The sequence below is a fragment of the Macrobrachium nipponense genome, chromosome 39, assembly GCF_015104395.2.
Source record: "Macrobrachium nipponense isolate FS-2020 chromosome 39, ASM1510439v2, whole genome shotgun sequence".
Lineage (NCBI taxonomy): Eukaryota > Metazoa > Arthropoda > Malacostraca > Decapoda > Palaemonidae > Macrobrachium > Macrobrachium nipponense.
In genome coordinates, this window is record NC_061099.1 from 2,152,636 (window position 1) to 2,224,724 (window position 72,089).

General features: G+C 38.1%; 2 protein-coding genes across 2 annotated transcripts in view; both read right to left on the reverse strand.

The window, feature by feature from the left end:
• Positions 1 to 17,291: 17,291 nt before the first annotated feature.
• Positions 17,292 to 36,941, reverse strand: LOC135210011 (A disintegrin and metalloproteinase with thrombospondin motifs 18-like). Its single transcript, XM_064242775.1, is given in 13 exon segments — positions 17,292 to 18,526; positions 18,529 to 18,946; positions 25,225 to 25,317; positions 25,642 to 25,804; positions 26,140 to 26,280; positions 27,607 to 27,797; positions 28,721 to 28,882; positions 29,548 to 29,804; positions 30,354 to 30,501; positions 31,387 to 31,495; positions 32,771 to 32,981; positions 34,135 to 34,207; positions 36,786 to 36,941. Coding segments are annotated over 13 exon segments (2,346 nt in total). The 5' UTR covers positions 36,852 to 36,941; the 3' UTR covers positions 17,292 to 18,212.
• Positions 36,942 to 44,367: 7,426 nt separating this feature from the next.
• LOC135210012 (arylsulfatase J-like) overlaps positions 44,368 to 72,089 on the reverse strand; it is a 70,886-nt gene continuing 43,164 nt past the window's right edge. Inside the window, 13 exon segments of the mRNA XM_064242776.1 lie at positions 44,368 to 46,019; positions 47,203 to 47,369; positions 48,362 to 48,586; positions 49,579 to 49,715; positions 51,306 to 51,403; positions 52,665 to 52,848; positions 53,737 to 53,785; positions 53,787 to 53,976; positions 56,720 to 56,844; positions 57,774 to 57,877; positions 59,379 to 59,542; positions 59,903 to 60,872; positions 62,636 to 62,768. Coding sequence (XP_064098846.1) covers positions 45,835 to 46,019; positions 47,203 to 47,369; positions 48,362 to 48,586; positions 49,579 to 49,715; positions 51,306 to 51,403; positions 52,665 to 52,848; positions 53,737 to 53,785; positions 53,787 to 53,976; positions 56,720 to 56,844; positions 57,774 to 57,877; positions 59,379 to 59,542; positions 59,903 to 60,497 — 2,223 coding nt within the window. The 5' untranslated portion in view covers positions 60,498 to 60,872; positions 62,636 to 62,768 and the 3' untranslated portion in view covers positions 44,368 to 45,834.

A 72,089-nucleotide genomic window follows, 5' to 3' on the forward strand; every position in this document is an offset into this window, starting at 1 on the left:
GATAGACCTTCAACTTCACGTGGCTTATGGCTTCGAGCTCTTTGGGACGAGTCGAAGGTGGAATATCTCTCAGCTTTTCAAACCAAGAGAAAGAGAGATCTAAACAGGGAGAGAAACAGGCAGAACCTTAAATTAAAGATTATGTCCAGCTCACCCTTCACAATTTGACGCCTCTTGTAAAAAATAATTAATATATACTACATATGTGACGTTTGTTTTGCAGGACAACTGTCCAATTCACACAGCCAGGATAGTTAAGCGATGGTTTGAGGAACAACAAGACATTGACCTGCTGGATTGGCCAAGTAAGGGGTGTGATATGAATCCCTTGGAAAATTGCGGGGGGACCATCGTCAACTCCTGGATCCCAGGCCAAGAGCGATAATCAAGGCAGCTCCTCCAAACACACCTGTCCGAACTGGAGATATTCAAAAAAAATCAACACATCGTCACAATCATGTAGCCTCCGTCCCCCAGTAGACTACAAGATGTCATCGCCAACGAGGTGATGGACTAAATACGATACATATTTATAATAAATGGTTTTTTTTATTTTTTAATCTATTGTGAATCCTTAATTATAGGGTGCTGTAATATTTGTCCCTTAATTACGTATACGTTAAAATGTTACTAATATCAGGTTTGGACGTCAAATGATATATATATATATATATATATATATATATATATATATATATATATATATATATAAGATATAATCTCATTATTACTTGATACATTCTTTACGTGGGAATTCTCACCTGCAGGACGAACACAAACAAACAAAAAACGCACATGCTTGCCATCGATAAATGTAGACTTATGCCGAGCAGTTTAAAATCATGCACAAAAATACGAGAATTTGACCCAATGTCGGATGTAATCCAATGATAGTCGGTTGTGATCAAACAAACGTCCAACCATAAGGAAGAACCGACTCCCATAATAACCCCTATGACAAGTCAAGACCTATGCCCCCACCATTATACTTAAGAGGGGTAACGGTGCCCCTTGTGACACCAGCCCACACTCTCAGCTCTATTACACTGTGTCTTATAACTGTCTCTTTGTTTTTCCTCCTTCAGTGTCTTCTAGGCCTATGGAGGTCTTTCTCTCCTCAACTTATGCCCTCTTTATTTCTTCATGCTTAATTTGAGTTACGTAAGGTCCTACATGATCTGATGCTAATTGTCTTTGTAATAATAAGAATTTGGAATGCGGCTGTTGATATTACAATTATAATTAAAGAGTAGTAGGTATGCTGTTATTTGATAGACAAGGGTTTTATTGGTAGATAGCTAAATCCCATTATTACAAAAGAGCGCCACGAAAACCGAGTTAATTCTTCTGTCTGTAACAGCAAGTAATAATATTATTACGACAAAAGTTGAACAGACGGGTTTTCTCGCCTCCACATGATGAGAAAATAAACCTACAAAATAGATTCAGTTATATTATTTTCCTTAAAGGCGAAATTAGAGAGAGGGAACAGAAGTTATAAACGTGTGCTTGAAAGACGTGTGGAGGGCGGTGGCCACGGTGGAGGGGCGGGTTTCATCGTGCGTCTGGAGGCACAGTTCCAGTGTTACCAGATCACACCCAGCCCTTGTGGCTGAAATGTGTTTACTTATATGTGTGGCCGACTGTACGTAAAAGCAGTACAATTTACATAAAAAATAAAATGTTATTTCACAATAAATTGAACGCAATGGTAAAATATGAAAACAATCAAATGCAATACAGAAAAAAAGGGGGAAAAAAAGTCTTAATTGAGCCAGTGCTCGGTGTGCCGAATGAGACGGTCTATACTCTGTTTTTTTCCATCTGTCCATCCGCCTGTGGTGTTTGCGTATGGTAACACTGCGTCCCAGGCTTTAAACAGTTATATTCAGCCTACATTCAACAATGATAGTAATATCCTATTTCAAATATTAACGGTGTAATTACCATACAGTAATTTATTAAAACACTTTTCAGTTGCAAATGTACACCCAGATTTCCTTTTATTTACCTAAAACTTACACAAAGCGTAACTATTTAAAGCCCGGGACGCAGTGTTAACATGCGAAAACACCACAGGCGGCTGGACAGATGGAAAAAAAACAGTTTAGTTGAACTAAGGTCTAGAGATTATGTCATGCCCAGCTTAAACTGGGGTACAGGATTAAATGGCTAGGTGCGTGACGTCACAATAACCGCAGTCAAGCCCCTTAACCTATAGCAATCCTGCCTTTACTTTTTTATTTTTTTTTCATTTTTCTAAATACTCCAAGCTATTCGATAATTAAATTAATAGTTAGATGTAGGTTCTTCATTCTACTATGTTAAGAAGAATAATCATAAGAGAGATCATTAGAACATTTTCGCCAAATGACATTGAAATTATAGAAAAACTACCTTTGCTTTCTTCTTTTTATCCGTTATTAAATACTATTATCTGTTTCTGAAGGAAAATAATAGTCAGAATGAAAACTATATCTTAGTATATTAAATAATCACGAGCGAGTTGTAAAGAACTGTCTAAACAATAGTATAAATATGTCTAAATTACACATTTAACAAATGTCCATAAAATCACATTTTGCACATGTATATAGCTATGTTGCTAACTTTTTCAATCTATGCACCGCTTTTCTGGAACTACTAATCTGTCTACTGGAGGCATGACACAGATAAGTAGTAATCTGTGTCCTGGAGACTCCAATGCTGCCTCCAGTAAATAGTTATCTACATCCCTGGAGACTTTAATGCTGCCTCTACTAAGTAGTTATCTGTGACCTGGAGACTCCAATGCTGCCTCCAGCAGGTATTTCTAATGACTTGAGACTCCATGCTGCCTCCACTAAGGTAGTTATCTGTGACCTGGAGAACTAATGCTGCCTCCAGCGGTAGTTATCTTGTGAGGAAGACTCCAATGCTGCCTCCAGCAGGTAGTAGTCTATCTGTGACCTTGGAGACTCCAATGCGCCTCCAGCAGGTAGTTATCTGTGACCTTGAGACTCCAATGCTGCCTCCACTAAGTAGTTATCTGTGACCTGGAGACTCCAATGCTGCCTCCAGCAGGTAGTTATCTGTGAGGAGACTCCAATGCTGCCTCCAGCAGGTAGTTATCTGTGAGGAGACTCCAATGCTGCCTCCAGCAGGTAGTTATCTGTGACCTGGAGACTCCAATGCTGCATCCAGCCGGTAGTTATCCTGTGAACTTGAGACGCCAATGCTGGCCTCCACTTAGTAGTTATCTGTGCCTGAACTCCAATGCTGCCTCCAGCAGATAGTATCTGTAGAGGAGCCTCCAATGCTGCCTCAGCGTAGTTATCTTGTGAGGAGACTCAATGCGGGCCGGCCACGCTATGTAGTTATCTGTGACCTGGAACTCCATGCTGCCCTCCACGGTAGTTATCTGTGACCTGGAGACTCCATGCTGCCTCCAGTAATTGTTATCTGTGACCTTAGAGACTCCATGCTTCCTCCAGTAAGTAGTTATCTACATCCTGGAGATTTAATGCTTCCTCCACTAAGTCGTTATCTTGGCCTGGAGCTCCATGCTGCCTCCATAAGTAGTTATCTACATCCTGGAGACTTGATGCTTCCTCCACTAGTGGTTTCTGTGCCTGGAGACTCCACTGGCTCGTCCAGTAGTAGTTATCTACATCCCTGGATACTTTAATTGCTTCCTCCACTAAGTAGTTATCTGTGACCTGGAGCTCCATGCTGCCCTCAGTAAGTAGTTCTTTTGACCTGGAGATTCAATGCTGCCTCCAGTAGGTAGTTATCTACATCCTTGGAGACTTTAATACTACCTCCACTAAGTAGTTATCTGTGACCTGGAGACTTCAATGCTGCCTCCAGTAAGTAGTTATCTGACACCTGGAGACTCCAATGCTGCCTCCAGTAAGTAGTTATCTGTGACCTTGAGACTCCAATGCTGCCTCCAGTAAGTAGTTATCTATATCCCTGGAGATATCAATGCTCTCTCCAGTAAGTAGTTATCTGTGTTCCTGGTTACTTCAATGCTGCCTCCACTAAGTAGTTATCCATATTCCTGGAGAATTCAATGCTGACTCCAGTAAGTAGTTATCCACATCCCTGGAGATGTCAATGCTACCTCCAGTAAGTAGTTATCTGTGTTACTGGAGACTACAAAGCTGTCTCCAGTAAGTAGTTATCTATATCCCTGGAGACTTCAATGCTGCCTCCGGTAAATAGTTATCCATATCCTTGGAGATTTCAATGCTTCTCCCCAGTAAGTAGTTATCCATATTCCTGGAGACCTTAATGCTTCTCTCCTGTAAGTAGTTATTTATTTATATTAATGGAGACTTCAATGTTTCTCTCCTGTAAGTAGCTATCTATATTAATGGAGACCTCAATGCTGCTCTCCAATAAGTAGTTATCCATATTCTTGGAGACTTCAATGCTTCTCTCCAGTAAGTAGCTATCCATATTCATGGAGACTTCAATGCTGCCTCCAGTAAGTAGCTATCTACATCCCAGGAGACTTTAATGCTGCCTCCACTAAGTAGTTATCTGTGACCTGGAGACTCCAATGCTGCCTCCAGTAGGTAGTTATCTGTGACCTGGAGACTCCAATGCTGCCTCCAGTAAGTAGTTATCTGTGTCCTGGAGACTTCAATGTTGCCTCCAGTAAGTAGTTATCTGTGACCTGGAGACTCCAATGCTGCCTCCAGTAAGTAGTTATCTACATCCCTGGAGACTTTAATGCTACCTCCACATAGTAGTTATCTGTGACCTGGAGACTCCAATGCTGTCCCCAGTAAATAGTTATCTGTGTCCTGGAGACTTCAATGTTGCCTCCAGTAAGTAGTTATCTGTGTCCTAGAGACTTCAATGTTGCCTCCAGTAAGTAGTTATCTGTGACCTGGAGACTTCAATGTTACCTCCAGTAAGTAATTATCTGTGACCTGGAGACTCCAATGCTGCCTCCAGTATGTAGCAATCTACATCCCTGAAGACTTCAATGCTGCCTCCAGTAAGTAGTTATCTACATCCCTGGAGACTCCAATGCTGCCTCCAGTAAGTAGTATCTGTGTCATGGAGACTCCAATTGCCTTGCCATTCCAGAGTTAAGTAGTTATTCTATCATCCCTGGGGAGACCTCCCAATGCTGCCTCCAGTAAAGGTTAAGTATCTGGTCATGGAGACTCCATTGGCTTGCCTCCACTAAGGGTAGGGTTACTCCTGTGTCCTGGAGACCTCCCAATGCTTGCCTCCAAGATGTAGTTATCTGGACCTGGAGACTCAATGCCTGCCTCCACTAAGTCGTTATTCTGACTCCGATGAGACTCCAATGCTGTATAAGTAGTTATCCTGTGAGAACTCCAATGCTGCCTCCAGTAAGAAGTTATCTACATCCCTGGAAACTTCAATGCTGGCTCCAATAAGTAGTTATCTATATTCCTGGAGATATCAATGCTGCCTCCAGTAAGTAGTTATCCATATTCCTGGAGACTCCAATGTTTCTTCCAGTCAGTAGTTATCTACATCCCTGATGACTTCAATGCTGCCTCCAGCAAATAGTTATCTATATACCTGGAGACTCCAATGCTCTCTCCAGTAAGTAGTTATCTATGTTCCTGGTTACTTCAATGCTGACTCCAGTAAGTAGTTATTCATATCCATGGAGACTTCATTGCTGCCTCCACTAAGTAGTTATCCATATTCCTGGAGAATTCAATGCTGACTCCAGTAAGTAGTTATCCACATCCCTGGAGATGTCAATGCTACCTCCAGTAAGTAATTATCTGTGTTACTGGAGACTACAAAGCTGTCTCCAGTAAGTAGTTATCTATATCCCTGGAGACTTCAATGCTGCCTCCGGTAAATAGTTATCCATATCCTTGGAGATTTCAATGCTTCTCCCCAGTAAGTAGTTATCCATATTCCTGGAGACCTTAATGCTTCTCTCCTGTAAGTAGTTATTTATTTACATTAATGGAGACTTCAATGTTTCTCTCCTGTAAGAAGCTATCCCCACTCTTGGAGACTTCAGTGCTGCTCTCCAGTAAGTAGTTATCCATATTCCTGGAGACTTCAATGCTTCCCTCCAGTAAGTAGTTATCCATATTTCTGGAGATTTCAATATTTCTGTCCTGTAAGTAGCTATCTATATTAATGGAGACCTCAATGCTGCTCTCCAATAAGTAGTTATCCATATTCTTGGAGACTTCAATGCTTCTCTCCAGTAAGTAGCTATCCATATTCATGGAGACTTCAATGCTGCCTCCAGTAAGTAGCTATCTACATCCCAGGAGACTTTAATGCTGCCTCCACTAAGTAGTTATCTGTGACCTGGAGACTCCAATGCTGCCTCCAGTAGGTAGTTATCTGTGACCTGGAGACTCCAATGCTGCCTCCAGTAAGTAGTTATCTACATCCCTGGAGACTTTAATGCTTCCTCCACTAAGTAGTTATCTGTGACCTGGAGACTCCAATGCTACCTCCAGTAAGTAGTTATCTACATCCATGTAGACTTCAATGCTGCCTCCAGTAAGTAGTTATCTGACACCTGGAGACTCCAATGCTGCCTCCAGTAAGTAGTTATCTGTGACCTTGAGACTCCAATGCTGCCTCCAGTAAGTAGTTATCTATATCCCTGGAGATATCAATGCTCTCTCCAGTAAGTAGTTATCTGTGTTCCTGGTTACTTCAATGCTGCCTCCACTAAGTAGTTATCCATATTCCTGGAGAATTCAATGCTGACTCCAGTAAGTAGTTATCCACATCCCTGGAGATGTCAATGCTACCTCCAGTAAGTAATTATCTGTGTTACTGGAGACTACAAAGCTGTCTCCAGTAAGTAGTTATCTATATCCCTGGAGACTTCAATGCTGCCTCCGGTAAATAGTTATTCATATCCTTGGAGACTTCATTGCTTCTCCCCAGTAAGTAGTTATCCATATTCCTGGAGACCTTAATGCTTCTCTCCTGTAAGTAGTTATTTATTTATATTAATGGAGACTTCAATGTTTCTCTCCTGTAAGTAGCTATCTATATTAATGGAGACCTCAATGCTGCTCTCCAATAAGTAGTTATCCATATTCTTGGAGACTTCAATGCTTTTCTCTAGTAAGTAGTTATCCATATTCCTGGAGACTTCAATACTACCTCCAGTAAGCAGTTATCCATATTCCTGGAGACTTCAATGCTTCTCTCCAGTAAGTAGTTATCCATATTCCTGGAGACTTCAATGCCTCTTTCCTGTAAGTAGTTATCTACATTCATTGAGACTTCAATGCTTCTCTCCATTAAGTAGTTATCCATATTTATGGAGACTTCAATGCTGCCTCCAATAAGTAGTTATCCATATTCATGCAGATTTCAATGCTGTTCTCCAGTAAGTAGTTATCTATATTCATGGAGACTTCAATGCTACTCCCTATTAAGTAGTTATCCATATTCCTGCATATCTTCCTCTTTCCATTGATGCATTGTTTCGTAAACTGGCCCACCTCAAAGTTTACCAAGCTTGATTAGTTGCATAATTATATATTTACCTGTCTAATAAAGGTTAAGTAGTTGCCCATATTTCTGGAGTCTTCAATGTTGCTTGCTCTTCAGTAAGTAGTTATCTATATACCTGGAGACTTCAATGCAGAACAGTGTTTAGTCTCATTTAAAACGCATCAAATATATTGCGGCTTCAGATTAAATCATCAAGGACATAGAACCCTAGACTAAGTTAATGAGTCATTTAATGGATGTCATGCTCAAGATGTAGGCCTAGGCCAAGGTCAGAAGAATCTGGCCTTTTAGTATCGAAACCAAGGACATACATTATATAAATTGTGGCCTCGGCCTAAATTTTCGAGGGCTGAAGACAGAGACTATGTCAGTTTCAGTCATGGTATTCTGATGTCAGTCATAGGCCTAGGCTAAGGTCAGAAGAATCCAGCCTCGTGGTCTCTACACTACCTTCAGTGCAGTGTGTGTATGTAAAACGTCTTTCTTTTCTCATATGTAGGTTTGGTTGGCGTTGACCTGCTTAAGATTTTCCTGATTGACAGGAAAAGCACCAAAAGAAGAAAAAAAGTTTGTGCATCCTGTTGCTTTACTTTTAAAAATACTTTCATCTCATATTATATCCTGAGCTGTCAGAAAGCTTTATCTGCATCTTATAAACATATACAACGGATTTCATTGCTTTGAAAGGAAAATTAAGCTTGGTGAAATGCCAGTCAAATAAAATTTACTCAGAAAATTAAATAACAGGTTAATCATTTGTAGAAACCTTTTGGCTACCACGTCAAGGGCAACACTAAATTCTGTTAGACCTAAGTACTGCTGCTTTCTAATCATGAGGAGAATGAATGAGTTAGGTGCTATGACCAAACCAAAACTCCCTCCCAAAAACATCAAGACCAAGAAACAAGATATTAGAATATCAAGGGTTGACCTTTAAGCAAAGGCAAACAGAACTTATTAGACTGCAGTTCCAGAGCTTTGTAAAAGAGGGGAAAGAATGGTCATGTGACCGTTGAAATTTTAGGCTTACTGATTTTTCCACACCACATCTCATGAGGAGTGACCTCGGAGGTTGCAGGGCTACCCGAGGATGGAGGGAGGTGGGACTGCAGGATAGGTAAGGGATGGGGGGGGGGGGGGGGGGTTAGCGGCTATCATAGTTGCCTTTATGATATTTATAGGTCTTGGTATTTGGATTGTGTAAATCCAAAGCGTATTTCCATTCAAATAACGTTCTGAAATGGACACCTAATAATGATCTACCATGAACAAAAGTAGGATCCCAGCAAGCGCCTGCACAGCCACACCTGAATGAAACAAAGGTTGACGATTATGGTTAATAAGGACTGAACATGATTTTTACCATTGCTATTTTTATTGCTCTGTTATTATACTATTTTTCTATTTAACATCGACTCAGTTCACTGGTAATGTGAACTATTATTCGTATATCATTAACATATTGTCTACGGTAGTGATTAGAAAATATGAACATTGGCATCCAATAGCTCGACCACTCACATCAGTCGTTACAAGACAAACAGGCTTCATTGCTGTGTTACCAAACCATTATCATGAAACAGAAGGGGGCGGAGTAAAGGAACACTTTGAGGCAACTGTACCATCCGGCAATATGAATCCATGGTCAAGAGAATTATTTCTAAAAAGCTTAACTACTATGAGATTCAGGGTCTCTGTAACACGGTTTTTTGGACTTTGCTCCTTGTCAAAGCATCGGATGTAGCTGAAAGTTGACATATGTATATTTTACAACCACACACAAATTTTGTCAGCATTATCAATAACCTAAACCCGATAGTTTTAATTTTTATAGAGTAAAAATGATCTAGCCGACGCCATGGCCAATGATTACGAGCCAAGAGTCGAAAAACATTCATTACGTAAGCAAGGTAAACACACCTTTTGACGAAATGTTGCCCTGTCCATCCACAAGACAGAAACTCCATCGGCTCTGAAACCCAAAGACTTTATGAATGGCGAAACGATACATAGATGTGGGTGGGGGTATCAGTGCTAGCGTAGTAATACTACTGTAGCAGTAGTGCCACAACAGTATATGTGTAATGTACATGAATCAAACGTTTAGGCCAACTGCTGGGATCCTTGAGGATCATTTAGCACTTCTTACAACTACTCGAAAAATTAGTTTTTATAGACAGATGTTAAATTTTCTAATCCAACAGTGCCATGGTAGCCTTCAGTGTTATCCTGAATTATAACGAGGCGAAAGTGGGTGGAGCCTCATGAAGTCATCATTCTGACGATAATTATTGGTGAAGGTTTAAAGCCAATATACGGTACTGGCTATTTTTTTTTAATTTTTTTTTTGCAGTAAATAGGTAGATAGCCAATAAATAAAAATTGCTTGACATTGGATATAGCAGTTATCAAATCAAGCTTGTCTACTATGTTTTTTGAAAATTACCAACTATTCCCTACATCTTGTCAATCTGATTGTGACCTATAAAGTAGACTGTAATTTCTTAGAAAACCTATTTTGGGAGTTAGACTAATAATCGAAGTGTTTTTGTATTTATTAACATATTTTGTTGGTTTGTTCATTATGACAATTATCAGTGGAGAGGTTTCAGAGTTCATAAAGGTGTACTGCTTTGCTTGTATTTAAATTTGTATGTCATTGTTGCCAGAGGTTTAGCCTTCGTTACGTATAGCCAATCATCCATCGAGAAAGAGAGAAGAAATGCTGTCACAAGTTACGTAACGAGTGCGTTCGAAACCTTTTCTCTGAGTAAGTTGGCCCGTCTTCAAAAAAGGTCACTTTTACATTATAAGTACCAAATTTATTCAACCTACGTAATACAGAATACAGTCAAAATTTATGTGTAGATATAATATGTATTTTGAATAAGCGTTATATTTATGAAACGCATAGATAAAAAGTTATTGCGAAAAAACCGTGTTACAGAAGCCCTGAATCTCATAGTAGATGTAGAGCATCCGCAAACACGTATAGTAATTGCTGTTGTCCATTGGATTAATAAAGGACCTTCCTCGTGGTAGCCTAAGGCGAGGTTGAGTTGACATCACGCTCTCGACCTGGCAGAAGCTTAATTTGGGTCAGCGCTGACAAGACCTCCAATACTCTTTGGACCTTGAGTTGAACAATATTAACAAAATAGTAAATGAAAGAACAAGGCTTTTCATAATAAAACTTAGCACAGATGATTAACAAAATCATTCGTGATTGCGATGATACACAGCTAACTTGATGTAGAGGGGGTAGCGTTTATATTTTTTAGGAATAATGAATGAATGATTTTAAGTTATCGTGCGTCGTGGTATTGTTGAGGAGAGAAGAAGAGACAGTAAAATCTTTACTATAATATGTACGTAAAAGCAGTACCAATTCACATAAAAAATTATATTTCACAATAAATTTAACGATGATAAAACATGAAAACAAATGCAACACGGTAGAAAAAAAAAAACCCTTGCTCGAGTCAGTGTTCGGTGCGCTGAGAGAGAGAGAGAGAGAGAGAGAGAGAGAGAGAGAGAGAGAGAGAGAGAACGTCTCTGCTTATCATTGACTTATTAGCTGATCTGGGATGATTATTTCCCCCATTTCTTTCACTTACACTCGATCTGCCCAAATCACTTTTATTTTTGTTACAGTAAAATACCAATCTAGTGATAATTGCTTTTTACGACATTTTTACTACTGTAAAAGTAACTTAGCTCTGTAATAAACAAACTGGCGTCGCTTTCAGCTTCTGTATGCCTTCCTTCGATTGTTTGTTTAAACGGCTTCCTTGTGAAAAGTTATTTTATTTCTATTTCCTTTTCTTGCATTCTTGACTTATTACTTATTTGTTTGTAAAATCCTCATGTTTGTTTTAAAAGTCTGCCATTTGCCAACAGTAAGTTTATGTATTGCGGCATAATTAATCTCTTTCGTGCACTTAAGAACCAAGTGTAAACACGCTGATTACTCTTTCTCTCTCTCTCTCAGACACAATCGGACACACACACATTATCGATTCCTTTAATTATCTTTGTACCTAATGTGAATCAAATGTATTTTGTTATCAACCTTTGCATTCGGCCATCAATTCGGTTTGCTCAAGAGGGTTCCCGTCTCTCCTCCCTCCATCCCCCCCCCCAACCGGCCGGTGCCATTTTTACCAAAAAGTTCGTAAATCGTACACAGAAAAAATGAAATTTAGAAAATTTGACTTCATATAACGTCCTGTTCCATTACTTTACGCTCTTGAATTCACTTTTGAACACATTAATAATAGAAAAATGTGGAAAGGGGAACTTTTTGGGTTGGCTGGAACGAATTATCCTGATTCCCTTTATTTCTTAGGGGATATTTGCTTCATATTTCGAACAAATCGTACTTCGAACAGCCTTCTGGAACGGATTAAGTTCGAAATACGAGGTACAACTGTATTAGTGAAAGTATGAAACTTCTTATTCCCGGGGTCATGGTTTGAACTGAAATTAATGTTTACCTTGTAATCAGTGGTTTTATCCTTACTGCCATCACAACTGAAACTCCACAGAGCTTATTTGATTGAAATTATACACATTTTGGTCTTAATTCACTCCAAATTGCACTTGAACTATGTTACTGTTCCTGGTTCCTAAGCGCTCATTCCACAAACACAGTTGCGGGCAGCACACGACTACACTGTTTATGAAGTGCAAAGCTATTCCTTTAATTGTTTACTTTACTCATTATTATTTAGTTTAACTTTACTTTATGTTACTTCAAAATGTTTATTTTAGTTCATGTCTATTATCCCTTTTTTGCAACCAGATTAACCCCGAAAAATTAAAGATGTTTCTAAAGTAGAGCAGACAACGGCAAAATTTCATCGTTGCCAATTTCGTGGAGCGTCACACATAAGCCGATGCATTTACAAACGGTTTGCATGAATTCTAGTTGTCATAGTAATGCAATAATGAGACAATTGCACTAATATGCATATATACTACAAATAGATACGCTAATTTTACCTATTTCCCCGGTTTTGTGCAAGTTTTATACCCAGTTTGAAGGGTATACACATACCAATTGGCAACACTGATGAACAATAGGAGGGCGCAAATACCGTTGGTACTGTTCACAGCAAAACTGTTGATATTTGAGTCAAGAATCTAGTTACTTTTTCAACAACGAATATTTTCAAATTAATAATCATAAATATGTAAAAAAAATTATGCAATTCATGACCTTCTACTGTTGTTTAACTATTCATTTAAATAATTATTTAGTGCATGCTTCTTCTTTCTACCAAAAAAACGTTTCCTTGGAAGCCAGGCGGACGTCGTCATTGTGCACGATTGTTGTGAAGAAAGTTTATTGACAAAAGCAACTCCGCAGACATTGAGATGGCGTCAATCTTTAAATTTTTGGTGTGATAAACATCGATATGGCATCAATCTTCAAAATTTTTGGTGTGATAAGTAAAAATTTTGAAAGCGTCATGGAGGTATGTTTGCACTGCGCATGGCTAGACTTTCATTAACCTCTGTTCAATCTTAAAATATGACCTTAATTTCTAACTTTGGAGAAAATACTTACTTCGAAAGGAGAGTAGAGGTCTTGAGCTGTTGCTCTCACCACCGATGACTCGTGACTGGTGCCCATCTCAGGTGTCAGGACGTGTTAGAGTACTTTTTCGGAGGGTGGATCGACACGCAGTCAAAACTGCATCAGCTAGTCCACAGTTTCCTCTATTTTGATTGCTTATCAAGTATATTTATCATTAATTTTTGTCAATCAACTGTAATTAATCAGTAATTAACCTCAGAACTAATAAGTTTTTGTAAGCTGGGCAATCCTGGAATGCTACCACGCATATGAAGTGTTAAATACTACCTAGGCTATAGATATAGGGGAACTTTTGGTAAAGGGGAGCCTTTGGTAAAATGTAAGAGTTTCGTTAATTTGGGGGGAGGGTCGGGGGCTCTGGCCTGCTAGGTTTGGTTAGGTTAGAGTACATTAGGAAAGTATGGGTAGGTAGTTCCTTTTACAAAAAGTTTCCTTTGCCAATCACTTCTTGAACATATGACTCCCTATGCCTTGTGCATCCATGGAACCATTCCATAACAACAACATGACAGTCAGGTCTATCTCCCAACGATTCCCACCACCCCAGAGATAAATATGAATAAGCTAGCTATACCTAATTGGCCGACAATAGCTAGAACTCACCACCACCTTCATCAGCAACACTACTAAAAGTAGGCTGCATAGCCTACTAGGAAAAATAAATTTCCATAGTACCTAATAAGCTGTGCGGAGGAGTTGTTTTATAACTAGTTTTACCATTACATTTTAATACGAATTTACCATAGCGTTACAGAAGCCTAATAGGTAGTACCATAGTTCTATTATCGACTCCATACCTAATTAGTATGCTTTCTTCATAAGCTAGCCTCAGCAATGGTAGCAGAACATCTAGTAACTGTGAACATCGTAACTTACCTTCTAAAATACTATTTAAAAAAAAAAAAGCCAAATTCGTTGCACTGAATTCAAATATATTACATGCTTCTAGACCAATAATCTTAGGGGAACAAAGAAAAATAGTGAGTTTAACGTCCTTGGGAGTGTGGACTGTGGAGTGTCACTGTAATAAACAACTTCGCCCGTAGGTGGCAGTACACCTCTGTGAAATTCTGTTTTGCAAATGTTTAATTTGTGAAAATATTACAGAATAACTATGACAAAACTTATAATAACCTTTTTTTATTATTATTATGGTCATAGAGAAAGAATCCAATTCATGAAGGATGTCTCTTTATCTGTTTCTGTCACGATAATTAAAAATGTAAAGTTGAAAAAGTGCATTTTTATCTTGAATGTATACTTAAGGCAATTGCCTCTGTATATTAGTTTTGCTAGGGTAACAAATTCGGACAATCAAACCTTTATTGTAACTGAGAATGTCATGTTAGTACCAAGTGAATGAAGGCAACTGTTATATATTTTGCGCAATTTATTCCTGCTTTACAATTAGTTTTCAACCCAGAGGCTGCCAAACCGTCTCGTACAGCTCAAATATCTATTCTTAAATCAATGGAACAAACAAACCACATGACAAATAATATTAAAACATAAATTAAAGGTCTCTTGGCGGCATAGAAATATTGAAGGCAAATGACGAGACGAGAAGAGACAAGACGTTCTGAAGAGAATACATTCTACCGCTTTACGCATTTATCTTCACATAGGCCGAGACCCTTGAAGATTGAATTGAACACGCCTCCGAAGAAGCCATCCCTGGAAAACCTGTTAATAGGAAATTAACTGAAATGAGTCGTCAAATGTTTAAAATGCTTGTTTTCGAGATACTTGAAATATTTTCTTTTCACAAGTGACTTTTTCCTTTTGGCGTTACCAGTAATCCTGTGACTTGTACCTTCAAAAGCATGAGCCACTTTAGCAAGCAACAGATATGCAGCTTTAAATCTTATTCAGTCAATATGACAATATAGCATCATTTTGATAATTAACAAAACATGGAGATCAAAGAACGTTTTAGTAAAGAGAAGATTGTTACCAAGGTCTAACGATCAAGATTGTCACCATCGCATCTTTCAGAATACGAGATACTCACATACTTCCGAGGAACGAAGTATAATCCTCACAGTCATTTTTCTTCTGACGGCAACTGTCGTCGCCACTGTTTCCAACGGTCCTGACTTCCGTGGACATGTTAGTACTACCACCATCAGCAGGAGCTTGCGTACAAACACCACTCAAGCAAACCTGAAAAGACCGTGCTTTCGTGACAGTGCACAGGTAAGTGCAATGGAGAGGGATTTCTACGGGAACCCCGAATTCTGTAACGATGTCTCGTGTGAATTCTAAGGGGAGTTTGATGTTTGGTCAGCATGCTAAGTGCTCTCCCAGGCTACAAGAATGACGTAGTTTTTTGTTGCCCCCAGAAAAAAACGTATCTGGATACAGATTGGAACATCAAAACTTTACGTTTGGTTAAACTTATCTATCTCTAGATTTTATCTCACTGCGCCATCAAAATATGAGCAGTATTTTATGATATAAACTGGCAAAGCATATATAAAAATTTTTCAGTTATTTCCTCCTCGTGCGTAACTAGTATTTGTAAATATACACATCTGATTCAGGGGTGCCTTCTATTTACAATGTGCAGGAGAGAGAGAGAGAGTGAATCGTTGCTCATAAAGGCAAACAGTGCCCTCATATTAGATATGATAATAAACTTTACGTAGAACCGGCCCATTTTAAACCATGTTATATCAAAGAGAGAGAGAGAGAATGAGAGAGACTAATGTCGAAAAGCTATTTTCTCGCTAGCCTATACGTCAGGGTTCCCGGATGTGCAACCAGGTGCGATAATGTAGTTTTTCATTTTCTGAAAGCTAAAAACGATGAATTTTACTCTTACAAGGAGGTAGCAAAAAGGGTGTGTATGTGTGTAAATGCTTGCATATTATAATACGTACAAATGAACAGAGAAAGAGAGACTTGGTATATATTTAGAATGAAGACACGAGAAGGATATGGATAAAATGAAAGACTGATTTTCGAAAAGATATTTATTTGTATCAAAAGACGGTAACATGAATAGCATCAAATGTTGACAAAAAAGCAGTTTTGAAGACATGAAAAACGTGGTTGAGGAAGCCAAATGGATACGTGAAAACGCTGGTTTGAAACAAATGAACGAAATTTCTGCGTAACTTGATGGACGAAGTGAATTCATTTTTTTCGTATTTTTTAAGGAATTATTGTGACAAAACTTAGAAAAATAACCTAAACAGCTCTGACTGGTTTTTTATTATATCGTTTTAGTTTTTTAGTTGTTTTTATTGGATTTTTGGTGTTATAACTGGTAGTATTTTACGTAACTGTAAGAAAAAAATATGAATAGTAACAACGATTCATGAGTGTACTTATGTAAGTATGTGTGTGTGTGCGTGTGATAGTGTTTGTACGTGTGTTTTTTTTACAGTGAATAAGCCGTTATGTGTTAATGTAGCCGTGACCACTGTCGTATTTTACTCTCTGGAGCCACCAGCCTCCTCCTGTTAAAGAAAAGACTCCATGTTGGAGAAAGTGTATATATATCCTTTCTTCAACAATGAGCCCTTTTCTCTAACACGCTCCAAGGCGGGGCGGGGGGTGGGGGGTATACAAATTACACCAATTTTTTATGTTGACGAGGAACGAATTCAGACTCCGTACTACATGTAGTACCTGTGAGTTTCTGGAAAACCCCGGGGCCTATCCTTCTCCCCAGGGTCACAATCGAACGGACCTTGTAGAGACGGATGCTGACGGACGCTCTGCCAAGGATTTTGACCCTGAACGCCACTCGTAAACGGAAGTGGGTGTTTGTGAGGCCGCCCATAATCGGGTTAAAACATAATAGTTGCGTCACGCGATGTACGTTCGAAATAAAGAAAAAAAAACAGGAATTTAATTTGCATTTTAATGGTTGAGAAATGCTCGTGCCATGAACAGTATGTATTGTTTTGTGTGTGTGTATATATATAGTATGTATATGTATATATATATATATATATATATATATATATATATATATATATATATATATTATATGTATATAACTTATATAATATATATATATATATATATAATGTATATATATATATATATATATATATAATATTATATATATATATATATATATATATATATATATATAATTATATATATATATATTATATAATATATATATATATATATATATATATATATATATTCAATATATATATATATATATATATATTACACTATGCGTGTGTGCTGTGGTCTCGAATACACTCTTGTGAATGAATGAAAGTTCGGGAGAGGGCATTACGTAAACCTTAAACCTATATTTGTACTGAGGCAGTGAGGGAAGATATACGATACAAACCAAATTAGCCGGAAATGACACCCATCGATATCATTACCACTTGAGTGTCAGACGATGGCATCTTATAGTTAAAAAAATAAAATGGCAGTCTAAATGCAGAATCAACGGTAAACACCAAGATCAAAATAAAATTTTTACGCAAACTTCCCCACTACTATACCCACTATACTTATCATCAGTGTAAATGCAATAATAAGTTAACACAATAAATTACGAAACTGTAAAAAAAGTAAAAAATGCAATATAGTAATAATATAATAATATTAATAAGGACTTACACCTACAGCGAGAATTTTTCCAGTAAAAATAGATCATATCACTACATTGTTTGTCGGAAGAGCAACAGCAGAGGAAAGGGAGAGAATATATAAAGATGTTGACAAATCTGCATGCAAAATAATCCCATGACAAAATTGTGGTTTGAATTTGAAACACGTTTTCACTGTAGCTTTGCAGAATGAGTGTCTGTTAACAGTAATACTAATTCTTATTTTTTGCTCTTCTTTTTTTTTAATGAATGTTTCAGTTTATCTGTCGTTTCTATAGATCTGACCTGTTTATCGATGTTCGTTTCTAGCACTTCATTGTCGCGTATTGTCTGTTATCTATTTTTCAATCGTGCTTCGACATAAATCAATCCCCCTTTACTCATTCGGGGTTTGCGTTTGCAAATATTTCTTTAAGAACTTCACCGTCAAGTCAGAGATTCTCAACCCAGTAATACCTGAACGATTGTCGAGTTTTCTCTTCAGTCACCGAGTTTATTTTTAAGTCTTGACCGACATAACTTGAAGGGTACGTGACTCATTAACCAGAGACGTACTTAACGCAGTCGAGAGGCACCTTGACCCACCAGCCTCTCCCTACGACGTAGCGAAGTTTCTTGGGCTTGCAGTTCTCCGGAGTATTAGGGGGCACGGAAGGTGCCACCACCATTGGCCCTTTTCCGTTCTGGATATTACCGCTGTTGATATTATTAAAACTGTTGTTTGTGTTTTTATTCTTCTTAACCTTCTTTTTGTTTTTCTTCTTCTTCTTCTTCTTCTTGACCTTCTTGGCGCTCTCGATCATTCTCTTATTTTTCTTCACTCTGATCGTCTTGATCCGCCAGCCTTTCCCGGTACGTAGTTCAGCCTCTCCTTGAAGATGATGTGAGTTTTCGTCTCTATCCTCCTGAATTTCTTGGGCTTCCTCTGCTTGCTCACATTCTTGATCTTGACCTTAGTGTTGACAGAGGTGGACTGTCCGTTCGTGGTGGAAAGCGTGTTGCCGTTGCTACCCTGTGGGGTGGAAGCGGCGCCCTTGTTGCCGTTAGTCACTGGCTGGTTCTTCTTCTTAGCTTTTACCTTCTTGGAAACACCAGTGCTAGCCGCGTCGATGCTCGTTATCAGGCTGATGCTGACCTGGTCTTTCTTCCCTTTCTTCTTCTTTTTATTCTTCTTCTTCTTCTTCTTCACTTTCTTAGCCTTGTTCACCCTCTTCGTCACCCCGTTCTTAACCTGCAGCTTCGACGTCTTCAAGCACTTGCTGTTCTTGCATACCTGCAACGAACGAAATTTGCTCCGTGTCAAAATGAAACTGTTCGGGTCACAGGAAATTGGTTGGGGTATGACTTGACGTCGTCTATTCGAAAGAGAATGGGAGAGTCCTGTTTTAAATCCCTCATGGATCTGATTCACTCTATTTGTTCTTCCTTCAGGGTAAATGAGTATAGATTCCCTAGTTCATATAGTGGTGTATATATATACTATAATATATATATACATATATATATATATATATATATATATATTATATATATATATATACACATATGTATATAATGCACAGATATACTATAGATGTAAATATATTTAATATGTAATATATATACATATATATATATGTGTGTGTGTGTGTGTGTGTCTGTGATCACACGCACACACACTACACACACACACACACAACACACACACACAAACACATATATATATATATATACTATATAATATATATCTATATATATATATATATATATATATATAGTGGTGCGCTTTCTCAGTGTAATTACGGAGAGAGAGAGAGAGAGACGAGAGGAGAGGAGAGAGAGAAGAGAGAGAGAGAGAGAGAGAGAGAGAGATTTTTTATAGCTAAGCAGGCTGACAAACATGTTAAAGCACAGCGTTAATTAAGTAGCATACAACTATTACTGGACGGTATAATTTGCATAAATACTAGTATTAATGAACCTCACTTGCTATGCTGCTATTTCACAAACGTTAAACAGGTGTATAATGTATTATTATCGCGATGCAGCCTCGCTATCAATGTAGCCTTCTACACGTGCCTATACGTTTCATTTCAGTAGATAATACTTAGTTGTATGAACGCCTAAGCCTAAAATTTAGAGTAGGTAATACTAGGTTGTATGAGTACTTTGGCCTACAATTTTATTCCATTGTTATATAAATTACGAACATAAATGACGTTATAAATACGTGAGAACGAATTCATACGGCGTAGCTGAAACTACGTTCTGCAAATGTTGGGTCAGAGTTATTACCTCAAGGAAAGGGAAGGGACGAATATTGACCTTAACATAATTATGGAGGGAAATATACGAAGGGTGCATTTAATTTTCCTTTTTCGTAATGAAGCCTCGTATGGTCTAATCATAAGAAGACACTTATTAAACATTTTAATGAAATTGGCCCCCGACGAGCTATACCCTCCCTTTTCGCTGGGAGATTTTTATTTTTATTTTTATTTTTCCAATTTATTACGGAGAGAGAGAGAGAGAGAGTGTGTGTGTGTCCCATTTTCCAGTTTCTGCGAATAAAGGTTGATATGAAAAAAATAATGGCAGGAATGTTGCAGTAAAGTACTGCAAAGGAATAAGCTGTCTGTCATTTTATTGTTTATTATGTTATCTGTTCATGATTTCAAAATATAGCTGTTCAAAGGTAATGTCGATTAATGTGGCTTTTCAACACGGGAAGGATTGAATCAATGTATTTTAGTTTGGCAACGTCAATGTGTCATGTCACATGGCAATGAGAACCATAAATAGAAACGTGGCAGAGACTTGATTCACATGCAGATCTTCACGTTTTAAAAAAAATCATTCTTTCTGATGTAGATGCATCGTCAGCCTTCGATTTAAACTGAAGGGTGTCTTCTAAGTGTTGCCATACAAAACATATTTATTTTTTTTAAATTAAAGCCGTCTTGATAAATAACTATAGCAATAAAAACAACAATAAGGTGAAGAGTGTTATCATTGCAGAAGTGTTCATTTCCTCGGTCGAGGAGCTGACAGTTTTAAGAAGGATAAATGTCTGATCAGTTTAAAGCTGAAAGAACAAAGAACCGAAAAAAAAAAAAAAAAATGAAGCCTGCACCGAGTTAGCAACACCGCCACCATTGCGTGACTCACAATAGCAATAAACATGGAAAACCTTCAACAAACCGGAGCTGGAATATGTGATAGCTTTGTAGGCTATCACGAAACAATAGCTACAAATTACCTATTCTAATGGGATTCAGGGCAGTCTGCGGCTCATCTGTCGAAGTACGAGGGCCGTGTGCTTAAACGCTACTGTTCGGTCCTGACTTCCCTTTTAACTTCTACAGGATCCTCACCTTTCATCTCTTAAGGTTCTCTTTTCTTCATGGCTTCGGGTTCTCTGGACGTTTTTGTAGGCTCTGCGTGGTCCTTGGTGTAGTTTCTCTTCGTCTACTTTGATTCCTTGAGAGTTGACTTCTAATTCTGTAAGTTTCTTGGATGTGCGATTCCACATCTCTCCAAGATACTTGATTGGAAAGCTATTCAGTCTTTTCAGGGTCCTTGATTGCAATATTTCTCAAATTCTTCAGTCCTTGATTGCAATACCTCTCAGTCTCGTTAGGATCGTCGATTGTAATGCTTCTTAGACTCTTCTGGGTCCTTGATTATAACACCTTTCAGTTTCTTCAAAATCCTTGACTGCAATAGTCATCAGTCTCTTTAAGATCCTTGATTGAAAGACTTCAGTTTCTTCAGGATCCTTGAATGTAATACTCCTTAGCCTCCTCAGGATCCTTGGTTGTTATACCTCTCAGTCTCTTCAGGATCCTTGACTGCAAATGCTATTCAGTCTAATTGGAGGTCTTCAGTATTTTCAGGATCTTTGATTGTAAGACTTCTTAGTCTCTTTAGGATCCTTGATTGTAATACTTCTCAGGCTCTTCAGGATCCTTGATTGGAAGCCTTCAGTCTCTTCAGGATCCTTGATTGTAATAATTCTCCGTCTCTTTAGGGTCCTTGATTAAAAGTCTGTTTTTCCAGGATCACTGATTGCAGTATTCTTTGTTCTCTCTAATATTCTTGATTGTAACGTTATTCAGCCTTCAGAGTATTCTGATACACTGCATTGTAATTATTGGAGAATTACAGTTTAGATTACTTTCAAATGTTCCTGGGAATTTTTCCAACCTTCTTGGTTAAAATTCTTGCTGGAAAAATGAATGGCAACGAAATCATTGTTCTCAACGACGATATTAAATCCGTACTGAAAAAAACTAGAGGCTATTCAGAGTGGATAATGCACAATACCTCTGTAGAAAGGCCAGCAGAGTATAAAAAGCAGTTACAAGAATGGACAACATTTCATGTTGAATTTCAGTTTGTCATTCCTCTTTGCATTGCCATATTACAATTACTTCCACCATGCCATGAACCCCCAGTCTCTCTGGTTAACATTTACTGTCAACACTCACCTCTTACTACCACTTTCAGATCTTTCAACAGTCTCTGCAGTTTCTGCTTACTATCACCAGATAGCTCAAGTCATTTGCAAACTCTTACATGCCAGTCATGAGCCTTAAATTACCCATCTAACTTGTATTAATTAACATCTATGCCTCTTTTCTTGATTCCTTCTACCGCTCTGTCAACTGAACTTTTAAAACCATAGACATTAAACATCACAGCCATAATATATTTACACAACAAAAGTATTCTTCCATTTGCATATTCTTGCACATATTTCACTTTAAACTCACAAACATCTAATCACTTTCAGCACATTACTTTATAAACCACTAATCTTTCCATCTCTGCCGCATGCCATCACTTTCAATTCAAGTAAACATCCTCTTTTGGCGAGACTGCTTTCCCAGTCGTTCCCAGTTACCTCACAACTCTTTTATCCATTTATCCTTCTTCATATACTCCAACAGTCTCTCTGACACTACCCTCCATCTCTAAGCCACATCTGACACAACTTGAGTATCACATCATCCAGTTCCCCCTTTAAGCATATCTACTTACTTCCATGCATCTTTGCCCTTCTGCACCACAACCACTTACACTGTGAACCCAAGTCTTTTTTGAAACATGAGCACAGGGTAATACCGGGATATTTTCATTCCACGCACGGCAGGGAGACTGAAATCCTACATTTCTTGCAATCCTACAGGCATTATTACATATCGATATCAGACTCGTCAACAAAAGTAACAGCATGTAGGTAAACGAGAAAAAATTTTTCTGGAGCATCGAGAAAGTGCGAAATTTTGAAGAGTAATTATGAAGGGCCATGAAACGTTCTTAATACACAGTTCTTCCTTGTCCCTACAATCAGAATATAAGAGACACAAGTTAGTCTTCAACCTCGCAGTAGCGTTCCTGTGCATTACAGAATCCATTACATTGAAAGGTAAGTATGTTTAAGCCTTGAATATCCATGCAAGATGACTGGGTATTTTTGTGTTTATATATTAATTTTCAAATACATATAAATGCGTCAAGTACTCGGACTATTATCGTAACTCCTAAAAGAAAGTACAACAATTACAAATGAAAACAAATGCCTTTATCCCCTTCAGTATCAAGAAGAATAAAAACTTGCCTCATTCTTTTTGTGATTATAAAAATGCAATTAGAAATGAATAACTAAGTACTAAATGCTAAGACTACCACACGCTAGCTAACCGTATGTTCAAAACTGAGCATAAAATAATAATATCGTTAACCACAACACACAAATGAAGGACTCACCATTGGAATTTTCATAATAAAGTAAGGGTCCAGTGAGTGTGCCACAGGCTTGACTTCCAGCTGTGCTCCCGAGGGCTAGAAGTGACGAAGAAGAAATTCCGTGCTCAGGGATTCTTGGAAAGGTGTTGGTGGTAGGGTCCTCTTGAAATCCTAGCTTGATTAAAGCTTTCCCACCTCCAAATCATCCCCATCAATAGGCCACGTTCAGATGATGTATCGTTAGTCTTCTGAGAAACGTGACATGTACAGCATCTTCGTCATGCTGATGGTATTCCAGATGCGTCTGGTTTCTTTCCTCTACCAGTTTCTTGGAGTGTGTCTTTAAGTCGTCATTGGCAAGATGTCCCATACGACTTCATCTGTCCTTCTTGGAATATGCTCAGATTTCTGCTGTCTACGTAATTTCCAAGCTGTGTCCCTTCTTCTGTGTTCGTCACATTAGGCTTATTCCATCCCAACTCTCGACCGTTGAGAAGATATTTCCATTCGTACAAAGTAAGAGAAGACACAGTAAAGATTATTACTGTGCCTTTGTAATGGACTTTTCCCCAAATCGAAAATAAAGCTGCCAGAAGGGTTTCGTACATGGCTTGCTGACTTTTTATATAGTAAGAACCCGTTGCGCTACTGTCTCTTACTAACGCAAAATCAAAATATTTGTCTTATGTACAAGGAAGTATTCTGAGAAGCAATATGGAAGTGGCGAGGATGTATGGTACAAAAGATAGAAACATAGTATGTGAGAAGAAAGAGCCAGTAAAGTGACTGGTTTGGTGTAAGAGTGGGCCTGGGACACACGTGTTATGGCTGTAGAATATCTTTATGGGAAGAGTAAAGTGACAAATGATGTGATTTCAAATCTGAGGAATACGGGAGTTAGTCGTCAATGGAATGCTGAATGGTTGTAGTTTTCAATTGATACACTACTGATTCAGGACAGTGAGGAGAAACTGCAGAAGATGATTGAAGAGTTTGACAGTGTTGCTAAGAGGAGGAAATTGAGAGTGATTGTGAACATATTAAATAAGGTCAAGAAAGTACATGGAAATTAGGAAGATGGAGTTACGAGTGTCAACGCGGATGATGACGGAATGGAAACGGTACATTTGTATGGATGTCTGGAAGCAAATACAGAGAAGGATAACGGGAAGACATGAGAAGTGGTGAGTCACAGGATCAATAAAGCAAGATGAGAATATATCTAAACTTAACGATGTTCGTTGATTCCTTCTCGTCTTCTTGTTCAACGATGCTTTCTGACATAAGTATTTCTTTGGTCCCAAGTTTAAGAACAGGTGTTAGTGGTTAATTTTATGGGGTCACCTGTGATGTTAACATGAAATTTCTCGGCAAAATTATCAGCTCTTGATTCAACAGCATTGGTAGCAAAATTCCTGTCTGAACTATTACAAGGTTGCCATGAGAACAAGATAGTTTGCTGTTCTAAAGGAGGGAGATACGCACAAATGCACAGATAATGGGTTCACAAGCAAGATATATATATACAGTTATAAGAACTATACATGCCCCATATATGCATACTTAAGCTGTATACACTATCATCAATACAAATGCATATAATGACTCAGTTTTATTCCTTATATAAAAAAGCTGAACGTTTATTTATAAGATTATTCCTCTCCCTAGTTTGTTTCTCTCTCTCTCTTGCTCTCTCTCTCTCTTTTTAGAAAAATAGAACCTACTCTTACGCCTTCTAGGTTACCGTCGTGAACATAAACCGACGAACGACTCGACAGGTCAAAAATAGAAAAGACCGATGCTCCAGCTTCCTGGGCTTACCTTGTTAGGAGCGCAGGAAGTTCCCTGCAAGGCAGACGCGCTCGGTGTCCTTAGCTGCCGTCCTTTCCTGCACCAGATCTCACGGCAGACGTTCTGTCAAGGAGAGAGAGAGACGGTGTGTAAGTTTTGCTCCTAGAGGCATTGTTGTAGAATATGATGGGAAAGTCACGTGATAGAAATGTTGTTAGGCTTAACTTAAAGTTGTTTTTGTAGGCCTTTTTTTCTGCTAGTATATGACTAAACCATCTCGAAGCATTCTGATACCACCTACTCTTATCTTTTTAACCCCTCTCACATGGCACGGGTCAGGTCAAACTATGACGGGGTGACCTCCAGGACAAGACAAAATATGGCGTCGACAAAAAATTTTTTTTTTTTAACTCGTTTAAGGGAAAAAAATGTGAATAGGCAACTCACCGAAAACATGGCATCTCTGGAGCTCTTGAAATGTTTCCATCCATTACCATACATGTAGTGGCACTGTTCGTCTGCGTCGTATCTCTTCCCGGGAAGGGCGCCGTCGTGTTTGGGTCCTCCTGCCCGGATTTTTGACGTCTTCTCCGGGGCCAAGCAATCCCCGCTGGAGGAGAGACATAGTCATGAGATTTAAGCAGCGGATGAAGCTTATTTTAGATTATTATTGAGCACTATCTAAGAGATAGTGAATACATTTCAGACTGTTACTTGAAGTTATCGTAGAATATTTACGTAATTGCTTGTGACTCTACGTCAGAATCTGGGAAAATTTGTACTGTTTAGGCACCTGTGGTAATCATGGTCATTAGACTTTACCGATAAATTATTCATATTTCCCAGAAAATGAAAGTGGACACAGACACACGGGAAACAATTATGATTTGTCAGCATTTTAAGTAAACTGTGATTAGAATCTCTCTCTCTCTCTCTTAGACTTACTAAGAATTTAGGAAACGTTCGATTGAGCGCACAGAACACGGCGACCAAGAGGTGGCACCGGAACTCATAATAGGCGACATGATGTACTTTTCTGTGCTGCACGTGGACGCTTGATCGCTTCCGTCGTGAACCATGTTAAAACTGAAAGACAAAGTCAAGTGCATGTTAGTTTACCAAGAACACTGAGCTGATGAACAGCTCTCCTAGGGCTGGCCCGAATCATTAGATATTTTCACGCTATGCTAACGTGGAATCGAAGGAATTTATTTCTGGTGGTTAGAAGTAAATTTCTCGATAGCACGTGGTTCCGATCCCACAATAACCTGTAGGTCCCATTGCTAGGTAACCAACTGGTTCCTAAATGGCTACCTAGCAACGGGACCTACAACTTATTGTTGGATCCGAGCCACATTATATCGCAATATTAACTTCTAATCACCAGAAATAAATTCCTCCGATTCCACGTTGGCATAGCAGGGAATCGAACTCGGGACTACCGAGTCGGTAGGCGGGCACGTGAACCAGACTAATCAGCAAACGTCTCCTTTTCAACAAGGATGTAGTACAACTGATTCGACTTAAAGCTGACCGACAGAAACGTCTGATTTTCGTCAAGTTAATTTTTTTTTTTTTTTTTTTTTTTTGCCAAGGAACTGATTGGAAAATGACGTTGGGCCTGTGAAAGCTTATTCTGATAGAAATGGCACAAAACTGATCGTTAGATTATTGTTAATGGTATATCATTGTAAATCTATCCTCACCTTGAAATGTTTTCATAGACAGTCCCAACTGATTTATAAATATATATGTATATATATACACACACACACACACACACACACACATATATATATATAATATACTATATATATATTATAGATATATATATAGATAATATATAATATAATAATATATAAAGGTTTTTGCCACGGAGGAAAAACTGAAAGGCGAGAGAGCCAAGAACTTTCGGTCTAGTACGACCCTTTACTTAGGCACAGTTAGAAAAAAACCTTTATTTATACATAGCATCACGTTTTATATACTTCGTGATCAAGTTATTCATATATATAAATATATATATATATATATATATATATATATATATATATATATATATATATATATGTGTGTGTGTATGTATGTGTATATATATAATATACATATATTTAACATTATTCTAAAGGTTTGAACCATTATCATCCTGCAAAAAAACACTTAATACTAAAACCCATTCTACGAGAACATTTGAGCTATACTTGTCCATTATACCTTCGAATCAAAATGACTGCTTTTTATGACTGACATTATAAAAAAAAAAATCACATTTAACAGCAACAGACTTTGCGACCACTCGCGTCTCCACATCGCCAAACAAAACACAGCGACCTTCGAAGGTCCTACTCAAGGTCCACTGAATACAATACTGTGGGAGCATATTCAGAGGAGGACCTTTGGTGCTATACTCACTTGTGTCCCATTTCGTGAGCGATGATGTAGGCAGCGGCGAAAGTCGTCGCCTCGTTGACCGTGCAAGAGAACATGGAGTTGCACATTCCGCCGACGTAGGCCAGTCCCACCGTGGAGTTCTTGGACGGATTATCATTCCACAGGTCGATGCCTGAGAGGAGCAGGGCGTGGTCCCACTTGCCCTTTGCGTCCTGTCGAATGAAGAATTGAAAAGTCATATGTTGAAAATAGAATGTATATAGAATTGAGGCCAAAGGCAGAGGTCAGTCAGCGCTGAGAGGGACATTGACCTTAAGAATGTCTGAAAGGTGTAACAAGAGGAAAACCTCAAAGCAGTTGCACTATGAAACAATTGTTAGAGAGGGCGGAAAGACAGATCGAAGAAGGAGAATAAGAACGGAGGGACAGTAAAAGGACTCAGAGGGGTCGCAGCTGGGGGTTGGACGCTGTCAAGGCCCTCACGTCATGCCTACAGTGAACAACGTGAGGTGTAAAGGTTGGGAGAAATATTTTTAGGCCTGCGTTGGAAAATGAATCAGTGCACACTCATTCGGTATGCATAATCCGCTAATGGGGAATTGCTCAGAATTGGAGGTTTGAGGTCTCTGAACGCTATTATTATTATTATTATTACGGGCTCTAGATTGAAGCAGTCCCTTGTAAAACACTTGAAGACGGCATATTCAAGTCAATGACAGCATCTTGTCTTAGTGATTTTTTTTTCCAATGAATCAGTGACGGAAAGCCCCATTTTCGTCGTAGAACTGTATCACTCTACTTCTTATATGAGTACTTCTACGTAAAATGCCCTGTGTTCATTTATGTTCTGTTGACTTTGCAATACTAAAGCCGGAACTTTTCTAGATAGTGACTCCCAAGGGTTTTCGGGGGTTGTTATCTGGGGCTAGGACTACTTGGAGGTCATTATCTTTAGATACTGACAGTCTTTTGTTTATGTTTTGATGGTCATCCCCAACGGGCCTGAACTAAACATGCCACAAAGTTAGATAGTACATACCGAAAAGACCGTGGTAGTCACTGTCTAGGAAAGATTCCTACAGCCTATCTCGGCGTCCAGACTCAAAAAAGAAAGAAAGAAAAAAAGTCAACTCACAGTCGGGTTCTCGTCGGATTGCCACGCGCAGAAATCCTTCAGGTACTCGTAGATGTTGCCCTTAGAGGTGGTCAGGGTACTGGTGCCCAATATCTCCACTCTCTTGACCATCATGGCGACTTGGCTGCTCCCAAGAGAGGCGTCAGAATACAGGAGGTGCACCTAAGACATAGATTGAGAGAGAGAATCATTTACAAGGGGCATAGAGGACGAAACTTCCTAGAGGTCACTAAACACTTTCTCTAGGCTATGGTGGAACTATTTTGAACACTATAATCTCAGGTCATTTTTCTACTTCTGTTTTGGTTCAGGGGTAAGTAAGGGTATATACTAACATGCCTGCATTTGGCATTCAACGAAAAGGACGAAAATCCAGTTATTCCAAATGCGGTTACTTCGAATATGGTTCCTGAACCATTTCTTGTTTGGCCAGACTGATATCGAAGAAGCTTCTGCCTAATAGAAAAAAACAGGTCTATTCTATGATGAACTATATTTTGAAGTTGGCAAATAAATACTGTGGGGGTCGGTTCTATGCTCAGGACTTCTCTGCGCTACCAAGCTACGCAATTCTATCTACTTTATAAATCTGAATTCTGACGCTAAAACGTGGATTTTTGTCAATCCTTTAAAGCTCCCTATTTTAAGGACAAGCCTTACAACTTCCTTTGCAATTGGGTTCCATTATTCATCCTCTTCCAACCCGCAGGCCATCCTATTTATGGCAGACTGACGAACAAACATGAAAATCATGTCTAAGCACTCAAGACTACTATTCACGATTCAATCATTAAATTTGTCTCCACCTCGGGACATGTACTACTCACAGCATTGACGAGGGTCATCACAATATCCATGGTTTTGGTCTGCACCTGCTTGTCCGTGCCCGGGTACCGGTTGCCGATGTAAGAGTAGAGTTTCGGGTCCACGAAGACGGCGAGTTCGACTGTGAAGGGCCCCTTCGTACGTCTCTTTCGACGGATGTTGCCTCTCCCGGTCGCCGGAGGGTGGAAGGTGATGCCTGAGTCGAATCCCGGAGCCACCGGACGCTGGAGTGCCACGGGGGGCGTCAGGGAATCCATTCCTGGAATTGGAACGTTTGTATTTCAAGTGGATGTCACTTTCTGGTTAACGTCGTTGATGCAAAGTTTGGTGACTTTTATTCCCATCAAAATTCGTATGAATTAGTTGTCAGTGTAAATTCAAACGTGAAAATGTGAAGCTCAATTTATTCATGAACCGATTTATTCATAAATCTGTATTTTTATTTGCGTTTAATACACATATCGACAAACATTAACTGATCTCCCCAAAAAGTATTGATTTCACCGCCAATTTTCGTTTAATATTAGTGAAATTGCTTCTAAAGTTAGTCTGTGTCAGCTCTCTCACTGCATAAAGTTAAACAAAACAACACAGAGTTCCATGAAATAATCATTATTAGAATGTTAAAAGAAACGGTTCTTTTCAAGTGAAGATATTCCTTTCCTGGTTCACTGCAGTTGTACAACTTTCGACATTGCTTCGAGCTGAATTCAAGAAGAAGATTGGCTTGAAAGTCGAGAAACATAATATCGTACTCGTGAGGAGGAGTCAGTCAATTTCCAGTCAGCAAAAACCAAGAGCAACTGACCTTTGGGATCGAAATTCATCAGCGAAGTGAGAGGGTAGGTCACGTATATCGGCTCCTCGAAATCTCTCTTGTGCCTGAGTGCCCCCTGGTCACTGGGGTCGACTTGCTCGAGCTGGTAGGGGATTCCCTTGTGGTGGAACACTCCATTCTGTGGTGCAAATTCCAGTCATGAAATGCTAGGCAAATAAAATGCTAGGTAAACGAAAGAAGTCAAGAAGTATATATTGTGATGGAACAGGGTAAGAACAATGAATGGGTGCTTAGGCTTTGATGTTGAACTGAATATAGAATTTAGGCCACAGGCCAAGCACTGGGACCTATGAGGTCATTCAACGCTGAAATGGAAATGACAGTAAAAGGTTTGAAAGGCTTAACAGGAGGAAAACCTCAAAGCAGTTGCACTTTGAATCTAGTATTAGGAGAGGGTGGAAAGTAAGATGGAGAAAGAGAATATGAAAGGAGGTACAGTAAAAGGAACGAAAGGGGTTGCAGTTAGGGGACGAAGGCATGCTGCAAAGAACCTTAAGTAATGCTTACAGTGCACCACATGAGGTTCACTGACGGCATTACCCCACTACGGGATTAGGCTATGGTGTAAAATATGTCTGGTTTGGAAAATAGTGCCTTTTGCAGGTCTCTGCACGACAGGAAATGCATAGCTTGAACGACTATAATTACGCCGCGTTGTCCTTGAAGCTTCTTTAGTATTATTCAACTGGAATGTAAAATCTAGGTCAAAGGCCAAGTGCCCTAACCTGCAAGGTCATTCAGCGCTGAAAATAATGTTGGAATATTGTTAGAAGATGGAAAGTAAGATGAAAGAAAGGGAATATGAAAGGAGGTTTAGTAATAAGAATGAAATGGGTGGAAGCTATGCCCGAAGGGAAGCTGCAAAGAAATGCCCGTGTAATGCCTACAGTGCATCGTGTGAGGTACACTGAAGACACTACCCCCTTACGGGATTCACGATAATAATGGCATTGCTAAAATAGGTATGACAGATAAATTATCTAATAAATCAGTGGTTACTTACCACTCCAGTACACGTAGACAGGACCATCCAGTTGCTACTGACATTACTAGCGTAAATGCAGTCCATATCGTTTTCCAATTCCTCGACGTATCCGCCATCTCGGCGAATCCTGTGGAGGAAAAACTTGAGTAAATGTGGGGGATGATTATTAAATCACAGAGTGTGCAAGAGAGCAGCAAGCAAGCAAGTATGTCAATTGTATTAAGCCAATTGTATTATAAATATATATATATATATAAATTATATTATAATATGTATTGATGTAATGTATATACCTATATATATATATATATATATATATATCTCTATATATATAAAATAATATATATGTAATCAAATTTATATATATTTATATATATATATATATATGTGTGTGTGTGTGTGTGTGTGCGTGTGTGTGTGTTTGTGTACCAAAACGAATAATCAAAGCATAGAGACAACAGCAAGTATTATCTGTCATTCGCATTTAAAATGAGCTTACAAAAGCAAATAATTAAATATTAGAGATAACAGCAAATATCTGTCATTGTATTAAGTATATTTACCAAAACAAATAATCAAATCATAAAGATAAAAGCAGGTATTAGGTGACATTGCAATTTAAGTAAATATATCAAAACAATCAATTAAATCATTAAGATAAAAGCAAGGTATTATCTGCCATTGCGTTTAAAGTAAATTTACCAAAAACAATTAATTAAATCATAAAGATAAAAGCAGGTATTATCTGTCATTGCGTTTAAAGTGATATACCAAAAACAATTAATCAAATCATAAAGATAAAAGCAGGTATTATCTGCCATTGCGTTTAAAGTAAATTTACCGAAAACAATTAATTAAATCATAAAGATAAAAGCAGGTATTATCTGTCATTGCGTTTAAAGTGATATACCAAAAACAATTAATCAAATCATAAAGATAAAAGCAGGTATTATCTGCCATTGCGTTTAAAGTAAATTTACCGAAAACAATTAATTAAATCATAAAGATAAAAGCAGGTATTATCTGTCATTGCGTTTAAAGTGATATACCAAAACAATTAATCAAATCATAAAGATAAAAGCAGGTATTATCTGCCATTGCGTTTAAAGTAAATTTACCGAAAACAATTAATTAAATCATAAAGATAAAAGCAGGTATTATCTGTCATTGCGTTTAAAGTGATATACCAAAAACAATTAATCAAATCATAAAGATAAAAGCAGGTATTATCTGCCATTGCGTTTAAAGTAAATTTACCGAAAACAATTAATTAAATCATAAAGATAAAAGCAGGTATTATCTGTCATTGCTTTTCAAGTAAATATACCAAAACAATTAATTAACTCATAACAGAAAAGAAACGAGAGAGATCACTATAGACAGCTCAGAAAAACTCCCTTACCTGAGCTTCAAGTCGCCATCGGCGATGTTGACCTTGGTCAGGATGAAATTGAGGTCATCGCCATACACGGGTATGGAGACTGGGAGGTCGGTGGGCGGGGAGATGTCACCCGTGGCTTCACCGCCTCCGCTGAAGTCCGGGTGACTTCCTTCTCGCTTCCATCGGTGGTGCAGACCGGCGGGTGAACCCCGTAGCACTTGGTAACTCCGCGCTGTGACGTCAAAGGAGACATGAAACGGTATTTTGAGTTTTGAAAGAATGGAGGTCTCTTTTATATATATATATATAATATATATATATATATATATATATATATATATATATATATATATATATATGTATGTATATATGTATATGTATATATATATATATATATATATATATATATATATAATATATATATATATATATATATATATATATATGTATATATATATATATATATATATATATATATATATATATATATAGATGTCTTTAACAAATGAAAGCCAAAAGCCTACTAGAGCTGGGACCTATGAGGTCATTCAGCAGTTACACTATGAAACAATTTTTATAGTAGATTCACATCAACTGTGCATCTGATGTCTAGGCCCTCCCATACGACGCTCCTGATTGGCTGTTGATAAGCCAATCACAGTCTGGAGAGTTCACATAGGCAGGATGTACTATGTTCCACCACTCCTGAGGGATACATTTGAGTTTCCAGCCCTTTGATTGGCTTATCAACAGCCAATCAAGAGCGTCGTAAGGGACTGGCCTAGACATCAGATGCACGGTTGATGTGAATCTACAATAGGAGAGGGTAGATAGCAAGATGGATGAAAGAAGATGAATGGAGGTATAGTAAAAGTAATTAAAAAGGGCTGCAGCTAGGGGCTGAAGGGACGCTGCAAATAACCTACAGCGCACAGCGGGAGGTGCACTGACGGCACTATTCCCTCTATAGAATCTCCTGGGTTATGATGGTTTGAGCAAAATTCATACGTCTGAAATAATCTACATTTACTGAATGTGTGTCTGGTTGAGTACACCAGTTTTGGCCCAAAAGTTTTACACGGGAAATTTATAGTTGACCAACTAGAAATGATTCAAAAAATGCTTTCTGGAAAAGCAATAAATAATGAGATTTTGTGCATTTTCTGTTCTGTAATTGCTATATATATCCTTCAAGTGATCCTCACGTGAAATTCTAAGCCATTTTCCTGTACGGTAATTATACCATTATTTATAATGGGAAACATTCAATCGTTAGATTTCAGTCCAATGAGAGCAGCTGTAAAAAAATATCAAACTGAGAGAGAGAGAGAGAGAGAGAGAGAGAGGAGAGAGAGAGAGAGAGAGAGAGAGAGAGGGTTACTTACGTCTTGGCCGATTTTTGAAGATAAAACTCTCCAGGTGCGGATTCAATCTTTCTTGGCTTTCTCGTAGCTGAATCTGTAAAGAAATTCGAACAAAGTTTAAGAGAAAATCCAGGAATCTAGGAATCTTGGAATATAACCAGTTAGGAAGAAGCAGAAACCTACGCGAAAGTCTCTTCAACAGGTCATCGAATCACAAACAAATGGTGTGTTTTCATCTATGTCTTGCAAGCAACTTCACTCACTTTTCCTATTTTCACAGGCCTTTTCTGGCTTACGCTTGAGACTTAGTTTCAGTCAGCATTCTCTACGTAAGTCTCAACCTCTTGCTTTGTAAGTCTCAAACTCTTGCTTTAGATATCAAAATTATAGGCCTAGTCGCGACTGTACTATATTTAGTTTTCTCATAATGACTAAATCCCCTTGCATATGTGTATCGAAGGATATGATTACGTGACGTATAATCAGGTTAGTATTGCACCTCAAATAAGACCAACAGCTATAAGCAGAAAGCGTCAACTGAGAGTATGCGGGAATAAACCTCTACCAATTGATTTGCTTACAATTATCTCTGGTATAGCGTCACTCCAGTGGTTAAACAGACAAGAAATTTAATTAAAACCATGCAAATATTCCTTATAATGATCCTGCACTAAAGTTTTGCGTATGCATGCGTGTGCGTGTTGAAATGTCAACGCATAATTCTGGTTACAAAGCTCTCTGTACTGCCACGTTCACTGCAAATTGAATATCATGCCAAGGACAACGAAAATGATAACAATCATAATGTAAAGGCTGGACGATGAATGAAATAGGACGCACCAGCAACAATGCCATTTTACTTTCTCTTTTCGTGGGTCAAGTCATGAGAATATAATGTCTTCTTTTGACTGGATTACAGGCTGTCAGGGATTCTTTATCATCCCTTTATTGTACAGTTTACTCCCTTATCCCTTTTTTCATAATTCTGTCTCTCCTTCTTTTTTCATAGTTTAATCCCTCATCCTTTTTTTCATAATTCCGTCTCTCCTTTTTTCACAATTTAATCCCACATCCCCTGTTCACAATTTAATCCCTCTTGAGTGGAGCTGATTTTGTTCGAGTTTATCTATCAGTCTTGTATATTCATCTACCGACCCCATAAAATCAGAAGATGAAATTAAACCATTTTCCTATGCTCTTGCTGATCTGCTGGTCTCTTCTCTAATAGCTTTCAGATCACTGACGTAGAATTTTGGTACTAACGGACTACTCAGACGTACAATATATATATTTTTGTCACCATAAGTCCTTTTCCTCTTAGGATTTCTCAGGAAGATTCTAGGGATGAGGCTGCAACCCTCACACCCTTTTTCTTGACATCAACAGATGCTGGTTTCCCAACTACAGACTCGTAGGTGGGAGCTATTCAGGGACATAATAAATAAGAACCGTTATGGATATATTATCACGTAATCTGAACGTTATCTTTTAAAGATTAAATAACTTCACTTGCCTTACAGCATCTCCTCCAAAATGGAGGTATATTACGTTTTGTTAAAAAAAAAATGTTACACCATTCCATGAAGTTCACATCCACTGAGCTGAAATGATCATCGGAGGCCGATTCGAAATGATTCTTTGTTAAAAGTTCGTGATTTTGTGAAAAGGGACTCAAACCTTACATGGCTAACAAAGAAGCAGGGCCAATGCTCTTTGAGACAACTGGAATGTTCTCTTGTAGTCCGATGAAGGTTTCCAGTGTTCATGGACTGTGAGAAAATCTAGATACTATTACGTGTTATCGATGCCCTCTCAGTAACATCTCTTATGAAATAAATTTCGTTGGTCGTCCTTCCATTAAAATAGTAGTCCTCTCGTGTTCTGCCTTGCCAGCACTGTGCTTATTCCATGATTTCGACCAGGTTTTCTTCCTTTTTAGCGTTGTGGGACTTACAGACAATGCTATCTCGATCAAGTGAATTCTGATCCCATACTTGTTTATAACGTAGTGCTACGGATTTTGTTGCCAAGATTTTCTTCGTCTGATAACATCCTGAGCTTGCTTCTGTGGATCTTTCATGAGAGGCCACTTTCCTTTGTCTTGCGTTCTCAGTGACTTTTCCGATATTGCTCATGGCAGCAACAAGAGGAACAAAAACAACAGTATCAAAACCAGTTCACTCTCTTCAGTCTTACCACTCCACGAAGCAGGCAGGTCGTTGTTTTAGATTTAGCTGACCTTATGCCAGCACGGGTTCTTGCTCCTAGAGCAGCCCGTAGCGGCAGGTCTCACTCGGGTACTTAGCACAGATCCCTTCACTGCCAGAGCTGAGAAAACAGGCGCCATGACTGATATGGGGTTATACATCTAGCGACTCCAAAATAGGCATCAATTATCTTCTGGCCGTTAATGAGTTATGAGCTATACAACGTTGGCAACATATTGCAACCGATCCAGATTCATATAATTTTTATTTTTAGTTTCCTCTATACATTTACCTTTCCAATGACTACAAAACTATCAGATAACTATCTGTACACAGCTGAAATCATACAGAAAGGTTCTTGAAGCCCCTACATTTTCTTATAGGGCTGATTCTGCTTTGTGTCACCAGCAGTTTGGGAAATCTCTAGATTAGCCTGCATCTCGAGGTAGCTCTTAAGTAACTTACTTGTAAGCCGTGTGAGTGTCCCGCCACCGACGCTAGAATACCCAGGGATAACAGTTCCAGTAACATCTTGAGTTACTACACAAGTTCCAGGCATAGAAATCGACCTCAGAGATGGATGGCTGCGGCTTTCCACCCGGGTGAAAAGCTGGCCACCAACTAAATGGACCACTGGTGACTGGAATGAATATCAGGCTTCAAATTAATCTGCATTGAAATGACGTCATCGTCAGTTGCCAGGTATTACAGGAAGTAGAACATTTGGTGATAGAATGTCGACGCTTTTCGATTTTCAAAAGGTCTAGCTTTTCCCGTCATTTTGGAACACTTTTTAATTTATTTTAGTATAAAGTCGATAAGGAAAACGTTAATACGAATGGAACTGATTGACAAATTCCAATTCAGGTAAAAGAGCGAAATGAAAACTTGAAATTAATGGGATTCCTCCACCGGATTTGCACCTAGCATTGTTTTATAACAACCGGAAACGCATCTGTCACGGGCCCTACTGACGTAATGAAATGAATCAGAAAACAAGAGGCACGCGCCGCTTTTTACTCGTGAAAAACTGTAGGCACGAAAGGAAAGAGCGCAATATGGGCGATTAGTAATCCCCAGCAGGACTCCGTGACGTCATTTTCACACGTTCTCCTCAATTCGGAGTGGTGGACGAATTTGATTACAATTGCCTTTGAAATATTCGTAGTTGGGATTTTATCCACCTCCGACAAATACTGCTCTCTCTCTCTCTCTACGAAGCAAAACGAATGAAAAATGATGCATACAAATTCTCTTTTATAAATAATGAGACGGGCAATTTACAATAACAATAAAGCCCGCATATACTATTCATCAGAATCATATTCTTGAAAATACTTTTGTTTAATAATTCAGGAAGTTCCTTTCTAGATACCAAGAGCGTTATCGGGGTTAATAAAGCAAGCTAAAGTCTAGGCCTTACATTTTGTACATAGAGGTAATATTGTAAGTTTGTTGGCAATGAATCAGTTTCTTGTGATTGCTGTCGGAACCTCTGTTGTATAATGAAAAATTTATTTGACATAAAACGATATTTATTTTGTTTCTTTATGCTATGTAAGAACTATCTGGAGGACGCCATAAAGGGAAAAATACAGATGGAAAATGGGACTAAAGAGAGGGAAGAGGAAAATGCAGGTGTAACTGGAAAAAAGTTTATAGAAAACAGGAATCTAGGAATCTTGAAAGAAAACGTAGACATACAATATTCGGACGCAATCGGCGAAAATGCATTGTTTCTCTCGGGTTAAGCAGTTTCATATCTCGTCACGTTAGAAATGCGCATTTAGTTCAACTCTGTGGCATTGAAAGTACACGATACATATGCAAATTGCCTCGTGGGAGGGGGGGGGGGCGGTAGGGGTAGCCGCTTTAGTAAGCGCTTTCATTCACAAAGAGGTATTTGGCGAGGTGTACAATTGTGACGTTGGTTCGAAATCCTGCCGATCGTGAACTAGGAAGTGTTCGTCATATTTCCTGTTAGTCCTTCTTGATCTAAAGCTATTCTGCTGTGGTATTTCGAATTAGAGGGATTAGTAAGGTCAGGTACTGAATTTAACCAAGATTGTTTTAACATTTTACACCTCTCTCTCTCTCTCTTCTCACCCAACACCCACACCCCCACACACACACACACACACACCACCACACCAGACACACATATATATTATAATATAATATATATATAATTATATATAGATATATATATATATATATTATATATATATATATACATATATATATATGGAAAATGTGAAATGTCATTAACGATGTAGCATTATATATATATAATTATATATATATATATTATATATATTATATCTATATATTATATTATAATAAGATAATATAATATATATATATATATATATATGTGTGTGTGTGTGTGTGTGTGTGTGTGTGTGTATGTGTGTGTGTGTGTGTGTGTAATGGTACATCGTTAAGGACATTCCACATTTTCCTTATAGTATGTGGTATACGTAAAATTATTGTAAAGTGAGAAATGTGGAGATATTTACAAGGAGTTGGTGGAAAAATTATCCGTGCTCTTGTTGACCTAAGCAATAAATTAATACATGGCTATCAGTTGACCATGGTGGGTCATAATAGGGAGGAAGAAAGGAATGAGTCTAGAATATCATACCAAAAAAATAAATAAATAAATAAATAAACTAATGGGAAATGTATTATGTTGTATTATCTGTTTACCTGTTATATCCTCTGAAATACATTCAGATTTACAGTAAATCACAGAATTGAATCGAATTGAATATACTAAAATTTAGGCCAAAGACCCAGCACTGGGACCTGTAAGGTCATTCGGCGCTGAAACGGAAATTGACAGTAAAAGGTTTGAAGATGTAACAGGAGGAAAACCTCAAAGCAGTTGCACTATATATTAATTGTTAGGGGAGGGTGGAGGTACAGTAAAAGAAACGAAAGGGGTTGCAGCTGGGGCTGAAGGCACGCTGCAAAGAACGTTAAGCAATCAATGTTAGGATCTCTCTCTCTCTCTCTCTCTCTCTCTCTCTCTCTCTCTCTCTCTCTCAGGAATTCAGTGAAACTATTTTCAACAATGATTACTTTAACGTACAATTACGATTTTATTAATTCCTACAGTACACCGCACGAGGGGCACTGACGGTACTAAACCCCCTATGTGGTAAATAGTACATAACAGAAACAAACAACGCAATCGACGAAATACGAAAACAAAGTGTGCTGAACTTGGTAGTTCCCACCCAGCAAACATTTAATAATGTTCCAAAAATAACCGCTTTTAGTCTGCTCCGCTCCAGTTCCGGTTTCGTAGGCGCCGAGATTTTCCTGAAAATGCGCCCTGACGTAACGGACCACATTCTTCCGTGAGAACGCTTCGTGCCGATACTAGAACTGTGCCAGAGTAAAATCAATATTTCTAATAACAAATATAATTAATAGTTTCACGTAGAGGCTGATAAATAACGCTTTAAGAAAACGCAAAACATTTGTTCGTCAAGTTAGTGAGCGGATAGGTCTAGAATAGTGGTTCTTAAACTTTTTTATTACCACGGCCCCTCTAAAACGGTTGGTCCTTCCTCCGAAATTAAAAAGAGAAAGAGAAGGGGTTTCTAGGGATAAGGAGAGGTAAATAATTACAGAACATGATAATACCTACGAGTAACCAGAGTAGTAGACTATAGGAAACTGACGTCATAAGGCGAGAATTTTGCATTTTCTTCATACACTTCTGAATTCGTTCCTCAGTCTTCTTAGGAGAATAACGAATATAACTAGAGAATTTTTAATTTTTGCCTAGGGCTCGCGCATCCCCTGGAAATTGCTGACTTTCACCTCTAGGGGCTTACGTTCCCCAGTTTAAGAACCACTGGTCTACTAGACCTACCCCTACTGACGGGCGTCTAGACTTTTTAGAATGGTTCGTGTCGATTTTTGAAGCGTTCTGGAGTAAACTTGAACCTTTCCAACGTAGAAGACAATTAACAGTATTCTAGAGGCTAATAAATATATAAAGCCTTCAGGAAACGCAAAACATTTGCTCTTTAAATTAGTGGGTGTACATACGTAGGTCTCGACCTACTACTGACAGCAGTCGCTACAACCCGGAATTTAGTCAGTCATACAATTCGACGCCTCTTTGTGACTATTTGTTTTGTGTTATTTGTAATTTCCAGGATGTGAGATAGTGCCTTTTCTGTTTAATCGTCTACTTCCTGATTACCCGAATTCGTGAGCAGAAGATTTGCGACGAGTCTCACATATACAGTGATTCAACAAACCTATTCATTTGTTGATTGGCATGTATTTAGCACAAGAATGATCTAGTGCGACGTTTGTATAAAAATTCAGCATTTTGCAAAAATATGTGAAGAGAGAGAGAGAGAGAGAGAGAGAGAGAGAGAGAGAGAGAGAGAGAGAGAGAGAGAGGTGAATAAGATGGAACTCAAACAGTTGAGCGGATAAAAGAGGCTTTACCCTCAACAATCTTTCCCTTTTGGGATCTCTGCCTGGGACGAGCAAGATTCTGGGGCTATTTATGGATTCTGGGTTATTCTGTTTGCGATTATGATATTTTAGGTCGGATCTGAATAGCCATTCGCTTCATTTCTTCTTTTTTCATTATAGTTTCCGCTCTGATGCGCTTGTAACTGTTGCAATTTCAAATTTATGAGGCCAAAGTGGCTGTCTTCTTAAAAAAATAACACTAGTGCTGATATAAATACGAATAATATCGAGAAGATTGTTGGATTCCAACTTAAACTGCACAACGATATTATGGCCGACCTGCAGAGAAGCGTGAAATTAAAACCTCTTTTGTTACAGCATCCCGTACAATGACAGTTATGAATTGTACACGTCGAGTCCGACTCCATTTTCACACCGACCACTGGACCTATTATAGTGTATGTCCCTAAATTCAGTATTCTCGGACAACATTAGAATACTAACGGAATATGGTTTCAACGAATGATACTTTTGCAACGATGGATTATTACGCAAGACCCCCATTTGACAAACCATCTCAGGTTTCTTGCAAAATTCGTATACTCTTGAATACCCAAAGTGGTCATGTCTCCGTTCATACCTCTAACATTGTCATTTCCTCAACCTGCTCTCTCATTTGGGTGCCTGAATTTAAAAAAAAAACCTAATAAAGATGAGTCACACTCCATTACACGAAGCTATGACTCCAACACATCCAAACCCTAGGCCGATATATACAAGCCTTGCCTACATCTAAGCACTGCAGGACAATAGGCTACTCTGCACATATTTGATAAAAATTATATCTTTAAATTCTTCAATGCTTACTTTTAACCTTGTGGACTTTCAGTTGAAGATCATAAAGCTTTAATCTTTTCTTTTATTTTACCTTTGTATCACCAGCAGTAATTACGAAGCTAAATGGGGACTTTGCCAAGACGATCCTTCGTATTACACATTACGTCAGAGAGCTAAAAATATTTTGTTTTATTGGAAGTACTATTAATGTCATATTTCCCGGCAAAATATCTATCATGCAAATGATTAATTACAGAATTTTCCTGTTTGTGAAAGGATTTGGGTACGGAAAGGGAGGTTAGGGAAGTGCGCCTACGACGGAGGTCAATAGAAAATGAATGCCACACTGGAATGACATCCGTTCAGGGGAGGAAATAGTCAATGCTAGGAAACATTACGTCAATTGTTTTCTGACAACTGATGCTGGAAGTTACGCAATATAATAAGAATAATTTGCAATGTGTCAGTTTCAACTTGGACTGATGAACGTTAATCTGGACTGCCTCCGAATAATAAACGCAAGCATATAAACAACTTTCTTCAATGTGACTTCTATCGAACATGTTTTGTTACGGTGATGTTGGTGTGATTAATTTATTAGGCTACAACTTTTGTTTGGTAACATTTACCACGTTAGGCCTATTTCCGCTGGTCGCAGCCTACTTCTAAAAAAGAAAAAAATCCATAAGTCTTGATGGTTGCCCCATCCATTATCCTAACCTATCCTATGCCACTTTCGGCCACCCTGCAAACCAACGTCCCCTCCCTGACATAACATTATGCATTGTAGAAAATTGTGTACACAACTTTTCAGCAGTAGGCCTATTACTGCCATACAATCAAACACAGCCTAATCCAAAAACTTTTTCAGTCAGCTATTTAAAATAGGCCTATTATACTACATGATCACAGATTGCCCCAACAGATGGATATTTATGACAGTTTTCTAGGCCTAAGAACCAAAGGTATTTTGACAACCTTATCTCCTTTTACATAACTTCGGCCCTTTTACAAACAATGGTACTTCCACTGAACACTTGAGTCTTCCGGCAAAAAGCTTAAGTCTTCGGTCTTGGTCTAATGACGGACAACAGTCTACACTCGCTCACAGATGTTACATTACGGAAGCTTAAGCTAATCAAGCTGTCTTTGGCTGTTCCCAAAGGTAGAAGATTTTTGCTGTTGTATTCATATTTTTAATATACTGAATACTTTTCATGGGTTTGAAGTTATTCCTAAATAACTGGTCATTCGACATTTCCTATATAAATAAATATAGCTGGGACTTATACACGGTGTTAATAATGATTAAATCCTGACCCGCAATGTCCAAGAATACATGGATAAAACATTCGCGGAATTATGGAATAAAGAGAAATAAGAGAGCTTTATATGGTGCTCTTTACAGGTGGCTTCAGTTAATTTTGGAGCACTTCTTCAAATCACTTCATACTCCATTAATCAAATACAGATTTCGGTTGTGAATTACATAATTCTGAAACAAATGGAAGAGCAGGCTGTCACTAGTACTATATGTCGACAGCGTCAGTGGGGCGTAATTTTCAAGAGTGAGCAATCGTACGAAGCAAAAATACACTTTTCTATATATTTTTATTGCCAATATTGCCATTTGCTTGTTACTTTTTTCCTTGGAAATATTTTAATAATGGTTCTAGGTTAAAACTGTCGCACCGGCTTCCGCTAAACTTAAGCACCAAACAAGCACGTCCATAGCTATCACAAGAGTTACATAAACCCATAGAAAAACTTTTTTTCTTTTTTAACTCACCAATATACTATTATATATATATATATATATATATATATAATATATATATATATATATATATATATATATTGGTGAGTTAATATCAGATTAATATGTATCTCAACTATAGTACTGAGTCACGTTCAATGGGCCAATAGCTCGATGGGAACTTGAAACCGTCACGCGAGGTTAATGAGTAAAACTCTCCAATATAGAAGTTTATTTTTCCTTTCTCTTAAATACTGTGTCACTTCAAGTTAAATAGATTATAACTTACGAATCTACGGAACATTAATTAACAATGCGATCAGATGGGGTGATGAGGACATTAAATCATTCACATAGTGATAATCTGCTATTTACATCGATGAGAGATGAATAAGTGAATTTGCATGACACTTCCAAAAAGCATGAAGAGATGGTTTGGCCTATAACTGATAACAGAGGAACATGAAGAGTATATTAATAATAATCATATTATAATTAGTTAACCCTTAGAGAAAAAAAAAAAGTCAGTTTTCTTAATGGCTAACGATGTGTCGTTGTGAGAGAAAATATAGGACTGGTGAGTGGCGGGACAGAGTCACAGCGAGAAATGAAAGAAGCACCAATAGCTCATTTACAGCTTCTTACTTGATTTCTTAGAACACTTTTGTTTACTTTTATTCAGTAGACAGAAACAGCTAATCTCAAAGGATCTGGTTTTTCAAGCTTTTAGTTATGGAGACTGAAATGGAAAAATGCTTTTAAATGCTAAGCTTACGCTTTATATCTTGATCCATGATGCAGATGCGAGTGTCTCACCCAGTGTAAATTTGTATAATATGTCATACATACATATATAATATATATATATATATATATATATATATATATATATATATATATATATATATATACATATATATATATATATACTATATATATATATATATATATATATACATACATATATATATATATATATATATATATATATATATATATATAATATATGCATATGCATTCGGAATATACGGTTGGAATACATATACGTACATTGAAACTGGAATTAAATAACTTTCTTGTTTTTGTTTTACAACGGAAATACAGAAAAACTTGATAATTCAGTATACTAAAATTCTAAAAATTACGAATCATAACGATGTTTAGTTTTAACAGTTCTTTAAAGGAAACTCTCCAATCTGGCTTGTTAACACGACTGAGTAACAATACCATAGCAATACTATAGAGAAACAATTCAATCATAAAATGTGTGGGGCTACAAAAACATATTGGTTTAAGGCTTTAGAGTTTAGACTCATGTATATAGTATATATGTATGGATGTAAAGTGAATAAATATTCATCTACATAATTTGCGTAGTAAAAGTTACTTTCTCTAAATTTATAGCAGTTGTAATACTAATCCACATTAGCTTCAGTTAAATGCAAAAAACTATACCACTAGAGATAGCGTGGTATCAATAAACACTTCAGAGAGAGACAGTGTAATCCTGGCCTTAACTACTATTGCACTGGTCGATGTGGGCTTGCCTAGAGCAGTTACACACAGGTATGGCTGCATTTTATCCTTGTCATTTTTTTATGGCTCGTCATAACAGTTAGTTTTGAATACTGTAATGAATAAATAATCTTTAAATATGATTATGATATTTCTCGCTTGTCTTGTTGCAGTGTATAATTATTATGCATGCAAACATGACGACAGACCTATTTTGTTTCAGTTACCTGGAACCTGTCTCTTCGATACGGACTTTCTTTAATGATGACAGCTCAGTCTTGCAACAATCTTGCAGAGGAAATCGTTCCTAAATATGTTAAATATCTATCGTCACATAATACTTTCTTGGAAAGTCTATCACGCCACTCGGAAACTTCACTAATTTCTGTGATGTGTTTAATCAGTAGCGTAGAACTTTGAACTTAGTCTGCTCCAAACTGAACTTTAACTGGATATTCTATGTAATATTACTTCCATTTACGCACTGAAAAAGGAAGAATAGGTACACATAGAAAAAGGCTTTAGTGCGTTTAAAGCCACTGATCTGATTAACAATTAGATCACTGATCTTTGAGTGAATGATATCGTCTTGGTATTTCCAGCGGTCATCTTGAAACTCCTCAATTACCACAATTCTGGTACTGACCAAGACGACGTCATATACGGTTTAAATATGGTACTCCCATGACAAAGACAGATACAGATAGCCGGCATTATACACAAACAAAATGGCCCCCCCCAAAAAAAAAAAACTGCAAAAACTTCAAATTTTCACGATCTGAATGAACAATAGGAACTGCGAAGTTCAACAACAGATAGCCAGCCTAGTCATACACACACAAACACACGCAGGCACACACCAGTGACCCCAAAAAACTGCAGAAACCTGCAATTTTCGTAAAATGGGCGTTTTATGTCTCTAGGTTTTTTATATTTCTAGAAAATATTCCGCCAAGAGACCTAGATGATCGCTTGGCACCAGCCAGGCGAGAAGAACCCTCCATGGAGGCTAGGATGTCCCAGAGGATCCTCTCTGGGCAAGTGGGGCTGGCGGCTCTGGGAGGCGTACTTCTTCAGGAGGGATTTGAGAGTCGACGTCACGTTCGGGTTGAGATACGAGACGTCGGTCGTTTCTAACGGGTCATCTGCGAATAAATGAAGAGGAGAAAGCTGTTACTGAATGCAAGGGTAAATAAAAAAAAAAAGGAGGTATTTCCAGTTCAAAATTCGCGAATGGTTACGCAGATTGGCTAGACTCTCAGAGAAATAATAACAGACAAAATATCAAATTTTTTCTGGGCAAAATTACATCTATTAACCTAGCGAACTTATAGTAAAATTCTTTTGTACTGATAGATTTATACACATGAAAGAATACCAGTATATTCACTTTTTTATCTGTGCATGTTGTATATACTATGTAAAAAAGTTTGATCTATTCATAAGTAAAGCATATACTAATCATATCTTAAAGTGATCTTCCTTGAATAAATACAAGATGTACTAGCATACATATATATCTATATATATGAAAATATATTAATTCCGAGGTAGAGCGAATTAGATATTAAAGGACATTGTAGCTCGATATATGTATATGAATCACGGAAATGTGATATGACTTATATATATATATATTATATATATATATATATATATATAAATATATATATATATATATATATGTGTGTGTGTGTGTGTGTAACATGCGAGGAGTATCAAGCATACGTTTATGTCAAAGTGTTTAATAATCAGGAATAGTACTTCCTATTTTAAAATGTCAGTAAGACCTTCCAATTAATAATGAAAACGTCAAAAAGTAGATACAGAATTATAGCTATTTTTAACAAAGGTCAAAATGTTATTCATTCTTACCTAGGTATGTAATGCGTCATACTTAATTGTAACGTTGATAGATGTAATTAAAATTTATATTTATTACTGTAGCCTCTTCCTGTTAGAACGGATTCGGCCAGCCAGCGAATCCTTGTACGAGCAGAGAGAGAGAGAGAGAGAGAGAGAGAGAGAGAGAGAGAGAGAGACGCGTGCAATCAAATCTACATCAGTTGCTTCAGTTTCAAGGGAGGAGAGAGAGACAGAAAGAGATATACGAGCAATCTAATATACATGATGTCTCTACTTCAAAAGAAAGAGAGAGAGAAACAGAGAGAGAGATGCGTACCTATCAAATCTACATCAGTTGTGTCAGTTTCAAGAAGAGAGAGAGAGAGAGAGAGAGAGAGAGAGAGAGAGAGAGCCATCTCTACTTTTAAGGTGTTTTTTAGCAACCTGATTTTAAACTGCCCCTCGACCCTGAACTTCACTGACCTTTGAGGTTGTAGAGGGCGAGGTGCCTGTCCCTGATCCTCGAGTGCCAAGTGGAACAACACTTGCCTTCCTCGTCGATGCCCTGAGCTCCTGCAGAGACATCTGTCGGCGGTACCCAGCCATCGAACTTCCCGCCTTCGCCTATGATCAGTTTCCAGTTTCTCCTCCTGGAAGATGGACGATGGTTTTAGGGAGCAATTTCGGGGGGGAAAAACATGGCTATTTTTCGGTGCCATTTCAATTAGTCTCTTCAGAAGACGGGGTTATTGTTTATCCTTTAGAGAATTAGGATCTATTTTTATTCTCCAGTTTCCTGTTTTCATCAGGTCTCGTTCAGTCTGGGCTAGAGACCTACATTGGTTTGTACGTCCAATTATCCTAAGTACAAGTAAAAATTAGTATTTTTTCGTGACAGTAACGAACGTCACCTGACTGCATTCTTTCTAATGAACGCCATATTCTTTGGAAGTTTGGATTTTAAGGGAATGAGCCCCTGTGGGCTTGTTCCACATGAATAGGGTTCATCTTCTGTTTTTGTTTGTATGGTATTTTTACGTTGCTTGGAACCAGTGGTTACTCAGCAACGGGACCAACGGCTGTACGTGACTTCCGAACCACCTCGAGAGTGAACTTTTATCACCAGAAATACACATCTCTCACCCCTCAATGGAATGCCCGAGAATCGAACTCGCGGCTACCGAGGTGGCACGCCAATACCATACCAACCACGCCACTGAGGCGCTTGGTTCATCTTCTGGTTAATAATTATAATAAAATAATAATAATAATAATTAATAATAATAATAATAATAATAATAATAATAAAAAAAACTTCTTTCAGTTTTCTTCTGAAGATGGAGAAAGAACCCCATAAAATTAATTGAGAAATGGCCACAGATAGGGTCTAAAAGTACTCGACTGTTGAGTAAAATACTATGTAAATACATGTAAACAAGTTATACTCAGTAATGTTGTGGGTTTCATTTTCCAATAATAATGATAACAATAACCATTCTCCTTCCAAATCATGAATCGAAATATTTTCTCTTCTCACTCTGACATAGCTACAACTATACAGAACTTCACACCAAAATGAACCACTTAACAAAAGCAAAATCGTACCCCCCAGCATCTCACGAAGCAATTCGCACCACTTTACCTGATGGCTCCCCGAAGTGGCTTCTTGCGCACGTTGTAAACAAACGAGTTCCTCGGGGAGTCGGTGTTGGTCAGTATGGCGGGCCACACGTCTATTCCGTCTCTGTCTTCGCCCCACGAATAGGAATCCAGGAGTTCCCTTCGCCACCCCGGCCCGCGGGACAAGGATGCGCCATTCCTAGCAATGTGGAGGATGGATTCGTGCAAGTCTACAATGTGCATCATCCTGAAAAGAGGAGATACATCTGAAATGATACTCGGGTTGTGGGTTCGTATCCTGTTGCCGTACGTCAGAATTTACTTCATATTTCTTGCACATGGATCTAAGGCTTCGTTGTGACGAGCGTATCCAAAAACTGTGAAGAATTCAAGAAGCTAAGAGGGCATTGTGGGTATTACAATTACCGACCTATCTGGCAAAAAGTGACCAGTAGATTTCATATAAAAATAAGAACTAAAATAATCTGGTTTCTCCACCTGAAGAGGTAGCACGACGCTCCGAAACACTATGTGGATTTCTTAAATATATCTGTTCTTGAATTTGCTTAATTTTTTGCGAGTCTCGAAGTTTGATATAGACCTATTATCAATTTTCCTTTTTTACTGGAAGAAATTTAAAAGAAAATAGATAGTTCAAATTTAGAATTATGAATCAGTGAAGTTACTCAGGAATTGTTGACAAGAAATTCTTCTGTATTTATCACGATGCCATCTATAAAAGGAAAAATATCACAAAATCCAATCTACATTGTTACAACCCCACCTATTTCTTCAAAAATAAACGTCAAAGTTCCCGAGACTTTTCCCTGCTATTGTTTATAAACAATAACAAACTATAATAATAAAAATTTGTCTGTGTTTATCATGTTATTTTAAAAAAAGGAAAATAAAAGAATCATTTTTACATCGTTACAATGTCACCTATTTCTTCAGAATTAAACGTCAAAGTTATTAAGGCTTTTCGTTGCTATTGTTTTATAAATGGTAACAAACCATAATAATAAAAACTTGTCTGTGTTTATCATGTTAAAAAAAGGAAAATAAAAGAATCATTTTTGCAGTTACAATCTCACCCATTTCTTCAGAATTAAACGTCAAAGTTCCCCAAGTCTTTTCCCTGCTTTTGAGTTATAAATATTAAAAAATCATAAATCATCATCTGCCTCACTTGATTCGACTACGTCACTCTCCATACTGACACTCAGCATCCTTTCTTACCCATTATATTTAAAGCCAGACTTGGGGAGGAGAGGGGAGTGAATGAAGGCCACTCCTTTGGTACCTCCCTCGTATAGGCCTCCTTTGCTACCTCGAAGAGGGAAGTTGTTTCCACCTGCCTGGATGTTGCCACCGTTCTGGGTCAGAGGTAAAAAGAGGAAGAGGTTAATACAGACCTAGAAGGGCTTGTAGGCCTACCTATAAAACAGTTTTGTTTGGTCGAGTCCCTAGGAAATATTAAACTGTACCTATAGCAGTCCCCGGTTATCAGCAGACTCGGTTAATGGCGATCCGCTTTTATGACACTTGTCTAGCGCAATAAAATGGGCAATTTATGGTGCCATAACACGCCGAGTTTCGGTTATCGCCACCATAAGGCACTGATAATAGAGTTATATGGCGCCATAACATACCTAACAGAGGCCCCATTAACCGGTTATCGGTGCCATAAGCGCCACAAATCACCGAGTTTCAGTTGATGGCAGTTTTTGCTTATCAGCACCCCGCCAAGAATGAACCCCCCGCCGTTAACCGAGGACTGTCTATACAACAGAATGGTATATATAGAATTTAGGCCAAAGGCCGAGCGCTGGAATCTATGAGGTCATTCAGCACTGAAAGGGGAATTCAGAGTAAAAAGGTTTGAAAGGAGTAACAGGAGGAAAACCTCTTTCTTCCAGATGGAAGAAAGAGAATATGAACGGAGGAAGAGTAAAAGGAATGAAAGGGGCTGCAGCCTACAGTGCAATGTGTGAGGTGCACTGAAGGCATAACCCATCCTACGTAGTACCTGGGTATATAAAGCTGAATTCATCTCTTCTTATGATTTATCTTTGCGTCAACCTTCCTAATCGTTCCTATCAACATATTTGACGTCATTTCAATTTATTCTACCAGTTTTTGTTGCCAATTACCAAAAAAAGGGTTTTGTAATATTAATTATTTTAGTTTTAAAATATCTTAAGAATTTAGACCTACAAAAGAAACACCAGCTTTCGTGAAATATTTATCTTAATTTCAATATATCTAAGAATTTCGAACTACAACGGAGACGCTAGCTTTTGTGATATATTTATTTTAATTTAAATATATCTAAAAATTTCGACCTACAAAAGAGACGCTAGCATTCGTGATATATTTATTTTAATCTAAAATTATCTAGGAATTTCGTCAAACAAAAGAGACGCAAGCTTTCGTGATATAATATTCATTTTAAGTTTAAACATATTCAAGAATTTCAACCCGCAGCCTAAAAGGTTGAAAGGGACGCAAATTCCCGAGCTGTATACTATAGTGGATTCACATCGACCGTGCATCTGATGTCTAGGTCAGTCCCTGACGACACTCCCGATTGGCAGTTGATAAGCCTATGACAGGGCTGGAAATCTAAGTCTCAAGAGAGTTCACACAGGAAGGATGTATGTTCCACCTCTCCTGAGGGTTACGTCTTTCAAAAGTATCCCTCGGGAGAGGTGGAACATACATCCTGCCTGTGAACTATCGAGCGAGACAGAGTTTCCAGCCCTGTGATTGGCTTATGAACAGCCAATCAGGAGCGTCGTCATGGACTGGCCTAAATATCAGATAGAGTAATGTGGGTGTGGGAAACATAATGAGTTTATTTTCAAGAAGATTCTATGGTTAGTTTTTGAGATATGGCGTCCCGCTTTTTTCAGGGAAGGTTCGGCAATCTGTTACAGTTGGGGGAATTTGCGAACTGGACTCACATCAGTTGTGAAGATTATGACGGTATTCTGATAGAGGCCGGAAACCTTCAACTGTTCGACGACCCTTCCAACCACATCGTCTAGAGCATCCACCATTCCTGAAAATAAATAAATAAAAATAAGTAAAATCACCTTTTAATACTGGAAGCGTCTTCATTTTTAAAAGGCATTTTTAATTCCTATCGTTTCTTTACTTTTAAGGGGCGCCCTCTGGAGTACGACCTGATTATCTCACCTTCCTCCTCTCTTTCTTTCTTTTGAAAGTAGGAGACAAATGTTCGTCCAATCCAATCACTCATCTCTGGTGATCCATGTACGCTTAAATTACCAATCAAAATGATTGCCTCTCTTTGAGCACTGGGTTTTTTTAAGGCATATTGTCAAAAGTTGTATTTTTCCTATGTTTTTCAATAATTTTAAGAGTTCAAATATCATTCGTAAATTGGTAAACTAAAAAATCTTCAATATTACGAGCGTTGGCTATATTAGTTATTCCATAAAAGTCCTGATGTTCGTAGCTTTGGGATCTATTGAAACGTGTTCAAAGCGTAGAAGATTCCAAAGGCATCAAGCAAATTAAATTCGTTATAATGTGCGTCCCTGGCTTTTACAGGTACAATGAAAAGGAGCCACGTCATTGTAGTCCACGCTTTTGAAGTTCCTATTGGCGCTGGGGACAGAAAAACAGGTCTTGTTCAAAGCGCTGTATCTTAATTAGTTGTAAATCGAGAAAATAACCTTGAAACACAATTGCATTTTATCCTTCAATGAAAAAAATTAGAATGTGAAGCATAATGATATTATAAAATGCCGTATAAATTGCCACATGTTAAATTGAATATGTTAGCTAACCACACACTCTTGGGTCTTCATCCTCAGTCATCAGTAGCCAACGATTCGTTTCCCCAGGTCTTAACATAGGTGGCGAGTGGATATTTTAAGCAATTACTATGATAATATTCCTCATATCTGCTGCTGTTCAAGCCCTAAGATAATGGCAGTCTTGAAATTAAACACAGAGACTGTGGTCCTATACTATGAAATCCATGCACATTATATTAAACTTAAAATCAAAGGACTCTCAATACATAACCAACTTGAATTGGAATATAAGATTACGACAAAACCAAGCGCTGGGACATATGAAGTCATTCAGTTCGGACAATAATGTTGAAACAAATGTTGGCAGAGGGTGGAAAGTGAGACGGAAGAAAGAGAATATGAAAGGGGGTATAATAAAAGGAATGCAAGAGGGGTCACAGCGAGCGGTCGGCGGGACGCCGCTTCAAAGGACCTAAGTGATGTTTACAGCGCATACAGTGCACTGCGTGAGATACACTACAGGCACTACATAAATACCCAAAAAGGTCCTCCGGGCCAGGTTCTTCGTGGTCGCCGTGTGCCTTCGTCGGTATTTCAGGGGCACCTGGATGGGCCCGTGGACGGCTTGGGTGGCGAGCATCATGAAGAGGGGACTCTTGGCCACGCCGTCTTCTACAGCGTGGGCTCGGATCACGTCCTCGGCTCTGGCGGCGTAGAGATCCTGCAGGAGGAGAGAGGACTGAAGGAGAGACTGGTCTCTGCAGTGCATCACTGCCTACTCCCCTAGAACAGTTCTTGCACTTTTAATAATCTTAATCTGTTTATTCATTAATTTGTTCATTGATCTCATTTCTACTACCTTAAACAATGCTATTTGTAATTTTAATAATTCAAATACATTTTTAGCTGTTTAGTTATTATTTTCTCAATTTATCTTTCTTCTGATAACTGATCTCTTCTTTCTATATTTTCTATTGTCTTCTGTTATTTCTTTCAATTGACAACCATAATATTCTTTGGAAGATTGAATGTCAATTCAATGGCCTTTGTGGTGGGCTTGTCCCATAAGAAAAGGGTTCATATTCTGAGCAATGATAATAGTAATAATACAGGGTGTCCATAAAGTCCTAGTACCATTACAAGTATTTATTGTTCAGAAACCATATAACATAGTATAATGAAGTGTTTTTGTAAAATGAAGTGCTCTGAATGTAAACTTGAGGAAATGTAGAACATTCTACAAAAAACTGCATTACACTATGTTATATGGTTTCTGAGCTATAAATACTTGTAATGGTACTGGGACTTTATGGACACCCTGTACAACGAGAGCCACAAAAATGAATACTGTGGACTGCAATGAAAATTATAGCCCTGGAATCTCACAGCAAGTCTTAGGAAATAGTGGAAATATGTCTAAAATATAATAGTGTGCGGTGTTCTAGTTGCAAAGTTAAATTACTATATTCCTTAGAAAGTTAAGAAAATAAAGACAATTAAATACGCAGAATATCCCATCGAAAGGAGTCCTACACATTCCTTAGAAAGTTAACACAAAAATAAACAAACAAATACACAGACAAATTCCTTCGTCAGGAGGGTATCCTACGTTTGAATAGTATCCCGAGACGTTAGCGAGGGGCAGTTCGTTCAACCGGAAGTCCCTTCCCGCCATTGTCGTCCTGACTGCCATATCCGCGGAACCTCCTCCTTCCCTGACCCCTTTTCGACTCCTCCATCTTCTTGCGCTGGTCGTCCTTCAGGTTCTCAGAGGCCTGGTCCTGACTCTCCTCGTAGTCGTCGTACTCGAGGTCGTCGACCTCGTTGGTGTCCCACCAGAAGAGAGATCCTGCAGGAACAAGTGGTTTGTGAGATCCTAATGCTTTAGAGGAACAGGTGGTTTGTGGTGTCCTAATGTTTTGGGGAAATAATGGTTTAAGGTCTAATGTTTTGGAGAAATGATAGTTTATGGTGTCTTAATGTTTAGGAGAAATAATGGTTTATGGTGTCCTAATGTTTTGAGAAATAATGGTTTATGGTGTCCTAATGTTTTGGAGAAATGATGGTTTATGTTTTTCAGTGTTTTGGAGAAATGATGGTTTATGGTGTCCTAATGTTTTGGATAAATGATGGTTTATTGTTCCTAAATGGGTTTTGGAGAAATTAGTTTTCATGGGTCCCCTAGTGTTTTCTGGAGAAATGATAGTTTTATTAAGGTTAATGGTGGTCCTAAGGTTTTGGAGAAATGATGGTTTAATTGGGTCCTAATGATTTGGAGAATTAATATTCATGGTGTCCTAAATGTTTTGGAGAAATAATAGTTCATGGTGTCCTAATGTTTTGGAGAAACAATAGTTCATGGTGTCCTAATGTTTTGGAGAAATAATAGTTCATGGTGTCCTAATGTTTTGGAGAAATAATAGTTCATGGTGTCCTAATGTTTTGGAGAAATGATGGTTTATGGTTTTCCAGTGTTTTCGAGAAATGATGGTTTATGATGTCCTAATGTTTTGGAGATATAATAGTTCATGGTGTCCTAATGTTTTGGAGAAATAATGGTTCATGGTGTCCTAATGTTTTGGAGAAATAATGCTTCATGGTGTCCTAATGTTTTAAAGAAATAATGGTTTATGGTGACCTAATTGTTACGAACTGAGAGAGGTCCGCTCCAAGTTCGATATTATGATAAACAAATAGAATTCAACACCAACAGTGAAACTGGGGATACGAATATAGAAAGATGCACAAACACACAAAGGTTTATTTACAAGCTTACTAACAAAGATAAATGCAGAATGGTGTCTCCTATTTACAATAAAAAGGCAAAATCCTACAATGCGTGAACTGGGGAAACAGTGGGGTAATGAAAGTACTTGCTGGCCAATTTTGCGACTCGAAGCGATGGCTTCACAAAGGAGAACGGTGGAACTTTAGTCGTCTTCTTGACTCTGTACTGCGGAAAGCAATGCCTATTCTTGATACTCGAAGGGCAGGAACTCCTCGAAACCTCTTGTAGAACGTTTCTTCTCTCAAGGCTTGCTCAACGTCGAAATACCACGGTCGTCCACTCCTGACGACAATTTGACCAGAATTCGACCAAACTCTCGAGCGCCTTTTCCTCTCTGATCCTACGTCTGTTCCTTCTTCTCTTATCTCTCTCTGATGATCTCTGCTGCTGATGATATGATCTCTGCTGCTGGGCTCTCACTGATAATCTGATCTGTGACTCTTACTGATGATCTGCTCCCTCCTACTTCGTCAGTCATATTTATACAGCAACCTGGGGGCGTGGCCTACCAGCGAACGTCACAGACTCCCGAGAATACTGGAACTTCTTAGAAGAATCTTGACGAAGTATTGCTTCATATTTCCCTGCATTTTCTGCCGACGTGACTGCGCGTGTCTCGTTCCACAACACTCCTGCCGATTCTAGAACCATCATGAGAACAGGCGTCTCCAACACACGCGCGAAAGCCTCCGTGCTGCAGAACTTCTCGAAGAAGATGCGTTTTCATTTCCTTTAACTTATCTTTCGTCGCTATGAAGCGCTTGCCAAGACACTAATGTTCTGGAGAAATAATGGTTCATGGTGTCCTAACGTTTTGGAGAAATGATGGTTTATGGTGTTCCAATGCTTTGGAGAAATAAGTGGGTTGTGATGTTCTAAAGTCTGAAGGATATTAGCAGGAATTTGGGATTACAGCAACGGTCACTCAGAGGTCAATTTGACTTTGTTACCCCATTAAAACTGAATTGTTTTGCCTTTTAATCATGTCATTCTAGAGAAGAAACACTGACGATGGTTCTGATATCTTTCTTTCTCGAAATCTCCAGCTGAAAACCCTTATGGACACAGTAGGTCTTCAACTGAGAAACCTCACTCACAGAGTCAGCAGACTATAAACCCAAGAAGGTTTCAAAGGGAAAATCAGCCCAACAGAGAAGGACAACTTGAAGGAAAAGGTGATGAATAAATAAATATGCAGGAACAGAAAATAAGTCGATATAGCAAAGGGGCATATATAGATATCAACAAGGCGTGATCCGAACTCCAGCTTACTCTGAATGTATGCAAGGTTTTCCCCTCACGCATAAATTGTAAACATTATATTCCCATCTTTTAACGTAAATGACAACGTGCTAAAATCTACAGTCAAATAGAGCCTTGTTTCACCAACGAAAATTAAAATAAATAAGTTATAATCGATTATAAATATTTTTTATGCCGTTTAACATGCAGATTATTTCTTTCATTTTTATTCTAATAAATATATCATAGATATTCTATCCTAAAATTCCTGTATCGTTAACTCAACGCGAAACACCTTTTTCAGGCCTTTTTAGGTTTTTCCATAGAGCTTTTCCTACGCCCCCCTTTATATCAACAACAAAGTAGTTTGCAGGCTTACTCCCCGAGTAAGCGAAGACACTAAGGAAATCAGCGAGCACAGAAAGGTAAGTCACAGGAAAGGGTAATGAATATAGAGAAAAACGAGGGAACAGGAAATAAGCCGATATAGCAAAAGGTCTATAAGTATGAAAAAAAACGCCAAGAACAAATTCACTTCCGAAGGGCGCGTTCTATCACTCACCTTTTCTTCGGCCCATCTTCTTGTACTGAGTGTAGTAGGTTTGGCTACCCAAGTAGTAGCCGTAGAAGGAATCGAATCCTCGCCTGGTTGGGGTGTAATCCCAGCTGCAGTAACCCAAGTGCCATCTGAACGAATACCATTCAAAGGAGAAAGGAAGAAACAAAAGTTAAAGGATGCTTTCGGGATGGAAGTTGAACGTCGATGTTAGAAAAAAAAAATTAATTTATTATCTATTTCTATACAAAATGCTACATCGGTTCCATACAATTAATTCAAATCAAAATGGATATAAATTAAATAGTTTTCAGAATATAAGTGTAATTTTCATGTTAAAATAAAAGTAGATAAATTATCTATGCGAATATAATATGCGGCATCGGTTCCGTTCAATTAATCTCGATCTAAATATAAAAGAAAATTAAACAGATTTATTAGAATAACAGTTTGACTGTAATGTAAACAGGATGAAGTTAATTACGTATTCAAATATAATATGCTGCATTAGTTCCATTCACTTAATTTCGATCAAAGGGGAACAAAAATTAGAGAACTCTTTTAGAATGAGAATCTAATGGAAACAAAAATATGAAAGGAATCATCTAATCAAATATAATATGCTAAACCGATTTATTTCAAATACATTTCATCAATTTATCATCTGCCAATTGCTGAAATCAAATTCTTTGATGAATACAATTCACAAGGAGGTTTCCTTGAGAAATTGGACGGTCACTACAAAACTTACTTTATCGAGAGGTTATCCGACCTCCAGTTTACACGGGATGCATAAGTTGCAAACATTATATTCCTGATTTAACGTAATCTAAAACGTGCTAAAATCTACGGTCAAACGCGAAACACCTTTTTCAGACTATTTTTGGCTCTTCCAAGGACCTTTCCTACCCCTCAACAAGAAGAAGAACATCAACAACAACTACAAATTAGTTTGCAGGCTTACTCTCCGAGTAAGCGAAAGCAAAGCTCATAGTTATTTGTTTACCCTGATAAGTCACAAGGCTTACTTCAACTTAAGGAAGTACTGTATCACACTCACTTTCCAATGAGATGGGTGCTGTATCCCAAATCCTTGAGGCGTTCCGGTAGCAGGGTGATGGAAGTGTTGAGTCCTGTAGGACTGAGGGGCAAGGACTCGCCCGCCTGTCACGTGACGATGCAAAGGAATAAAGATATAAACAAAATAACATAAAATCTTCGATAGTTTTTAGCTGACAGTGTAAAGGTGATAAGTAGAATGATTTGGAGCGCAAGGAAATTTTATTCTGCATGTAAAAAATCACTGGTTAAGAATACCAAATCTTCTCTTGGAATGGAATGGAATATAAATTGGAATGGAATATAACATTTGGCCGAAGGCCACGCGTTGGGGCCTATGAGGTCATTCACTGCTGAAAATGAGATTGAAACGATTAAGAGAGGGTGGAATGTAAGATCGAAGAAAGAGAATATGAACGGAGGTACAGCAAAAGGAATAAAAGGGGTCGCAGCTAGGGGCCGAAGGGACGCTGCAGAGAACCTTCAGTAATGAATACAGTGCACCGCGTGAGGTGCAATAACGCCACTCATCCCCTACGGGAGAAAACTTTCCCTTCATTTTGTTACTAATTAAACATATCATTAAAAAATGACATTTAAAAAAATGCGCCATCAGTCATAACATACTCTTCATTACATGAAAACTGTTAATCACAGAAACTTTTCCGTTCAAATCAATAAAACTGATAAATCACGCGACTCGTCAGTCAAAACCAGCGGCAATTCTATCCACGTGTCAATCGTATCACGTGTTCTCGACCGAACGCATATTTCGAAAGTTATGTCGGTAAAAGAAGCAAGCAAAAACACAACGGCAAATATGAACACTCACTTTTCACTCTCGCGTTGCCGAACGAACTGAAAGCAGATTTAACTACGCAATTTATAAAAAAAAAGAAAGAAAAAAAAAGAAAAAAAAACAGCGACCAAATGTCATCGGTAGGTCAACATAAGGCAAGGCATCTTTAATATACGTTGTCATATATAGAAGGTGAGAGCAAGAGCCGGTATTTTAAGAATAATCATTCTAATATGCGTTCCTTTTCTTAGAAAGGAATGGAATGGGATATAAAATTCAGGCCAAGTGCTGGGACCTACCAGGTCATTCAGAACTGAAGGAAAAATTGAATTTAAACAAAGGCTGAACGGTGTAACAGGACGAAAAGCGTTTGCAGTTGCACTATGAAACAATAGTTATGCAAGGATTGAGGAAAGTAATATTGAAGAAAGAGAATAAGAACGGAGAGACAGTAAAAGGAATGCAAGGGGGTTGCAGCTAGCGGCCTGAGGTATGCCGCAGAGAGCCCCAAGTAATCCTACAGTGAATCTTGTGAGGTTTGTTTGTATGGTGTTTTTACGTTGCTTGGAACCAGTGGCTATTCAGGAACGGGGCCGAACCACGTCGAGAGTGAACTTCTGTTACCAGAAAGATACATCTCTAACTCCTCAGTGGAATGCCCGAGAATCGAACTCGTGGCCACCGAGGTGGCAGGCCAAGTCATACCGATCACGCCACTGAGGCGCTGCATCATGTGAGGTGCCTTACCAACACTACTGCAATACGGGGTCCCTTAGAAGGGCATCCGTATCCCTTCGAAAAACTGACCTGCTTTCCATATCTGAAGGGATATACCCCCGTCAGGAGAGCCGCCCTGGACGGGGTGCAGAGGGGCAGGACGTAGTGGTTCTCCAGGATGATGCCCTGGCGGGCCAACTTCCGGATGTTGGGCGCCCTCACGTCTGGGTTGTGCCAGGGCACGTCGTTGTAACCTGTCATCAATAAATCATCTTTTAATAGTGAATTAGTGTTAGGAGAAATTGCTCTCTCTCTCTCTCTCTCTCTCTCTCTCTCTCTCTCTATATATATATATATATATATATATTATATATTGATGAGAGAGAGAGAGAGAGAGAGAGAGTTTTGAGATTTATATATATGATATATATATATATATATATATATAATATATATATATATATATTAAATATGTATGTATGAATGTATGTATGTATGTATGTATATATATATATATATAAGTAAGAGAGAGAGAGAGAGAGAGAGAGAGAGAGAGAGAGAGAGAGAGAAAGAGAATGTTTTCATACAAAAATATCATTGAAATAGAAACTCACCCAAATCATCCGCCACGATGAGGATAATATTAGGCCTATCATCAGCAGGAGGAGGAGGAGGAGGAGGTGGAGGAGGCCTTAGGTACCTCCCCCCGGGGACGGGGGACACGTGCCCCCGAGACTTCTTCTCCCTTCGGAAGAACTCCAGGTGCTTCTCCGCCTGCGTCGCCTTCGTCTTCGCCTCCCGGAGTCTATCCATCCTGCGGGCGTCGGCTGCCTCATTCATGTACTTCTTCCTCTTCTGCTTCTGCGTCTCCTTCTTCTTCTTTTTATTCCTCTTCTTCCTCCTCTGCTTCATGTCCTTCTTCATCTTCTGGTGGTTCCCGTGCTTCTTCAGCTGAAGCCTGCGCTTCATTCGCTTGATGTCGAAGACGTCGTGCTGCTGGGGGCGCTCGACGTCGAAGAAGGGGGCTCTGGAAATTGTGTCCCCTGGGTCGTTTTCATTCCTGACCTCTTCCTCCTCTTTTCCGAGGTCGTCCTCTCCGTCGAGGTCGTACTGGTGGGATTTGCCTAAGTCGAAGAAGGGGTCCTTGAGAAATTGCTCCTCGAAGACCTCGTCTTCATCTTCTTCTTCGTCGTCGTCCTCACTATCCATTTCACCATCATCGACGTCTTGCTGAGAGCCATCAGGATCGAAGTAAGGGTCTTCGAGGAACCCTCTCTGGAGACCTATCTCACTATCTTCACCTTCTTCTTCTTCTTCTTCATCCTCTTCCTCTTGAGAAGAATAGTCCAAATCGAAGAAGGGATCCTCCAGGAACAGCTTCTCGAAGACGTCATCACCATCTTCTTGTCCTTCTTCAGTCGACGACGTCTGCGCCGGGGAACTCAAGACCTCAGAGGGAGCCTCTTTGCTAAGACCCCAGAGACTCTCCCATTTGGTCTTAGCTGTCAGGGCGAATCTGTCAATTATGTTGGGCGTGGTTGGAGATGGAGCTTCGCTTCTCCTTCCCCTCGCTTGAGTGGTAACCTGGCATGTACGAGATAAGCATGAGATAAGCATTCATCTAAATGTATTGCTACTCCCTTACTTTATGCAAATGGAAGTTTATTCATCCCTACCTCTGTAGTTACATAATCCAATCTTGTATGTGTGAACTTGCCTCCTAGTTTAGTAGATTGTTGAGCTGAATAAGCATCTAATATCTCTATCATGACTGTATCTGGTGAAAGTGACCAGCAAATACTGACTGTAGTATATTCAGCAATATAGACTGGTGTTGTGTAATGTCCGTAGACTTTATTGCGCTCTCTCTCTCTCTCTCTCTCTCTCTCTCTCTCTCTCTCTCTCTCTAATATGGCTACATGCTTATATGTTACGCATTTACTTAACTATCAATGGTGTTTCAGAGTGACAGGTAAACTCAGACCAGGATGACTGATACAAAAACAAGGTAGATCGTCAAATAATGATAATGATAATAATAATAATATGTATTATATATTTAAAGATAAATCTGTACAGAGAGCTTTCGAGAATCTGTTCCACCCCCTTTTTCAACTGAAAATGGAAATCATGCAGATTCCCGAAAGCTCTCTAAGTAGATTTATTTGTGATTATATGAGTACATACATAATTGTGGATTTGTTTCCCTGTTCCAAGACTCATGCTACTATGAGTATTTCTAATAATAATAATTAATAATATAATAATAATAATAATAATAATAATAATAATAAACTAGAGGCTGAAGTAGCTCCAGGACTCATGCGGAAGAGTGTGCTCCTAGAAACTGCTCACATGGAAAGAAAAGTGATGGTCTCCTAAGGAGGCAAGATGCAACCCGCAGTCCCACACTATAAATACCTCCCAGTCGAATTGGAGGACTGTGATAGACCAAAAAAAATAAATAAATAAATAAATATAAATAATAATAATAATAATAATAATAATAATATAATAATAATAATAATAATAATAATAATAATAATAATAATAATAATAACCTAAATCTGCATGGTATCTTTCCCCAATATTTGGAGTAAGTTTTACATTCGTAATTACTTCTGTGGACATTATTCAACTCCCACGATTACTGCAAGATCTTTAACATTTACTGGATTGTATCATCCGTAAATTCACTCTAGAAAATTGCATGTTTTCTTCCATACTACACGAATCACTTTTCTTCAAAGTTTCACAAAAACTAATGGTAGAATTCTACTGCACATAAGAAGTTCAGTCTTATATGATCAAGTAGCTGAGACTAGCATGGGTGCGAAAACTAATAAACATTGATAAACACCAAGTAATTGAGATGAAGCCGAGTACATGGCATGTTTTACTGTAGTTCTTTTAGAAGGATTATAATACAAGATGGTGATCCTGGGATATTAAAGATGTCAACCGTGTCTGCATGGTTACTGACGCATGTGGCCAACAGAATGAAAGAAATTATATAACTTGTGGTCTATTCCAGGAAAAAAATTCTCTTCTGAATAAGTACACAGATACTAGTCAAAAGTGTCTATAAGCACGCTGGGAAAAAGGAAGTAATCATTCAAAATCGTACGTACCCAGCACAATGAGAAGAAAAATCGCTATCTTTTATATAGCCAAATGCCGAGAAAAACAACATCAAAAACACTCCTGAATAAGTACAGAGATACTATTCAAAAGATCCCAAGCTCTCTGGCAAAAAGAAATGCAAGATTTACCGCAAATAAATAAATATTTGCGCTAAAGATCTGTCCACACTCATTCACTTTTTAGCCAACATACTTTCAACTTACCTTCTGGGAAGGGACTTCAGAGCTGTGTACTATCAACAAGCACAGGCTCAGAGCAGCAGCCAGAGTGCAGAATCCCGTGGGTAAAGGGTAGACGGCCCATTTCAACAGGATTTATAACTCCTTGTCCATAGTCCTGTGGATATAATAAAAGAGGGGTTGCTTTAGGTGGCTTGAAGGGATATAAAAATGGAAGGAAGAGGAGTTGGATATACTGGAAGACCCCTACCTTACCGATATCAGCTCTGTGGATATATCACAACATAAAGGGAAGTATATTCAAGGATTACCTGTGTCAATGACGAGTATATAGAGAGAATGATTTGATAAAAATATGAATGGTTTCCGTTTTTGACGAGATGGTTGTACACTGCTCTTGCTATACATGATAGAACATAAAAAAAATGCAGAAAGCAGTTTTATACACTGATCATGTCCTTGATCTCAGATGAAAATGCAAAATGCTTGCTAGAGACCCCGGCAGCACAAACACATAAAAAAATATTACGTTAATATTTACTCTACTGATGGTTATTTCTTTACAGAGAGAGAGAGAGAGAGAGAGAGAGAGAGAGAGAGAGAGAGAGAGAGAGCTTTTACGGAGGAGAAAAGGCTTGTGGTTTCTCATATAACCCATGACACGTTTGTATGAACCCTTACTTTTACTCTGCAGCTAACTTGACGTTCATTAAAAATCAAGTAGATTTCACAGATATCGAACAGACAGCCACGCCCCCTCTGTGCAAAGAGATGTTAACTCCTTTATCAAGTACAGACATGGGTGGAAGTATTCCCCACACATAGGACGTTTACGATCGCAGAAATTACCTCTTGAGTCTACCGCTAGGGGGCCCATGGAACACAATTCGAGACGAACCAAGTTCAAATCCATTGTCACAGTGGTAACCTCCTCCATGAGTGTAAATTATTCCCATTTACTCGATTGGCGTGGCTGCTGGTGCGTAAGTGTACACACTCACTCGCACATACACACACGCGTGCGCGCACACGTGTACGTATTCTCAGAGTACATTGACTGGTGAATAGTACTCTAAATGGACTTCAACATCACTCTTTTCTCTACTCAATTCGTATCGTTTGAACCTACGATTCACCTGATTAGGGTATCGAAGCACATACATACGCACACCCTAGTTTTGAATGTTTTTTTTTTTTTTGACAATTTATTCACTTGAGCAAGTTATTTCATATTGCTTTTGTTATCATGAAACAAGTTCCATTCATAAGTAACAAGCTTAAACTTTTATCTATAATAATTCAGGCATTAGGTATATTTCGTTGTACTACATTCTGCTCATTTTGCAGATGAAATGAAACACGGTGAATATTGTCCTGTGGCCATTACATTACATTGGAAAGCGTATAAAAACCTTGCACTAAAAGCTGAAGACAAACTGCATTTCCAGATTAAGTACAAATTTGCATTTCAGGGAGTCTACACAATGTGTCAATTCTCTACATAACCGGTGAAAACGCAAAAACAAATAAGGATCACATTTAACAATTGTTACAGAAAAGCACTCGCATGTAAAAGTATATCTTAGTTTAACCAGACCACTCAGCTGATTAACAGCTCTCCTAGTGCTGGCCCGAAGGATTAGATATTTTGACGTGGCTAGGAAACCAATTGGTTACCTAGCAACGGGACCTACAGTTTATTGTGGTATGCGAACCACACTATATCGAGAAATGAAATACTAATCACCAGAAACAAATTCCTCTGACTCCACGTTGGCAGAGCGGGGATTCGAACTCGAGACCACCGAATCGGTACGCGAGCGCGTTAACCACTCGTCCAACGAGGAACTACTTGCATGAACCCACTGGCAACTAATATCTGCTGTTCTTTAGACCTTCTGGAAATAGCACAACCACTAGCAAGCCGTATGTACGATTATTTAATTGGATCTGGAATGTTAAACTTAGGCCAGAGTCCAAACACTGGGACCTATGAAGTCATTCAGCGCTGAAAGGGAAGCCGAGAGTTGGAAATAACTGGTAGGAGAGGGTTGAAGAAAGTATAATGGAAGAAAGAGAATAAGAACAAAGATACAGTAAAAGGAATGAAATAGGTAGCAGCTAGGGGCCGAAGGGACGCTGCAAAGAACCTTGAGTAATGCCTAAAGTGCACCGCATGAGGTGCACTGACCGTGCTAACCCCTCCCCACTTCTACGGGGAATATAACTTTTAGAAATAGCACTTTTCTTAATGTGCTCTGCAAAAGGTATCACGACCATTGGTTACCTAAAAGACAAGATAGATATCCCATCGATTACCATTTTTGACAAGACTAACAACCATATTTAAGCATAGCTGTTTTTTTGTTTGTTTGTTTATATGGTGTTTTTACGTTGCATGGAACCAGTGGTTATTCAGCAGCGGGACCAACGGCTTTACGTGACTTCCGAACCACGTCGAGAGTGAACTTCTATCACTAGAAATACACATGTCTCACACCTCAATGGAATGTCTGAGAATCGAACTCGCGGCCACCGAGGTGGTACGCCAACACCATACCGACCACGCCTCTGAGGCGCTCTTTAGAATCAAGATAAAAAAAAACCAACATTGTGGTTATGCTTAGTTGGTGTCAGATATCCCAAAAACGGAATTCCAATCATTTTAACACTAGAAGAGAGATCCGAGTCGCTGGTCCACAAGGACGGTTATAAATGTACTGAAAGGGATGTGGTTTATTTTATATTTCTTTTTTTATTTCTGTTTAATTTCTCTTCTGAACTTCTGGAATTCGATGATATTTGTGTATTGTTGTTTTGTGATGTTTCAGCATTTATTAGGTATATATATATATGTATATATATATATGTATATATATATGTAAGTGTTTACATAATAAAAATATGGAATGTTAGTCCATATATATAAAAGATTGCTTGCAGGAATGTGATCAGACTAGAGACGCTAAAGATGACGTATACAATAAGTATGTAGGCTAAGTTGACATGCCCTCATCTGTGGTCATTCATTTGTTTTGAAACAGTCCAAGCTTCCTGCTTGAGACAAACACCGTGACCTATAGCTCAAGCGGCCTACGTGGTCTGTAGCGTGTCTCATTTGATTGTGTGTTCGTATGTAACTATGTCATCTGATAGTATGTTCATATGTTCGAACTACTGTCTGTTCCTTCATAACTTGTAACAGAGATGGTAGACTAAGAGAACAGAGTTAGCTATCGTCATTAGAAGACCTGTACCTCTTTACCTAAACTTTATCATGTAGAGGAATAGGATTAGCCATCATCATTGGCAGAAGCGATCAAGCTATCGTTATTAGAAGACTTGTACAATCATACCTGATCTTCACCATGTAAAACTTCAGAAGAATATATAATTTTTTATACTTAGTGTTTTCTACAAGAACCTCCTCACCGAACCAACATGAGTTTAACACATCGTCGTAATAACCAACAAGATAATACCGACTTCGTAAGTGATCTACAAACCCCCAGACCATTCCATTGAAGATGGAAGTGCAATACCAACCGACTTAGCGTAAGATTATCGCAAGTCTAACATTACCTCATAGGGCGCCTTATCATACAAGGCACAAGCCCTAATATTGGTGGCCAGCGTACCAGACGAACTCTACAACGTCCTACGAAGAAAAACCAGAATAATAAATCATGTATCATAAGAAGTCAACGACGACGGAAGCAGCAGATTCTTCAAGCAACTAGTATCATCGTTAGTGAGCGACTTCAGAAAACAATAAGAACTCTTCAACGACGACGAAAGCAACAGATTCTTCAACCAACTTAGTATCATCGTTTAGTGAATAACTTCAAGAAATAAAACCGACGTGTCCTTTTCCTACGGCAACGGAAGCTTCGTCTCTCATTAGAATCATTCAAGAAAACATCGTTAGTGAGCGTTTCCGGCACTGCAAGAAACAAACCGAACGCGTCTGCAGCATCGGATTTTCAAGGGCTCGAATCATCCCAACAACGCGCACGGGGGAAACTCAAGCCAAAAAACCAGGTCATCCGCTAAATAGAGAAGGAGGACCAAGGCCGTGTGTCGTTATCGGAACACCGTGACTTCCCACAAAAGCAAGCTAAGTACAATTTTTTATTCATTTGGTGTAACTTTGAGTGTTTCCTTTGCAGGTCGAATTTCGTTATTCCTGTGGCTGAAGTTACGAGACATTCTTAATCTTATTTTTTTACAGAAATTATCTACATCATTGAGATTTCGCTACTGCGAGTTTTTATCTTTGAGTGTCTGTTTCCAGAAGTTCTACTGAAATATCATAATCATATACTATGTAATTTTATCATTCTGGGTGATTATTAATCCCTTACGTAACAAATCATATTTAAACAGTGAATATGCGTTTACGCAGTGGTGAGTCTGTATTTATACAGATGCATGGATTAGGGTCGTTTTTTTAAAGCACCGTAGTAAATTTTAAAAAGAAACACACAAAAAACAAGTGGAACACCCGTACAAATCTATATAAATTAGAGGTAACACTATTTCGGGTCATGACAATAAATGCTCCTTTGCAAGTCCCGATCGCAATTTTAGCCTTGAGTTTTTTGAGTTATATAAAATATCGAACCTCAATGACTCAACTTAACTTTAAAAATATGGCTGGATTGCAAGGAATAACATGTCTGTAAAAAACTTTCATCAGGCTAAATGCTGACCAGGATCCCTCACTATTTCAAATTTTAGCAAAGAATGAAGTACAAACAGTTAATATTGTATGCAGTAGTGATAACTTGTCTTATTAGTAATCGCTCAGTTCCTAATAGTTCGTCATTCATTGCTTTATACGTAACCAGCAACATAATGCTAAAAACACACAATACGTTGCCGATGGTAATAAAGAGAAGGATCCTAATTATTACAAAAAGAAATAGAAACAGTAGCCCGTTCAGAATCAAACAAGCAAACTCGGTGACTGTGTCACCTAGTCAAGCGGTCAAGGTCAGTCAAAAACTGCCGCAGTGTTCAAAGCATAGCAAATTCCACACAATAAGCGACTCTAGCAGAGTGGGGAAAAAGCAATGTTGGATCATACATCCCAAATACCTTTTTAAAATTAAAAAAGGAATTTCCCTATGCATCACACGACCGTATAAAGTAATCAGAGCAGGTTTTCGGTTTTTTTTAATACATAAGTTATTTATTATAAGTAGTGGTGGATAAAGCCCGACTGTACGCGCCGTAAAAATTAGAGTATCTTGTTTTATTCCTTTAGTACATGTAATATCCTGTATTTACGGACTCACCGTCTGTTGTTCGAACTTCCCTAATGAGAAGTCCGGATAAGCGAGCGCTTACAGATACCTCTATAGTTATAAAAATAAAACAATTGATCTGTATGTAGTGTAATTGTAAGATTCATCTAGGGTATACAAAATATTATCTTACATCCTGCAAAATAAGGCGTGTTTATCAAAGGGAAATCCTATAAACCTTCAAACATATTAAAATCCGTTTGAACAGAAATGAGACAGTTAATCAAATAATAACTTATATAAAGGAACTATACATTTGTCTCATAAATCGTAACATTGTTCAAATGACCCAACAGAATTCTCCCACAACCGCAGTCGCACTTTGCACGCAAAATCTCGAGAAGCATGCACCCTCGAATGTCTTAGTGCGTGTAAAAAAGACTTTGCTGGGAAATGAAATTTTAATCCTTCCCGACACTCTGAAATATAACGATTTCCGCGAACAAAGCCCTAGACACGGTTGACACAGCAACAAGTTAATATAGTAATCCACAAAAAACCTATACATATAAATATCGCATTTTTTATTGTTGCTAATTTTTAATCCCGCCCAACCAGTCGTAGATGAATCTCTCTGATAATCTATCTAAAGTAATATCCGTAAAGTCATTCAAGCAGAGGTGATTCAGCAGAAATTTTTTTTATCTTTTACCTGAATACCAGGAAGTTTCTCCACTGGCGAGTGATCTCTGGAAAAAACGGATGTAATTTAACACAAAACACGGTCTAAGGACAAACATAAAGCTATATATGTACCTTCGTATAGACTCTCACTGCAATTTCAAAATAGAGATAAATGACGAAGTTGAAATATGTTAGTAATAGGAGCCATTAGGAAATCAAATAGCCCTATATTTTACACCTCAAACGTCATGCCATAAAAGATCGGACTTGGCGTATCTGCGTAGATTTCTGACGCTTAAACAAGGAAACGACTCCCGATAGTTTCCAGTGCCATGTACCGACGACATCTTATCTCTGTTAGGTTAGAATAAATTTTTTTTCACCAACTTGGACTTACTTAAAAGCTTTTACCAGATACCATTACCTAAGTGATTGTACCTCATACACCGTTTTCAGCACACTCAGGGGACATTATCAATTTTTACGTATGCCTCCGGCTTACGTTGCGCCCCAATTACAATATAGTGTTTGGAAACTTTTAGGGGATACCCTACATGCCTATATGGTTGGTCTTATAATCTTTTCTAAATACCTTAGAAGTACATTCACATAAACTAGAGCTAGTGCTACAGGGACAAAGACAAATAATCTCAGAGTAAAGTATCTAAATGTGAGTTTTTAAAAACCGAACATGTTTATCTAGGTTTATGTGTCTAGTCAAGGTCTTAAAAGTAGTCCAAGGTAAGGTGTCGGCTATTCATAACTTCGGTACCTATTAACGTAAAAGGGGTGGGGGATACAGCACTTTTGCGCTGTAGTGGGTATTACAATCGTATGTAACTCTTCAATCATGACAGCTCCTTTAACAGATCTTACGAAGAAGAGCGTAGATTTATTATGGTCTGAAAAGCATCAACAGGCGTTCGATATCTTAAAAGCGGAATAATGCAGCTCACCTAACTTAAAAAATCCCTGATTTAAATATGGAATTTTTTTTTATTGCAACAGACGCCTCAGACCAAGGGGTAAGAGGGATACTACTTCAGCAATATGATAAACAGTTCTTTCCTATAGCTTTTATTCATGTAAACTAAAGCCCTCTGAAAGTAAATATACAGTAATAGGCAAGGAAGGGCTAGGTATCTTTAACTCATTAGTACATTTTAAGTTCATAATCTATGGCTATCCTGATAAAGTCCTTACCGAACATGAGTCCTTTACCGAGTTTTTCAAAGGCTTTAATCACAGTCCAAAAGGAACTCGGTGACAAATGATCACTCAGGTCTTTGGAGCCAAGATAAGATATCTACCTGGGAAAGCAATTATCATAGCTGACGCATTATCCCGCAATCCCGCACCATACTGCCAAAGAACCATTAATTAGACTAAAAAATATAGAAACATCCGTGCCTATTGTTAAAACCGTATCTAAACAAGAAAATTCCTTAACCCAAGAGATCGCGAGCATTGAATATCTGGGTTGGAGCGCAGAACTGTTACAAACTGAACAAAGCAAGAGTCAACAGACATAACCAAAACAATAAACACTTCGAACGGAAACAGAGTCAGCAGCAATAAACATCAAACAATAAACACTTCGAACGGAAACAGGGTCAGCGGCTAAGCAAAAACAATAAACACTTTTGAGCAGAAACCCTAAAGCAAAAGTACATTTAAAGTATGTGTATCAGAATATGTAATCAAATGTAATATTAATATGTAGGTCTGTGACGAGGAAAACCCGAAGAACACAGCAGATGACTAACGACCAGGTAGTAGTAATAATCTTTTTCATACCAATCGTCATAAACTGGTTGCATTCCGTCATCCAGGGTTCCTATTATGTCACAGAAAGCCAAATCACTATTTTACTGGCCTACAATGCTTACAGATATAAAAAGCACATAACTAATTGTAACACGTGTCATGGAAACAAGGGATACACTAAGACACCTGTCAGTTTAAGGGCCTATCCTGTGCCAAATCAATCCTTGAAAGAATATACGTAGAATTATTAACAGAATTACGAGTTCCTGACAGAGGGAATAAACACTTCTTAGTGTTAATAGTTCCTTGACACGTTATATAGAATTAATAGCACTAAAAACAAACACCGCAATTGAGTGCGTTACGAATATTTATGAGTGCTAAATCAGTAAATATGGAATTCAACACATAATAATCTGTGACTCGGGTGGTGTAAATCAATAATAATCTCCATAACGCGTTGTGTGAATTCCTTTCCATTAAGAAAACCAATAATATATTTTGTCACCCAGAGTCAATCGGTTTGGTAGAATAACGGATAATTAAATAGGAAGTGTCAATGTCTTACGAGTTACAACTCGTGATATTGGATCCGAACTGGATTATAGCGGTTCTCGCGGTTTTAAATACCTTTATCATTTATATCTTGTACCTATAGAATTGATGCCGCAAGTAGCCTTATACGGTACGCCGCTAGAACACTTTTCCACATATTCAAGCCAACCATTAATTTATCAAATATATATAAAAAAATATATAAATAAATAAATATAAAAAAAATAAGATAAATATGGATACAAGTGGAGTCAATATAATACACTCCGTAAGAAGTCGGAAGGGTTACAAATTATAATAAAAAAGGAATCACGATAAAATCAATAAGCAAACGTAACCATAGATAATTAAATATCCAAATATATATGCGTAAGATTTGAACTCTAACTTAACGCTTTAGTAATGACAAATAAGCTAAAAGTTCAAACACATATCCAAAATCTACTGACATATTGTCTGTCCCGGTGATTTATATTCATAGTCAATGAAAAAAAAAAAAAAATTAAAAAATAAATAAATAAATAAATAAAAAATAATAAATAAAATAAAATAAAATAAAATAAGAGATTTTAAAGTCAGGAAGTCTAGAAGTGAAAATGTTATCTATGAAATAATCCTATATGAATCTTATACAGGGCTAATAATATATAGAATTGTATGGAAACCTTTTTCATTAGTTTCAATAAGGAATATTTAATTTAACATAATCATGCAGTTTCCAACATGAAACTAATATGTTCAATTTTTGGTACTGTTTTTTTTTTTTTCAGACATTCTTTTCGTGTGGGTCGAGTATTAAAAGACAATAAATTTATCCTAAAGTCGTATTTATTACAGCAAGTAACGTAACTCTTAGCTGGCTGAGAGCAATTGACTGGAGAAAGGAATGCTTAGCTCATGAACTTCACATGTGGTTCATAGGTCACATGACAGGCCACATAACATATTCTTATCCGTGTGTGTAATGCCATTAGTTAAGGACTTGCAATCATTTTAAAATTAATGGACAAAATAAGCAAATAGAATTTCTATAACAACAAAATGAATTAATTTTTCTGAACCTCATAGACATTTAGAAGTATCAAGTCATGGATGTGAAAAAATTACTTGCAACATTAGTCTATCACAATTCACATTCATGGGAAAATGTCACATTTTCCTTGAAAAACCCAAAGTTATTTAGAAATTAGTTACATAGTGGGTTTTTTCGTTGCACCTCCTAC